The sequence below is a fragment of the Lonchura striata genome, chromosome Z (genome assembly GCF_050655825.1).
Source record: "Lonchura striata isolate lonStrDom1 chromosome Z, ASM5065582v1, whole genome shotgun sequence".
Classification (NCBI taxonomy): Eukaryota; Metazoa; Chordata; class Aves; order Passeriformes; family Estrildidae; genus Lonchura; species Lonchura striata.
Window position 1 is genome coordinate 33,660,956 of NC_140740.1, and position 72,089 is coordinate 33,733,044.

Below are 72,089 nucleotides of genomic sequence, written 5' to 3' on the forward strand. Positions count from 1 at the left end.
ACCACAGTTGCTACCAAAAGTGAAAAAGACAACACATTGAATCATCATATCAGTTTTCATCAGCCTTATATATACTGCTTACATATACTAAATAATATGCAGAACATGGACATTTTCTTCTGGAAATTCAGCCAAGAAAATCCCCTACAAAAAGAATATTTTTGATTGTTAGAAATTACTTTTTTTTTTCTCTTGTGCAGTTTTGGTCTGACTTGGATCCAAAACAGATATTAAAAACAAAAAAAATTCTGATGACCCAGAAACTCTTGAACTTTTCAGCTGTAACATCAAACTGATGATACCATCAGATCCTCTACTTGTAATCACAAAAAATTGAAGAAGACTTTGAATTTACAGATCATCTGCTGAAGGTTCCCATGGACAAGAACAAAAAAATTCTTCCAAGATTTCAGCACTCAAAGAAGAAAAATAAAATTGGGAAAATTGTTATCAGTTTCAAGAGAAAGAAATTCCAAAATAAAAATCTCCAAATAAAGATGCTCTGCATTAGGTTCAGTCTTGCCTTCTCGAAGCATAATTGTCCAATCTCACCTCCAAAGCAGCACAAAGAGTTCATGAAGGATCTCTATGCATCTCTATCTGTTCTGCCTTTCCAAAAGCATTTCAAAGACAACCACCTCTCTAAAAAAATGTTCTGAGAAATTATTCAATTATAGCCTTAATTTAAGAAACCATACTGATTTTTCCAAGTATAGTTCTACCTTGCCTTACACCTGCATTGGTGTTACATCCACATTTAAAATGGAGAAAAAATGGTTTTTCATTGATTTACCATATCTTAAAGAAATTTTTAAAAGCAGGGTTTTTTTTTTCCCCTACCCAGACTTTCAGACATTTATTTTTGAACCCCATTCTATCACCTTCCCCCTTACTCCCTTCTAATGGAGCTTTTTCCTGCTGGGGCACCCAAGATACAGCCTCCTGGAGGGAGGCATAAGGAAAGGTATGTGAGGAGTGTTTATGTTTGCTTATGTCATAGTTTGACACTGGCACAATGCCAGTGCCCCCATGAAAATGCAATCTCTCAATTGAATGCTGTGAAATGCAATTGAGAACAGAGCAAAGCAGGCCCAAGATTAATAACAGAAAAAAAAAAAAAACTTTATTAAGCTACTACTATAAAAGGAAAAAAGAAAGGAAAAAAACCACACACACACACAAAGATCAAAATCAAAACCTTGCAAAGCATTCCTCCACCCACCACCCAACTCCAACAAACCACAGTGAGACACAATCTGGACCCCAATCAGGTTTCCACCCTCCAGACAACAGATACTCAGTCTATCGAGCGAACAGGAGTCTCTCCTGTGTCACAGACCCCCCAGGAAACACAGATGCCACATCCTGTGTTTCCATGTCACACATGGCACCACCCAGAGAAAAAGTTTGCCATGATGACCCTTCTCCTTTCCATGCATAGTGCTCTCACCACCAATGCATGGACAGACAGACTGCTTTTAGGATTTCCTTTCAAGGATGCCCTACCAAGAGGGGGAAAAAAACAACAGTTCAGTTTTTCATTTTTTGGGACCACAGTCCCCACCCCATTTTCCCTTGGGGCTGAGGGTCCAAGAACAGACATCTTCTTCTCTTGTCTTCCTTTGAGGATAGGGGGCACCACCACAAATCCCCTAACTTTTCTCTGTTCGCTCCACTTCTGTCTTTTCCCAGCTGAAGCAGGTCTCTTGGCTCACTGGCATCCTCCTAAAATACAGTCTCTCTTGGAGGAGAAAATTTGATTCAGTCTATGGCTACCAAAGAAAAAAGTCCAGCCAAAAAGCCACTCCATCGTCCCTTCCCATCTAGAATTCTTCCTTATAACATCTTCTCTTCCTCTCTTTGAAACCGAGGAGGAGTGAAATTTCACAAAGCTTTCATTTCTCAGGAAGGGTTAAAAGTCCTGATCCCAGGATGGCTTGATGCCCAGTTTCTCTGGCTCCCACAGGCAGCGGCCCCCCCGGCTCCTCCTTCCCCTCGGTGAAATTGCTGACAAGACTGCTGCTGTCTCTTTCTCTCTCCCTCTCGGTAGAGAAAATCTGGTGGGGGGGGAACAGAGACATCCCAGATTTCTCCACCCTTCCATCTGCAGGGGCCAGCCCGGTTCCAGTCCCTCCACCCTTGGCCCACCTCAGTCAGGCCATGGGCCTTCCCCTCCCCACCAGCCACAGCCGGGCAGGGGAGAGGCTGCACTGTGCGCTGACCGGAACCAAAGAGAGCGAGTTCCCCTGGGAATTCTGCTTTTAACCCTCTGTGTTCTCAGAGGCGTGTCCACCTTCAATTGGTCAATATCCAAATTGACCTCTTCCTTCTGGAAAAATTCTTTTTCTGTGTCAAACCACAACAGCTTACCTTTGCCAAGGCACATTAGTGTAAGGATAGATGTGGTTCTAGATGCACCTTGATATAATCACTGTATATTTTGTGTGCCATATTTATAAAACAGGAAGGCTCAAATGTCCATCTGCATCAACTGTAGCAATTGTCAGGTAGGCCACACTAGTAGCAAACTGAAAGAGCTGTACAATCACTGACTTTTCCGTTTGATTCGTTTTAAAACAAGAATCAGAAAGTATGTCCTTAAAAGGTAAGAGTCAGTAGAAGTTCTCTGAGAAGATATTTGAAGAAAAGTCTTCTCCCTTTACCTAGCTCATAGTGAATATTCTCCAGTCTTTGGAAGTCTGGTCAAGATGGGGAGCTAAACTAAGATATATTCTAAAGTTTTGCCTCTAAGGTGCAGTTTGTGCTCAAAATTATAGATATACAAGAAGTGACAACTTTTTAAAAACAAAAAAAATTGCTTTAAACCTTTCAGTATGTAACATTTCTTCATATTAAATGTTTAATTAAAGAGCACCTTGCTTTCTTTGAAGTTTGCAAATTAATTAACATTTAAAAATTTTAGAATTTAGGAAGAGAGTGGAGGAAGGAAAAGAAAAAAGCTGTGTAGTGCTATATGTCGTAAATTCATATCTACCACTAAACATACAAATGAAAAGAGTTTAACTAATATAAAAAAGAAATGCAGTTGGAACCTAAAGGAGGCTTTCATAATTACAGGGATGATATTTACTTTTCAGAATGGGATAAGAAATAAAAAAAAAAGAAAGAAAGAAAAGTAAAAAGAGAATAGAAAAACCAAATTCTGCTTGGATTCATTTTGATATACTAACCTTGCCAATAAAAATGCTTAAACTTCAGTTACAACTCCCTGGGGAATGGCAGCTATTGTCCCCTATTGAGTTGGTGCTTACCATACAGAGTCTGAACAAGTCATACAGAAAAATAAACCATAACATTCCTGTTTATTATTACTTTAGCTGAGAGGTGCTGACATTAAACAGTTCTGCACTGCTGCTATAAATCACGCTGTGGATGTTCTCAGCATGGGACTAGGCCTCTCTGGTAACAGCTCTCATCAAGGCAACCAGCTGTCAGAATTCTTCAAATTAAACTGTTATTACTGCAGTATTCATTAGTCAGTTACTGACTATTAAGATATTTTTATATCTGAGCCATTGACATTGGATATTGCTTTTTAATATGCAAGTTATATATAAACATGATTAAGTGGTTCATGTGGGGTTGACAGTTTCTATTATAGCTGGATCTCCCCTTTGTAGGGACTATGGTGTTGGAGATAACATCCTAGTCTACACTTAAACTAATTTTCTATTTAAAAGTCTTGTATTTCTGCTGTGATTGATAAGCTGTTTCACTAAGTGCCACATTCATGTTGCAGAGCTATAACGCAATACAAAAAGAATGTGCAATAGATTGCTTTGACCATAACACAGAGAGACAAAAATTAGTAATTTTAATTACATTGCTGTCCACAGTAGCTTCTAATCATTTTGTTTATATAATACCCATGTACCTGTGGCTGCAGCAAAGATGAGATTCCAATTTTTTTAATAAATGCATTAGTTGAGTAATTATTTTGTATAAAAATGTAAATCATTTAAGTTGGAGCATTCTTAATATTTGAACAAGTTTGGGGTTTCTCCTTCTTAAAGAGATTTCAGTTGCATTCAGAAAAATCAGCATATCATGTCTGTGACACAAATTACAGACTTTCAGATTATGTTTGAATAATTAAATAATTTATTATACCCCAAATGATAAATCTGACCTTACAACCCACAAGTCCCCCTCCCTGCCCGCCACAGGAAAATATCTAAGCATTTGAAAAAGTCCCTCTAAGTCTCTCAGTTCGACAAACTGATTATTCTCTTGGAATATTTTAAAGTTTAATGAACATTTTTAATGTATTTGTAAGAGTGAACCATTGTGTGGAGAACGTTACAGATAAATAAATATTTGTCTACAGTATTTGTAATAATTGGAAAAACATTTTGACTTTTCACTATGAAAGTACATCTAATTTTTGCCAAGGTCTTAGTCTGATGATACTTAAGTATGAAATTTACCTTGCACTTGTACATTTATTGTCTACATTGTTATTCTCATAAGAGAAAAAAGGTCCTCAAAGGACTCATGGTTAGAGGTGTGAATTAAACCCAAATGTTTCATGGAATGCCAAAATGTTGAGTAAAGCAATAATATACAACTGAATGAAGGCTAGAAACTTTGTGTCTAAATAATTTATCTTGAGCAGAGGTCACAATAAGCACTGTTATTTTAGTGCAAAAATAACTAGATGATGTCCTGGACCCTGTGGGATTAGAGGGGTATAAAAATTCCTCCAGACATGAAATCCTAAGACTCCCCCAATTACATTTTCCACCCATGCCATATTCACCCATGGCATTTTGCTTTTCTCCCTGGAAAAAGTTGGAGGGAAAAAATGAAGAGACATCTAAAGGTGTTACAATGAGCACAAAGAGATACTGATAGAAAAATAAAGATCTAATTCACTTCAGACTCTCCCTATTTTTATTTTATTTTATTCAACTAGACTAACTGAGAATAGAGTGTCTAGCTATACTTTAAGTCCCGAAAAAGTAATTTTCCATTTTTTGCACTGTAGAAGTTATGTAATTCATATGAAGGTAGATTTTAGGATTATGATTCCAAATCTTATGAAAGAATCAAAACAGTAGGGGTACTGAAACATCAATTGGACTAATAAAATCAAGTTGCTTACACATTCTGTTTTATCTGCTAGTAAATAATAGATTGAACATATCTTGGAGCTGCCCTTATAAAAATTTCTAAACTTTTAATACAAACCGATGTGGGAGGTGGTACCAGGGAAAACTATTCGGGAATGCCCTGGGAAACCACCAATGTATAAGCTTCCCGCCTTAAGATGTCCATCACAATTTGTGCCCTTCCCAGTTCATGTCTATCATTGTTCATACCATCCCTTAGTTCTGGAAATTTCCCTGTTCTTTGTTTCCCCGTTGGTTCCCTTTAGTTAACCACTCCTTCCCTTTGCCCTCATTGCTCCTGGTTATGTCACCCCATCCCTGCTCCTCACCTAAGCCCTCTCCTGACTGGTCTCCATGTACCCTGACCCCTCCTATCCCTGCCCTGTTATAAAGCCTGACCCCTCCCTTGGAGGGGGCTCCCAGAGCTAGCTCCCCTCTTGTGAGGTTTCATCTCTCTCACCTGCTTCTGCCTTCCTTCCGATAAACCTGAAAGAATCAAAGATACCTGGGTGTTCTCTTGTCTCTCCAGTGGAAGATTTGATTACACTATCCAGGACTCCTGCTGAGCACTCCTTCTGGGGGTGACCCTGAGGGACGAAGGTCGAGGACGTCCTCAAACCGAATTTAGAAGAAACTTGAAATGTAGCTTAGCAATCGGCTGAGATAGTGCAAAACTTTCCAGAAGTGTTTCAGAGGAGCAAATATGTGGACAATATTGTCTAAACTCTTTACATTTTATTGGATTCTTCACAACTTACTTTTTGATACATGTTGATCCCTATTTCCTATTTCAAAGTTTTTTTAAAGAATACAAACTTGGGATGAAATCAGTATAGAGAAATGCATATAACAAAAGCTCATGCTTAATTAATTGATATGCAGAGAATTGTTTACAAGAAAGGAGATTGCCAAAATTCAAAGTATAAACAGCAAAAATAAACCACCACCTCTTAATTGCGTGTGAGTTTTCACACCACTTAGCAGGTAAAAAAAAAAAAAATTACAGATAAAATTGAATTTTACACACTTATGCACAGTATAAATATTGAATTTTTAAAGGTGTGACCTGTCTTTACAAGCTGAGTACTGAGGAGTCATCAGCTGTGTAAATACTAGCAGTGACATCTTGCTTGGGCCCCCAAACTTCTTGTTTTTTGTCTTTTAATTAAAAGCATAGATAAGACTCAAACGCCTGGACGAGGTTTTTTATTTCCTAAATACAAAGCAGATATAACATCTAAACTGCAGGTCCTGCATTAAATAATTAATACTAGTATTTTGGCTGTCTGCAAAATTCAGCTCTCTTAACTGCATGCAAATTTGTTTCATTTTCCACCATGCTAGAGTTAACTGTTAAATCTATCACATGGCAAAAATGTGGAAAACGCAGATGAAACACAATGAAGAAGCACTTGATGTGTAGCAGAAGGAATCACTGTGAATTATCAGAATGGATAACGCTTCAAAAATCACTAAAGGAAAAATGTTACTCTTTTTAAGTGTCATATTGCAACAATATTTTGCTGAAAACTTGTCTGCATCCAATTTAGGAAGGCATCTGCTCATGTTTGCTTAAAACAAAAGGGTGGTTGACTATGAATTATTTACAGGCATGCAATATGGCAACAGTATCATTATGAACTCTCTCCTAAGATCTCCTCTGGCTACTCCTGGCATGGTGTCAATTTGCTTGTTTTTATGGAAGGTGCAAGAAATTATGAAGCTATTCTCTGAAATGAGATTCTGCTATTCTACTCACTAAATGTTAACAAAGTCAGTGAACAAACCACACTACTACATTGCTTGGAAAAGGTTTATTTCATAATAAAAGAACAGTGTTCACAAGCATAATTTTAAATAAAAATTTTCAAAGTAGATTTACAGAGATTTACCGCAAACAGGTAGTTTTCCAAAACAGCCAATTTTTAGAAAGTAACATCAGATTATGAGTATATTTTAAGAGGAACCTTTTAAACACAACGTTAATTTTTCATGCGCTTTCCTTATTTTGCTTCAGCATAATAAGGGCCTACATGGAAGTAACACCAGCATTACATAATTACAGAATCCAGGGGAACAACTATTTAGCAGCAAGAATTCAGAAGTATGAGGATTTCTTCTGAAAGGCAATGTATGCAACTTCCAAACCGCTTGGGCAACTGAAACTTCAAGACCTCCTTTTAGAGAGGTCACAGTGCCACTCAATTTCAAAGAATAAGTTGGGGAAAAAGGGCTAATGAAAATATCCCACACTTCTACCAAAGAGTTACCAGCAGAGCACTGCAAAAACAGAAGAGAAGAATGAAGTGGGGTGCCCCAAAACTCCGCTCCCAATCTCATACTATTTCAGTCACTAATGACCTAAATTAAGGAGTAGAGCATAATTAGTACATTTGAAGATGACACCAGGCTAGACACAGTGGCAAGTGCTGGAGGGCAACTTTAGAATACAAAATTCTGACAAACTGGATATATAGCCAAGGGGAAAAAAAAAGACCAAAAAAAAAAAATTAAAGGAACAGTCACTCAAATGTGGAACAGGGAACAAGTCCTCAGTGGCAATACTGCACAGATAGGCAGGTTCTACTTAAGCATAAGCAGAACATGAATTCACAGGAAAACACTAAATTATCAGGATGCCCAAACTATATGGATGACTATAGAGACTTAGTGCTGTGACTCTCTTAGCTTTCCTTACCTTACTCCAAGGAGAGAACATCTTTCTAATCTGCCTCCAACTGGTCTGCAAAAGAAGCCTAAAAAACACGTCTCACAAAGAATAAACTAATTGTACTGATTTGTCATGAGGAGCAAAAAAAAGGGAGAAGGACAAGGGAAGAGAATCCCAAATCTAAAAACCTTTGCATAGTCAAGTGGTTTTCATGTACATGAATAATCTAGTTTAAAATTAATATTCCATTTATTCAAGTAATTTCAACAATTTCTATGGTAATACTTAATTTATAATTTATCAGATAATAAAAAAGTAAGCTTTATAACAGGTGTATAATTGAGCTTCTTAGGCACTCATTTGAGGACACAACAGGCCAGAGGCTGTCAGAACTGAGTGCATGTGTGTTGTACATAATACATTGTACATAGAAATTAAATACTGACTAACAAAAAGTTATTTTGCTCATTTCGTGTCAACTCTGTTTGCTCAGAACATGTAATTCAGTGACATGGTCCAGGAGACACTGCATCATCTTTCCTAAATAGTTTCTTTCCCTAACCTTGTAGGAGAAAAGGAAAATACAGAAAAAGAAAGGAAAAATAAAAAAATAAAGGTGGCAGAAGATAAAAAAAAAGGAGTTTCTCTTTCACAAAGGGTGCAGATCATGGAAGCCATATAATTCAAGTGTATCTGCTTGTAGTTGATTTAATAAACATAGCAGTTTTACAAATTACTTTTGTGTATTCAGGTGGGGTGATAAATGGATGTTCCATATTAACAGAGATCTCATTCATCTCATTTGGGCTCAATATCACTTGCTTTCTGACCCAAGCAGAGTGTTTGTTTCTCTTTGTTTTAAGTCTTCTGGGAATCATGGCATTTCCAAAACAGGTCTAAAGTCACACAGAAAAGATTTTAGGGAGGCTATCAAGTTGTATATAATTGGTTAATCTGGACAGGTTCTGGGTGACATTGTGTTCTCAGCGCTGAGGTCTTTTGTCTGAAGGGAGACAAGGACAGGAAAGCTGGCACCTGTGTGTGCCTGGCACTCTGACCTGCTTTCCTCTGCATTTATTACACCCCAGCTATGTACTGTGAGAGAAACTGCAACTATGCTTTTCCTTTGTGGGACAAAAACCTATCAACTTGACAAATCTATGGTCAGATTGAATAACATATGACTAAATGGGTATTTTCCAGAGCTATGAGAGGGCTTCAACTCTTTTAAGGGAAGACAAGATGAGGAACTGAAGTAGAATATCCCAAAACACATGAAAAGGCACTGTTTAGCCCTTACTATAGTCTTCAAGGATTGCCCTTTAATGTTTATGTGTAGTCCTACTACTAGGAAATTTCTTATTCTGTTATTTAAAATTTTCTTCTGAAATCCCCTTAGAAGAATCTTCCCTTGATTGATTCAAAAGGCAGACATTCCACCCCCAATATCTGCAACTTAAAAATAACTAAATACAGGTTTTAATTGTGCGATATAATATGCTTACCACTCCCATTTTCCTCATTATATTAAAAAAAAACCCCAAACATTTAAACATAAATATGCCAGAGCATTTCTACCTTTAAAGTAGGAAAGAGATCATCTCTGTTGTTTAGGAGTATGTCAGCACAAAGCTGGAAAGACATCAGGACAGTTATAAACATAGCATGTAATTTTAGTTAATTTCCCTGCCTTATAAAGATGTGTTTCCATTTAGCATGGCTAATAGTGTGTTTGTGGCAAGGGAAGGTTAGGCTCAATTTATTGTGAGCTTAGCTCTTACAGCCTTCAGCAATTCCAATCTTTCTGCTTAGCTAGAGACAATGTCATCAGTCTTCCCCTTACAGCAGTGCTAAGCTTGGTGTTTGAAAAACACATTGTATTTATGAAGAGAGAGAAAGAAGGACTAAACAGAACTGTTTGAGAATAACAAATCAATTTGTCTTTATAGTTAGAGTGCAATCCTGTACATTCTGTGTTGTTGTTGACTAAAAGACGAAACTTGATCTGTCTTCAGTGAGGAATTACTTGGTCTGTCTTCTGACAGTGTGCTTGTCTATGTCACCAGGGCCTTGGGATGACCATCATGCATGAGCAATATAAACATCTGAGAGTATCTGGCAGAGGTAAGCAGAGGTATGTGACAGGACATTAACTGCTTAGTGGGTTGGTTTCATTGCTTTCACAGGTTTCACCAAGGTTTTGCAGTCCGAGAGATGCCACAGCCAGCCTACAAAGACAGCTGTACTCCCTTTGCACACTTGGCAGCCATCCTTCAGTGAAGGTTCTGCCCAAAGCTTTTGCAGCCTTATTTATCTGCTCACATATATGACACTCCATCAGAGAATAAACTTTGAACACCCTCAGGCACTTTGTGCAACATTGTGCTGTTTGTTAATGAATGTTTCCAAAAAATTTTATTTTTAAACTGAAAAAACAAGTACATCTAATTTTCATGCGAGGCTAGATATGATGCAACCTATGGCTCTGGACCACCTTCTGTATGTTGTCACATTAAAATACAATATCTGTCTTTAGGCTGGTTTTCCCCTCCTCCTCCACTCAGCCCCCATTTTGAAATTTCCACTGGAAAAAAAGGCATATTAAGATGGAAGAAGCTGAAAGGCCTGAAGGTGGTTAGAGAAGAAGAAAACATAAAGCATTGTGCATGCTGCTGTCTCAGGCTCTTATTCCCATGACATGTGAACCATGGCACCAGCGCAGTTCAGAAGGCACAGGAGTTTTGGGACAGAAGGTGGAGGCAGTGCTGGCTGCTGGTGGGTGCTGGCTGCATCTGGCTGGTGCCACCACTGCATCTTAAATTAGGCAATTTCTCCTAGCCTCCTGTCTAACTTCTGGTCAGGTTCAGGTCAAAGTGAGAGAAAAAGAGGTGTAAGTATTCATACACATGCACATATAAACAAAAACACAAGCAAACACAAAAAACCCACTAACATAGGTGCACACCCAGTTGTGCACCTGTACTCCTCTATCCCAAAGGTCACATCCCCCTGTTTTCGCAGGTTACAGGGACCTTCTTGGCCAGAGTTCTTCAGGGGTATTCCTGGCCTGATACAGTTTCCCATGGTCACGGTCCCTTGGGGTTGTCCCTGTCCTGGTAGGTGTATCTATGGCTGCTGTCCCTCAGGGGCTCCTGTCTCCCTTAGGCACACTATGTGCTCCCCAGGGTGCATCTTTAGTCCTGATAGCTGGGGCCTTTCTTAAATACAGCTTTTAAGGATCTGCCTGTGTTTCTGCAGCTGACAGTCATGGATCAGGGTGGGTGTTCCTTCTAACACATCCTATACTGCTGTAGTCTCCACCACTTAAACCTTGTCTCTCTAAGAATACAAGCCTTGAGTGAGCCCATTCTGACCCACATCAAGAAACCTGTATTCCTTAACAGGGATCCCTGTTCTGTGTTTTCCCAGTGTCACCTGTTTTCCTGGGTGTTTTTGTAACAGTGGTTGAGGACCATCCCAGCTGAGGTCCCTCCACGCAACAAAGCTTTCCAAGAAAACAAAACCCAACTTTGTGTCTCCTCATTTCACACAGATATTTTGAAATTAGTATGCCCAGGGGGAGTCTTTATATAAGCCCAAGTCAGTACAAGGAGGATGGCTGTTGATCTCCATGGCAGAAGGCAGGGATGCCCCTCATTTCCAAATGAAACCAGCCCCAACAAATGCTATCAAATTTATATCTGCCATTAATCACGTCTCTCAATGTTTCTTGGAAGTCTTGAGGAAAATGCTCTGGAGAGGCTGCCATAGCCCCAGGCAATCTTTTGCCAGGGTATATGTCTTTACATCTTTATTTTGACATGAAGCATGTAAAGTTGCTAACAGTACCTAATGGTTTGAACATAGTTTTAATATTTATTGAGTTGTTACCTCATGAGCTGCAGATATAGCTAGGTTCCAAAGATGTAGAAACAGATGTGAATATTACCATCAATCAAAAGCAAATTAAAAGGAATAACTAGATCATGAATATGAAGAAAGGAAGTCATTAAATAAAGCACAAGAAAAATGTAGTTTCGTATGCTCTACATATATTTCTATACAGAACTACATGCTAATTTAAAAAAATAGTTAAATTGTCCATCACTAGATGCTAATGTGGCATAGTTGATCTGATAATTGTTTGTAGATGTCATTTAAGAAGTGGGTGTTGTTAAGTCAGTTAAAAAGCAGGTGAAGTTCAGAGCACTTGTGTGACAAAGATGGAACTGAAGCAAACATGGAACTGATTGTGGCATGTGAAGGAGGGTGAAGATTTGTAAGGAAAAGGTGCAACAAAACAGAGGTGGTGAGAAATAGTGGAGGACAAGTATCGCAGAAGAAATTGTAGAAACTGAAGAGTGCAGGTATCAGAAGTTAGAACAATTAGTGTGGAAGAACAACTGACACTAAGGAAATTTCTATGAAGAAAGCATTACATACCAGATATATTGTCAGCTAAATGTCACATTTTTTAAAAAAAAGTTGTCTACCTCCTGAATTAATCACAAATTACTTATTTATGATTTCAATTTCTAAATGTGTGAGAATGATGTAATTGAGATTTATCTAAGGAACAGTATGATACTATTTCTTTTTTTCCTGGATTTTTGTGAGAAAATATCTTGTGAAATGTATGCATAATGTAACCATTCTCATAAAGCTTTCCAGACTGAAATTAGCTTATTACAAATATTTTACCAGAAAAGTCTACTGCATAAGTATATGCACAGTCTACTTGCAAAGGAGGTCAGGTCTTTGTCATATCTTTTTGAAATGCAAGTACAAGGATTCTCAAATATGTCAGTTCTTGTAATTCTTAAAATCTCAAATAGTCACAGAAACCATGAATAATTTTAGCATAAAAGTTCTATGGATACCTTCTCTGCAATTGTTTTGATGTGTACTATTATTTCCTATCTATTCTAGGAGCCAGACCATGAAGAAAGTAATTAGAAATGAAAGATGAGTCTGATAGATGAGGCCACTATCTCAAAGGTTGTTTTTTAAGAAAGAAGGAAGTTTAATTTATGGGCAGAAATGTTTTGGCACTTCAGTTATTTTATAATCAGTGCTGCATTACTAAATTAAGTCATTATATGATAATGCATATAACATATGCGACATATAATTTACAATAGAAACCATGAAATGAATGAGAATGAACTATAAACGGTCCCATTTTGATGACTGCAGAAAAATAAGGGAGAGGGAAAAAGATCTCAAGAAAGGGACTGATTCCTGGTAAGAGCAAAATCTTCCATATTATTATTCCCAGACATCACTGAATTTAAAAATATCTGCAACTTAAAAGGCAACATTGGATCTTTTAAATAATAAAAATTGTCCAGACATTAATATAGATATGATATATGTTGTATGATATATGTCGATATATATGTATGATATATGGTTGATATGATATAGATTTTCCTAATTAACATTATAGCAATAATAATGTCAGATTTGAGGATCTGTTCTTGTATATTTATTCTTCACCCATGTATTTTAATAAGGCTACTGACAGAATCAATACATGGTACGTTGGATTCACATGGTATATTGGATTCAACTTCCTGTACTAAAGCAAATATGCCACATGGATACTCTTAGTACACTGCAACCACAGAAGTCTATTCCAGAATGTTGGACATTGTACCCTTTCTGTTCCTACTGAGATGAAGACCATTTTCATGAGAGAGAAAAAGTGTTCAGACATTCTCTGGAACTGACAAATTATAAAACATCCTTGAATTGTTAAAGCGAAACTAATCTAGGAAAATATTCAAAGCACAAACCATTTTGCCACTGAGTAAATATACAGTATGTACTAAACCAGTGTCAAGGAGTGAAACTGCACTGCCTGGAGTCCTGCTATTAATATGTTATATTAATCAGCTCTGTAGCCAAAATACCATGGAGTGCTGTTGAAGATTAGTCTTGGGATAAATAGAAACGTCGTCTGTGTAAACGGCAATGCCTAAAGAACAACACTTGCCATATTGAATATATTGTTTTCCAGGGAAATAGAGTGGTCAGATGTGACATCAGATTTGCCTCTCTCAGGAACAGCTGAGTTAAAACTGAGAAAAACTCTTTGCAATGATATAGTGCAAACATTATTCCTCATGGCCTGCAGACAGACTGCTCATGTAAAGTATATTTTGAATTTTAAAAAGGGTCTAAAGCTTATTCCTAAGAATACTGAAATGGGACATTTCATTTGAATGTCAAAATCTTGAAATATTGAAATCTTCTATTGAGGTAAAGTTAGAGATTGACTTATATACCTGTATTTTGACCTGTTACCAAATGCTGATACTGTCAAAGGAATTATCATAGTAAATGGTGTAAGGGAAATCACCAAACCAGAGACACGGTTGGTACCCAGAAAATGATGAATTGTCTTTATATCAATAACTTCTCAGAACAGCTTCCAATAAGTACAGAATTATTCTCATTAATTCATCATGTAACATGAAGACTCTATCTAGGCTTCAGTGGTTAAGAACAGGAGAGACAATAGTATACCATCATAAAGATTATAGTCTATACCCTGTTCAGAAAAGGTCTGCACTATCCTACTAGAAGAGCTAAACAGGAAAGCATAACTTTGAATTTTAGATTGTAGAGGAAGGGAGAGGGAGCAATTAAAATACTTGTCTTACTAGAAAAAAAAGAATAATATCTTTTTCTTGAGATGTAATGGGATGAATTTTTGACATCCTGATCCATCTTTCATGATATGGTGGAATAGCAAAGCATGCCTTTATTTCTTTCTGAAAGAAAATGTATGTTCAGTCTATATTTCTGCTCACTGTTCACAAAAATTCTCAGTGGACCAGACTTTGTAACACAGAAACCAATCTTGTCAGTCTTTGGTCAGGTTTCATTAGAACATTCTCTGTTGCACTTCTCCATTCTTGAGGATCAAAAGACAGCAATGTGGGAGGGGGTCCCAGGGACAGCCCACCTGGGATGCCCTGGGAAACCACTTCTGTATCATTTTCCCACCTTCCCCGATGCCAATCATTTATCCCTGTTCATGTCCATATTTGGTTTGAGCTATCCCTCTATTCCAGAATGTTCCTCGTTCTTTATGCTTTTATTGGTTCCCAATTCTTAGCCACCCCTTCCCCCTGTTCCAATCGGTTCTCACCCTGTCGCTCCTCCCCTGTATCGGTCCATTATTGGCTGATTTGTACCCCGACCCTCTGACCCCGTTGCCATTATATACCTTACCCCACCCTCCGGACCATGCGCTCAGAGCCCGCTCCCTTCCTGAGAGGGTGTCTCCCTGCACCTCCAACTGCTCTATCCCTCAATAAAACTCTCTGGAAACTACAGCCTGAGTGACATCCCATCTTCGGTGATAGCCCCGCCATAGCTATCTGGCTTTGGCAGACCGTATCCTCCATGGCTTTCCTGGTGGGACACAGGTCCCGGCTGTTACACAGCAACAGTCAAATTTTGTGAGTTCTGTTCAGGAAGGATTCTCCTACAGTCTATTTTGAATTGTCCCGCTCACACCACTTAAAGCTGAGGTCAGTTACTTCGTCAACAATTTCTTCATGTTCTGAAGACCAGAAAAGACAATTAGGATAACTCAGTCTGAATCTGCTAGCAAAAACTACTACAAATTTTTTCATTATTATACAAACTGGTGAAGGATTCTTATCTTGACAATTTTGTGGTGAATTAGAAGTAACTTATAGATGTACAAAATATTGTATAGATGTACAATATTATCGCTGAGAAAGTTTTCACTATGCTAAAACTGTCAGACATCTTTGCTCCTCCAGGATTTACAAGCTAGTTTTTCAGACTGAAGATTTTATTCAAATACATCAGAAAAAATATGGTTACATTTACTTTAACTTCAGCCAATCTCACCTGCCACCAAGTGAGTTCTGATTATCAAAAGAATCAAACCAGATTTTGTTTATTTCTTGAATGGCAGAGTTATCACTCTTTGCTTTAGCAGAGAGGTTACGTTTTCATGTTTTCCAATATTTCCGTTTTTTCTCCCATGAACTTGCTATAGGAGGAATGAATAAGCAACTTTTTTCTCTCTCTTTTCTCTTTTTTATGGTGTTTTTTTCATCCTACCACTTATTTTGAGATATTCAAAGTTTTTCTGAGCTCGGTGCTGCTTCATGTGACTCTGCTAACAGAGGGATTGGACCAAACAACCTTGACAGGTCCCTGCCAACTTCAGTGATCATGTGATTCTGTAACTTCAGATTGTGGATCACTCGACATATAACCTACGTGATAAAGACCATGGAATTACTGTATTAAAAAGACCCCATGTGGGGAAGATATCTCAGCAAAATTATGTTTCTTTTGTCAGGGCAGCAACAATCAGAAGCAGCAAGCTGTGGCCATCTGTCTGATAATACAGCTAAACATAGGTGGAATAGTGCTACTCTAGAAAAGTAGTGCAATATCTAGCAGCTGGAGTTGGGGCTTTTTGTTAGTTTGTTATTAAAAGATATTGAATGTGTTTTATCTGTTTCATTCTGTGCTACAAAGACTGCTACATTATAAAAAACTGATGTTATGTGTGATAGGAGAAATGCATAACATGTAAGAGAGGTGTGGGAGTGGGGAAAACATTTTTCAGGGATGGTGAGTTTCCTAATGTTGAAGCTTTTATCTACCCTCTTCAACTTCCTGATTTCTTCCACAGAAATATAAGCCTTCTCTTTATGATTTTGTTTATGCATTTATGTGGAATTAGACAAAACACTCTAATGCTCATTATTATTAAAAAAAGCAAACAATGAAAATCAGCGTGATAGATCAGTACATTTTTCTTAAGAATTAAGCCTTTTTCAGTTCACTTTATTATAATGAATGTCATACCTTGATATAGCAATGTATAATTAAAAATACTGATAATTTTTTATTTATGCAGTTTTTCATGTCATTGACATGCCCCCCCTAGAACCAGAAATTTGGGATGGGTGATCTATTTTGTACCCTCTTTCTTTAGGAAGAAAACATAGGAAATGCTACAGTATTAATAAGTGTATTTACTTCAATTTCTTCTCTTCATGAAATTGAGAATTTTGAACATCAAAAAAATCATTGTGTTGTTCCCTTAGATTAGCTCTCCGAAATATACTGTGCCAGAATGTTAAATGAGTTTGACATAGGCATGGATATAAAATGCATCATGCCACTCAACTTACCAGCAGTGGAAGTGATTACCAATTATAATCATTTCTCTGCGTGGTGACAGCATACCATGATGGAGATGTTGAATATTTCAGTTTGCAATATTATCTGGGTTGTTTAAAGTACTGACTACGTGTCCTGAAACCAATAGAGGTAATTGGTATGCATGTAAGAGCTGGCAGGCTGAGCACATCGCTTATTTATAGAGTCTTCTGATGTAACTCTGTGGAAAAAAATGTTAATAAAACATGGTTCAAAGGAAAATTTACACTCACCATTATAATATGACATAAAGTACAAATTACTGTACCTGAATAACTGTTTTCTAGTGAATAATGTTCCTTTTTCCTTTTCTTGAAATAGTCCACTGAAACCTATCAGAAGGGGGAAGGGGAACAGAAAGAACAAGGCTATTGACTCTTTTAATTTTGTGATGCAGCTATCTGGATATTAAGATTCATACACAAGACATAACCTTCTAATTTGCTCGATAAATTGGTTTATGGTCATCTTAGGGCATGTTCATCAGCAAAGTTCATGTCAACAATTGATATGAGTCTTGAAATGGATCAGAAAACAGGATACAGGAAGTAACATGGTGACGTCAGTTGAAAGGCAATGAGCCTGTAGCCTTCATGTAAGTCCTTTTACTGCAAGGACACTGGAAATCCTTACCTCTTTTCAAAAAGGAATGTAGCATTAAAATATTGAGATAAAGTTTACAGAATGCTTTGCTTTTGTCAGAACTAGTTGTAATCCTGATTGAATCTATGTGCAATACAAACTTTGTATCAGAAGTAAAAAAAAATCCCTAGAGCTTCTAAGCATCAGATAAGAAAAGACACACAGTATTAGCAAATGCTGGAAAAAAGCAGTTTCATTAAACCTTAATACTGGCAACAAAATGGGAAAAGGGGACATTAGGGTGTCTAGGCTATCTCATGGGGGTAAGATACTGCATTATATTAATGAGAAATTTCATTTAATCTTGTCATTAATCACTGAATTCTTATGTTCATGCCCAGTCATGGCAAATTAAAGTTGACCAAGCATTGACCATTGTCATTCCCATAAAGCTGACCATTTGCATTTCCTGCTGTTAAATGTTTCACTGTGCAAACTCAGTGACCATGGCATATATTTTTAAGGGATTGTCAGCATTTCATGTAAGATGAATAGCACATTAGTAATTTCTTTTGGTCTTTAATTTTTGCCCTGTGATGCCTGTCCATCATGAAAATGTAAACTCTGCACAGGTACAGAGATTAGCTATTAATGTGTCCCAGAAATGCCTTAGCAAAGTAATGATTTTGCCTTAAAGAGAGGCAGATACTGGTAAAAACAATCAGAATCTACAGTGAATTAATTCCTGTATAGTGAATTCCACACTCGAGTAGTCTCATTAATGTAATTTAAAGCCTTCAGTTGTATGTAACATTGAAGGCTACAGCTGTCCATCAAATTATTCTGTTGATCTTGTGGTTTTCTGCAGACCTGCTGTCATGGAGATCTTCCTGATTTCATTTTGACTGTATAAAATACCTGGGATCACTTTTCAACTCTACTTTAAATGTTAAGTACATCCTCTTGAGATCATAATTTTGCCTGAAACAATATTTATTTACTTAGAGAACATTTGCATGATTAGAGCATGAGGAGAAATATGGTTGGGAAATGTGAGTAAGGACTAATTCTCTTCAAGTTGACTGCTATCAAGACTGTAAATCCTGGAGAAAACACCATTGACTTGAGGTGGGTAAGAAAAAAAACTAAATTCTCCTAAACAGTATGTTTCTTCTGGGCTAACAAAATTCATGTTTTATTAATAAAACACATAATATAATGCTTGAATGTAGAACATTATTTCCCTGGAACCAAAGTCTTCAATAGATGTCAAGACACAGGAGGAGGGGAAAAAAACAGAATTGTACATACTCCTTTCCTCACTCCCCATCCTTCCACTCTCCAGAGTGCTTTCTGGAGCTGTACTTTGAGATCAAGTGCAGCCCAAGCGCACTGTCCATGTGGAAATTCTCACATGGGGAATTGTCCTTCAGGCAAGTATGTAATCAGTTTGCACTCAAATGACATCTGTGTATACTGCCTTGGCAGGAAAAGCTCTAGTCAGCCAACTTACAGGTCAGCTTTTCCCAAGGTCCCTTGCAAAATGTGTCCCTACCAGAGGTGGGCACTGATCAATCACCAGGACCCAGATGAGTGTACCAGGAGCTACGGTAGTGGTTAGCTGCAGGGAGGAGACTTAACCCAGTGGTGGAGTTAGGCCAAATTAGGACACTGTTTACTTCTGCACATGTAACTGAGGCACCCAAGGCTTATGTGTTACAATATTGTTTTGTTAATAACTGAAGTGAAATAATCCTTAAAGTTGTTTTCTAATATTATTTCATCAACATGAAGACTTACTTTTCAAGGCATCAGCAGGGGTAAGATCCTGTTCCATTTGCTCCCATTGATTTCTGTAAGCCAGCTATTTTCTCCCATCTGGCTGGCTGTCACTGAAATCCTAAGTCAATCCTTCACAATGGTTTTGCCACTGCCTGCTCAAAACAGACCCTTAAGGTAAACCAGCTACCTAGTACTTCAGGCCACCTACAGGCATATGAGTTTTGGTGTAAAATGCAGGGCTTTTCATGAAAAGGCATCAGGGTCTCAACAGCTTAATGTTAGGTATGGCACAGGGCCTGCAGATTTGATGTGACCCAGAGCTGCAACCCACTGCAGATGGCTCTGGGCTTAGAGGCAGAGCAGTCAACCTCTGCCTGATATCTAGAACAAGTTGAGTCCAGTGCAGCCTCTTCATTGGTGCCAAGTTTCAAGTTTGGAACTATTTCTTGAGTACCATCAAGGATGCAGCTGTCAGGACAGGAAAATTAGGTTGATTTACCCTCAAAGAATGCTACACTAATTCAGGAAATGTAGACAAAGGACATGAGAAACAAACATCAGTTAGAAGAAGAGATGTGAAAATATCTTTCGGCATCTGCCCTGCCCTTTATTATTATTATTCTAAGTGCATTCAACCAATCATTCCTTCAGTCTGCTTCATTATTAGCAGGTTGTAAAACAAATACTGTGTATTTTTATCTTCCTGTTAGCAATGCTGAATCTCATTTTCTTGTCTAGAATATTTCCCCAACTGCCACAAGGGGAACCATCGTGTGGTGGCCACCTCATTTTAAATATGTCTTTGAAAGAACATAAGGTGCAATTTAATCCTTCTAATTTTAAGAAAAACAAGAAAAATGTTAATTAAATTACAGCAGCATTTTTCATTAGGGTGTTAAAAGTTTGATCTGAGTGCACCATTTAGTGAAACACCACAGGAATAAAGAAGGAAGAAAATACAAGCAGTAAGAACTTATTTTGTTTATGGTTTGAAGCATGCTGACAACAGTTATTAAGTTATTAATATTGAATAAACATATGCTTTCAGAGGCTGCATATTATGTGGGGAAGACTCCTCAGCAGCTATTTTTACCCCATTCCTAGGTGATACAGAATACATAGCCTTCTGTACATCAGAGATGCTATCTACAAAGCTCCTGAAGAGAGGAGGTCACCTTGTGACCTTGATCTTGCAGTGGGCCCTGCAAGCAGCTGCTGTGCAGCCTGCATGAAGAAGGTCCGGGCTAAGTGCAACACTTGCAAGTTTAGTACCTCTGTGTGCAGGAAATTAATTTTCTTCTCTTTGATGCAAACTTCTAGTGGAAAACACAATGCAAAGTGGGAAAGCTGAAGAAAATTTTCTTTGTGTAAGTGTATCTAATTAGTGTATCTAATCAGCAGCCACTCTCCACCCCAGGGTCCTTCGTCTACTTCAAGTGTCTTTTTATTCATAGGAGAATACAGAAGGAGTCCTGTGCCAGAAAAAGAGGGAAGAAAACACAAAAGGGAATTAATGCACAGTTTTCAGAATTTAATTCAGCTTCTGACTGATCATGCTCAAACTAACATCTTGTTCCTGTTGAATGACAGCTCCCTGTATAGACTGTTTAGCTCTCATGGCTTAACTGACAAAAAACTTCAAAAAGAAAACCATTTGGTAGATATCTTATTCTGACAAATCAGCTTGTTTTACTGTTATTGGATAGACTATATTAACCTTCAGGATATGCATAAATATATTTCTGAGTACGTATTTTAGGCTTAAATGTTGGTATTGTAATATTTTCTCTGCTGGCTGTACAGATCAATGTTTGCTTGCACAATGGTCATTTTGCCACTGAAATGTTGTAACAAAACAGACAAAGCAAAATAGAAAATCTGCACCCCTGAGTAAGCAATTTAACCACAGATAAGCAAAAGATGGATTCTAGTATATTTAATTCCATAAACTGAAAATAAAAATGATAATAATGATAAAATAATAAAAAAAGACAAATTACAAATATTACATTATTGATTCAGAGGACTGTAATTTTAGAAAGGTGCTTTCAATTCTTTCAGCATTATAGATCCTGAAAATTAATGGATTCTTTTAGCCATATTGTCTTCCAGAAACCCAACTCTTATTACTTGCAATATTTTGAACTTGAATAAAACTAAGGCAGCACAAAACTTTAAGTAGATGGTTCAATGGCTTTTTTCTTTACTAATCATAGTTATGGAGGCATCCACTTCATATTTTATTGCATTTTCAATAGGTATAGAAAATTTCAGTCTGATAATGACCTTCGTACATCATGCTGCAAATTGATTTTGATGACCTTTCACTCTCACATAATTAGGCTTCATGCACATTAATCTTGTTCACATTGTACTAAGACAGCCTACTGCTCTGGGCTCTGTAATCTTTCCCCTTTCCAAAATGTTGCCTCTTATTTTTCATCACTGGTTTGTTCCTGTTGGATAAAATAGGACTTTTTTCTGTGAAAATTACATGTTCAACTTAGCTTGTCCTTACGTCATAAAATCATAAGGGCTGGAAAAACCTGTAAAAGTTTTTTGGACTCCAGAGGTCCAACATCTGACCAAACACCCTACATTAACTAAACCATAGTACTGAGTGCTGTCCAGCTCTTCTAGAACTATTCCAGTGGTTGCAATTTCACCACTCTCCTGGGCAGCCTTTTCCAAAGTTTGCCAAACTTTTCAGTGACAAAATTCTCCCTGATGATTAACCTGAACCTCTCCTGATACAGGCTGAGATCACAAGGTTAAAAATTGTGCTATTAATATTTGGTGTGAAAAGGGTTAAAATAGGGTTTTATTTTTTTTCTATTCAGAAAAGAAAATTTAAAAGAAGAAATTATCCAATAGTTTTCTACTCATTGCTCTGCCTCCTCAAGTACACTTCTTCCTCTAAACTAAGTCTTATCTGGATGGTTTGGTGATTCAGTGTAAAATATCATTCAGTCCTCCACAAACTCCATATACACTACATCATAATCAGCGTAGAAAACACTGTGATATCCTAGAAGAGGGTGATTTCCAGAAGGGAAAAAGCCCCCTTGGACAGAAACAATGCATTGAGACATAACACATGAATGCAGCTGTCTGTAGTGGAATATTTTTCCTTGGGCAACAGCTTCTCTAAAAAGAAATATGTTTTAGGGAAGTGCACCTGTTAAACCAATATATACTTAAATATGTGTTCATGAATGTGTGAATGATTGGAAGTTTCCTGAATATGAACTGCTAAAAATCATGTAGGTATAAAAGCAGATATACTAGAAGGTAAAATAGTCTTTCAGTTGAAAATTATAAAAGAATTAAACTCCTCAGATTGCAGACAATAACTTAATCCTAAACACATTATTCTAATCAGGGTTTTTTCATGTTTTGACAACAAAAGTTGTTTATATGTTTCATGTCCAACAAATTAATACCATAAGAGATATAATAGGATAAGTAATATAATAAATATCAACAAGTCAGTTCTGCATCAGGAAGGAATTGTATGGCCAGCACAGCCAATGAATCAATGTAGTTTCTCTGTATGCTTGCCTTACAGACCTGAATAGAACACATGGGTCTGCAGCCAAATCCTTTTGACCCAATATGTCATAAGCAAATTGATTTGCAAGTGTGTAAGAACATTGAAAGAAAAAGAGAGAAAGAAAAGTAAGCAAACAATACTGTTGTTTTGTAAAAGGTTAACAAGTTTAAGCTCCCTGTAAAGGAAGATAGAATTGTCTCTGTCGACATGCTCTGATACCAATACAGGTTAAATCCTGTTAACTTCAGTACAACAAGAACATTTGTGTATTTCTGCTAGAAAAAGAAAACTTGAGCAGGAAACTAAGATCTCAGAGGATAAGAACATTAAAGCCAGACAAGCTTAACAGTACACTCATATTGAGATATATTTACTATTAATTTTATTGTTGTATTTGTCAGCGAAGGAAAGCTCCAAGAGAGGAAGAATTCTGGACCACAGCCAGAATGTGTTTACTATCTTATGAGTAGGATGGAAAACAGCTTTCTATGTTTCTTGCTGCATAAGATGCATAAGGGCAGGTTCTTTGTCTTCTCCTCTATTCTGTATAGCTATCAGCATAGTGTCAGGACTTAATAAATAATAAATAAAATAATGACTTGAACATATAAAAAGATGAGTGGGGAGGACATACTAAATTATTCATAAATGTTCCCAACAATACCACTTTCCAATTAAAGTGTCATCCTAAAGATGTGTGGGTGAGACAACAACCTTCATCTCACACAAATGTGACAGCATTAAGAGCAGAAGGATTTTGTCATATATTAGTACCTAGGGTGTGATAAAACATATAGAACAAGTTCTCAGGAGTGGAGTTTTTCTATAATTGTCTTGCCCATGCCACTGAAATTCCAGCCATTTTTCTCATAGGAAATAGATGTATTACAATTTGTCAAATAATTTACATAAAACATTGAATAAAAGCACATAAACTACTTAATAGTTCTCTTTTTTGAAGAAAATCACACTAATCAAAAATAATGTTAAATTTATTAATGGCTGGCTCCCCATCAGTTTCTCTCTACTATGAATCTGCTGAATTAGGCTTGAAGGAACTTATTATATCTTGCCTTGTTTAAGCAGGAGCAGTGTGAATCCTCATGTTACAAAAGCAGTCTAGTTTATGCCCCTGTTGCTCAAGCCCAGTTTATTCATATTAGATGAAATGAAGCATGAGGTTGTCTCACTAGCCTTTGTAGTCTACAATGCAGACCTCCCCAAAGCCATTGTAATGACACCCCTGCCCTTCCATGAGCACTAGGATCAGCATAACCTATATAGCAAGGGTGGTACTCTGCACCTCTCCCTCTGGTCCAGAGGTTTTCTTGGTTCCTACAAAGACAACGAGCAACATGGTGAGAAGGCAGGAAAAGCAGGTGAAATGTATCTGTTCCTCCAACCTTAAGGAAAATGTTCAGACCGGGGTGTTACTGCTCTTCTCCAGTGGTTCGGTTCTGACTCATACAGTGTTAGCATGCTTCTTGTAATTACAGAACCAGGAGCCATGAAACAGTATTACAATAAACATGACATTCATTAAAATAAACATGAAATTCATTGCAGTAAATATTAATCTAGCTATCAGAGACACAAAAGTTGGAACACTAAACCCTGCAATATGCAAACAAGAAAGAGCAGTTTGAAATGTGTGTTGTTTAACCTCATGATTCCCAAACACATTTTACCTGCTCAGAGAACAGCTTGGGCTGCCAGTACTTAGGAAAGATTTCTGGTGTTAGCTGTCTTTCTTCTTCCATTTGTTCAGAGATTTGGACTAAGATATGAAATTTCCTAACAGCAATGCTGTGTTCATTTGAGTGTATGCTCCCTCATTATATCATCTGTGCAAAACTAATTAGTTGATTATATAGACAAGTAAATACAGGTCTGCATAGCCAGGTGAAGAAATATCACTAGTAACAGTTTGATATAATTGACAATAAGCATGAAATAAACTGTTGAAAAATTTCAAGGACCAGATTTTTTATTTGTTTTACAGCTGAAACTGATGGTGAGATTTAAGCACGCGACAAATCTGTATAAAATGTTATGGATAACACAAGCATGCAGAATATTTCCAGGATCCTCTAGTTTATTTATAGCTGAGATGATGGACAAAGCCTTTCTGGCTTCTTAGAGCATACTGCACAATAATTTCATTCAGTTTGTCAGCAACCTTTGGTTTAATGAATTTCAACAGAAAAATGCTGGGTAAAGCATTGCAGACCTGCATGATTCATTTTGCAGCAATTTTCTTGAAGCTGCCTCAAGACTGACCTGCCATCTTCCTCGTCTTATCATTTTCCCATCTGGAAAAGTCTGAGTCCTGTGATACACTGGGGAGTAAATGATCTGAGACTGCTGGAGCATTCAAAAAAAACAGTCATAATTCTTAAAATCACCACTCTCCTGCAGACAAGGTTAATAGTAGTCTATAGAATTGGTAGAGAGGTCAGTAGTTGACTTTAACTTGTATAAATACTGAGTGATTTTTTTTTCTTTGTTACCTTAGACATAAAACAAGAACTGCATGTTTTAAAGGCTGAAGATTATGTTGAAATTTTGGAAACTAAAGATTTTAGACTTGGCCAGTGGAAAACATAATTATCTATATATCTTTTGGATTCATTTACTAATTTGCTTGCTCTAAAAATGAAATATATCTGTATTTTCATAGTGCCTGGCAAGTTTGTTTAATATAGCAATTATCTTAGCAGTCCAGTCCAAAGGTTTTTAATCCAAAATTTGAGAAATTCAATTTCAATAGAGGGAAAAAAAATCTACAAATTTAAGAAAGACACTAATTGGTAAAAAACACCACTTCCACATAAATCAGTTCAGTGCCATAAATTAAAAACAATATAAAAATCCTAACCTTCCCATCCTCTACCTTCCAAAACCAATGCAGGAATTAAAAATAGTAACAGACTTCAAAGTCTAAATTTCACAATTAGTCTTTGCTACCTAAATAAATTGAAAAAAGCTTTTTGAATAGAATAGGAAATTCTGGATTTAGAAATAATAACGTAAAAAAATCCACTTGCTGACATTTTAGACAAATGCTAAGAATGACAGATAATCTAGAAAAGTAAGAAACAAACAAAAGTGATTTCTTTAAAAGAGATACAAAGAGTGATCATCTAAGAGTTCATCGTAATGGTAAAAACATACTCTAAGTATAACTGAGTGATAATAAGCGTTATTATTCCCAAGGGAGGTAAACTCCCAGATAATTATATTTCTAGTGGTACATCAGTTAAATCTATATGTGTGAATGTACACACACACACAAACACAATGAGGTATGTATATGAATGGCAAATATCAGTGATAAAATGGAAGAAGTCCACACATTATTGTGAGCTAATTATGCAGCTATGTTTGGAAAATTCATCTATTATTTACATGAAAAGTTTAGAATTTAAATATTTAAAATCCTTCAACTGGATGACTTCTTTTATTAAAAAATACTTTGCTTCATGAAATATAGAATTAAGAAAATATTTTTCTGCAATCTATATTTATTTGTAATACTCATATTTATAACAGCATTCTACTCTTTTGTACCTACAGATCACACTTACCAAATCTGAAGTAGTGTACTTTACAGGTGTATGAGAGAATAATACTTAATACACCCTGATGAGTCCTTTGTAAATATTTTGAGAATCCTTCTACCCCTGCACTCTCCCTTGAAGTCCTGAAAGACCTGGTGAATTACTGAGTTTGTGGAGCCTTTCATTCTGGGTCACTGATGTGATTCAAGTCAAAGTCATCAGTGGACCAAGAAGCACATCCATCTGAGGATGAGTTTGTTCTCTAAAATGAGTTGGTAGCTTGAGCCAAAGTTTCCTTTGAGGCAAGGGTGAGAAGCACCATCTCAGCTGACCATCAGATCTCAGCTGAAAATCTTTTGGTTCAGTCTTAGCTGAAAAGGCTGAATAGCTGACCCACGGACCAATCACTCCAAGTCAGAGTGGAGCAGTACTCAAGCTCTAAAAGAGCCAACCATTTCTCTTGTGTAGAAAAGACAAATAATTTTTCTCCAAAGCTATTTGTCTCTACTGTATTCATAAAGATTATGCATGAAAAAGAAAATAAAGGATTTATGTGACTGTATAGTGAAGTTGTCATTAAGGAAACTTTCTGAGAACACAGGAATGTTATCTTGTGTTCTTCTTCTGATTCTCTGGAAATTAATGCATCCTGATTTGGAAAAAAAAATCAAAATAATATTATTTAATCACTAGAAGTTGATGTGACTATGAAGGACACATTAGTTTTGCTATCTCCTGTAGGGCTGTCTTTTCTTTGAATATGAAATCTGCATTATTTTTTAATTTAATTACCTTTTCCAATAATTTTTTCTCACTACAAGGGTAGTATTTCAATTCCTGCATTATTTACAGGCAGCTTTAAAAAGTCTGCGCTCATGTGGACAGTAACCTCTGTGAAATGTTGGGCAATTTCTGATTTGTTTAAATTTCTTTTCAGCTGATAATGGAACTCTATCTTTGTATAAAAACACATCCATTAAGTGATGAGGTTGCCTTTCTATTGATGGTCCTTCTCAAATAAGGCTTTTCTCTATATTTATATAATTCCCATTTTCATGGTATCAGACAATCTGGGTGATTTCTAGCCCTGATCCTCTTTGCTCCTTATCAGCACTGTTTGCCCATACCCATAACAGCTATCTATCTAAAAATGCAGTCTACCTCAGTTTTATCCCATTTCTGCAGGCTTTAACTGGCAAAACCTTCTATCTTACTAAATAAGGAAATCTCAGATCTGTGAAATAAAATAGCCACTTTCCTGTGAATTAGTACTCTTCATCTGACTTTGATGGAACCTTTTCATACTTGTTCAAAACAACATCATTGGTGATTTACTAATTTGTTTCTCCAGATTGCTATTCTAGTTTTTTTGTTTGTTTGGGTTTTTTTTTGTTTGGTTTGTTTGGGGTTTTTCTGTTGTTGTTGATACCCATGTAAAAGAAACCATGCATTCAGAGCACATTTTTTCACACGTATCATTCTGTATAGTACAAAATAAAATACTGTTGTTCATCAGTTGCCAGTCTTGAGTTAAGAGTACTTAATGCTTGGGTTGACTGACTGGTATTTTGAGGTTCTGTTTAATTTATTGGCTGAAACACAAAACTGATGACTGCTGTAGCACAGGACCAATCTCAAGCCTCTTATTCTGCAAAGCACTCATACTTGTAACTACTTTTTCATGCATGGACAATTATAACATGTGAAGGATATTTAAAAGATTGTATAACTTTGCTTAAAAAAAAAGGTTAATCTTTTAGGTCTGATAATTTAGTTGTGAATTTTAATAATTTACTGGATATAAAAGGAAAAGCATATGTTCCACTGTTTATATTTGCTCATAAATATCTTCTTCTAAAATGGAACCTCTGAAGAACAGTCCATTTAAAAGGCCTACACTATATACTGAAATGTGTTACAAAATTTATATTATATGGATTCATTGGATGTCTAACAGGAAATGTTGCAAAAATGTGGGTTTTTTATCAAATGTATTTTTAAATTAGTCTTATAGTGAATCAGTCTGATGCAACTAAAAGGCAGAGAGAATGGGATGGAGAGGGTGACTCCTGTAGAATTAATTTTGCCTTCTAGAGATCCCCATGGCTGCACACAGTTCAACCCATTGTGGCTGTTCTACAACAAAACATTTGGTGCACTGATCAGAGTCAAGAGTGGATGTAGGGAAGAGCCACAATATAAGGCTGAAAATCCTTGGTCATACCAGTTGCTCTCTAAGCTTGGCTCTGTGGTGTATTAAAGTAAAAAAACAGCAGCAATAAATAGAGAAAGCAAAAGAAAACCAAGAAAATAAACAAAAAAAAAAAAAATAAAAGCAGGAAAACAGAATACACGAAAATATTGTATCCTCTAGAAAATAGCCTTCTTTTTTCAGTTGCTTATGCCTTTTTTATTCTCTATTAATAAATCAAAATATAAAAGCACTCATGTAAATGCCAGTCATGGGTTCCCTGAGGGAAAATAATTTTAATGTTCTGAATAAATAACAATATTTCCTTTTAATTCATAAAATCAGTAGTAGTAGTAGTAGTAGTAGTAGTAGTAGTAAGCTTTTATAAGGAAAAAAAAAACAGATATGTATGCAAAATCTGTTTCTTCCTACAAACTTTTGGCACTGCTGTTCATTTATAAAAGATTCACAGTAATAGAAAAAATAATAAAATGAAGAATTCCTATAAAAGAACAGTATAAGCATTTAATGTTTGTGAGTCAGAGAAGCTTATTGTTCTTAACACAAACATTTAGGAAGCAGCCTCAGAAGCATGGAAATTATTATGCAATAGCTAATATCAACATAAAAAAGAAACTTCTAACTTAAATATACTGTAGTTAATGACTTAAAATACTATTTACTATTTAAGTGCTAGTGTACCTATATCCATCTATATTAAAACCAAAGACATTTACAAGCGGAGAGTTCTCCTTTTGGAAAGTGTCATTATATTCTCCATGTTAAACTTTGGTGTCAAAGGTTAACAAAACACTCTCTGAATAGAGTAAATTATGTGTTCAACTATTCTTCTTTAAATTATTAATTTATGTTCATCTTGGTAATACCTAGATCTTTCCAGATCTTTGGTTCACACTTTGATAAAAATGGCACAGGCTAACACGGGCATACAGAATAGAATGAAGTTTAATGGAGAATAAAAGAATCCAAAGAATGCAAACATCCATAAAGGACAAAAAAGCATTATTGGATTCAAAAGATTAAGCAACCTCCCAGATGCTTCACAAAACCCTGAGATTTACAGCTTCAAGTACTCATAATTTATTTTGTCTTGTTTTTCATAGTTGTATCTACCTCATACAAAGCAGAAGGAAGAGTGAAGATTATACACTCACTGGGACTGGGCAAAAAGATGTTGTATAAAATGAAAAATACCTGAAAACTGTTTTGAAATATACAATTGAACTAACATGCAATATTTCTATCTTGTGTTAGTTAAAATCACTTTCTATATTTAACTTAAATTCACTTTCTATATTTAATTTTACTTTCCATATTATTTCAACTTTCTTTGCCTCTGCACTGAGGGATTTGGATGAAATGGAAGTACCAAGGAATTGAGTTATTCTTACCTTCTTTCAGTGTGATTCTTGTCAAGGAAATTATGTAAGCTTTATATTTTTGAAAATTTGGATGCAGATTTAAACCAAAATCTCCATGCAACTTAACTGCTTCTGGTAGCAATAGAAAGGTAATTCAGCGTCTGTTCTGGCCTCTCACAAGCTGGATGCCTAGCTGAAAAAGAAAGTTAATAAGACTGTCAGTAAAAGTTACACTGCATGTGGATATGGTCCCCTGGAACCTGCCTTTCACCACTGTGAAGCTCAACACTGTCTAGTGGCGATCCTGGACATATACAATTACAAATGTGATCTGTGCAGACACAAATGTGACCTAACTTCACCTGACAGATGAGCTGTTCCATCTGCATGGTGTTTTTGCAGGATCTGTTCAAGAGGAGATTGGAGGAATTCAGGGCTTTGGCAAAAGTATAATGTTTGGCAACTAACCTTGGCTGGCAAAGAATTGCTTGAGCAATTGTTTCAGAAGAAATTCTCCATTTAAACCCTGCCTCATAAGGACCTGATCACAAATTAATTCATTTTCCTGAAAATTTGAAGGCTATTTAATGCCATCCCTGGCACTTAAGTAGATAATTTTTCTAGAGCAAGAGTTTGAAGGCAGCTGGGTCCACTCTCATGGTTCACATTCAATGCTTTTAAATCAGTTTTTGCCTCTCATCTTGAATGACATTACATATCACTCATCACTATTTGTCAGAAGTTGTAGCAGTATCTATACAGTAGCTGTTGCATTTCCTGGATGAAAGGCTCAATGTTTACCTTTAAAATGTCAATCCTTATGTACTCCTAGCATTCACAAGCCTGTTTATTAGTTTGTTCTCCACTGTCACAGATGTATGATCAGAATAAATGAAGAAAGAGGGACAATTTACAAGGAAGAAACTGTAGCCAAAGTCATCTGCAGGTTTGAATTCACTGGCCATCATTTCTCTCAGGGATCCTTCAGGGATCCTTTGCAGTGATAGTGAACTGATTCGAAAGTGAGCTTTAAAAGTGTCAGAATTTGTCCATTTAGGTGACTGCAAAAAGACAGGAGACTGAGAGAGAGTGGTGTGATCATTGCTGCTCATGTTATCTGCCACAGTAACATCTCTATTCAGGCAGTACTGTACACAACACATGGTGCAAATCAAGAAATCCTTTCAAATCATCAGTGTAGGCATTCAAGATGCCTGACTGACATGTTCAGCAAGCAGAGGTAGAGGAAAGGAATGGCTAGGGGGGTGCTTCATGACCTGAGAAACATTCTAGGTGAACTTGCAAAAATCATTTTCCTTCCTTCCTCAAACATCACTGGAACAGTCTGCTTCAAATAAAGGGAACATGTCCTTCTGATGTCTTGCCCTCAGATTGTATTGCATACTTCTGAATATGAACATCTAGCATTTTGAATGTACTACTTAACAGACTGACTTGATCTGCTTCTGATCATTGCCACAATGTTTGTGACCTAATCATGGAAGCGTACAGAAGATAATCATCATAATCCTTAACATCAGTGTATTAACTATTACTAGAAATTTGGAAATTATCATCATCTTTCTCTGATAACAGTTCTTATATCTGATTTGTATTATTCCTAGAAAATAACACATTTGCTTACTTTTTTGACATAACTAGTAAAGCAAATATTGTATCACAGAATTGCAAAATAAGTTGAAGAGTAAAATGCACCTTAAAAACAAAGAAGTCTTAACACCAGTGACTTTCACAGGATATCTTCTAAAAAAAATCCATTGCACTTGCATTTTAAAAAAGTGTCAGTATTTGAAGTAAACTCATAGATACAGAAATGCCATCTCTGCTCTATAACCTGTCTATGGAAGTATGTTTTGGGTCTCTCAGAAAGAGCAAAAAAGGATGGCAATTGTCATGGTTTGACACTGGCACAATGCCAGTGCCCCCATGAAAATGTGATCTTTATCTTGAATGCTGTGAAGTGGAATTTAGAATAGAGAAAAGCAGGCCTAAGCCTAATAACAGGAAAAAAGTTTATTAAATTATTACTACAAAAGAAAAGAGAAAACTAAAGAAGGGGGAAAAAAAACTACATAAAGATTAAATGAAAACTTTGTAAAACATTCTTCCCCCTACCACTCAACTCTAACAAACCACAGTGAGACACAATCTGGACCCCAATCAGGTTTTTACCCTTCAAACAACTGATACTCAGTCTATTGAGGGAACAGAGTCTCTCCTGTGCCACAGACCCCCTAAGAAACACAGCTCTACATCTTGTGTTTCCATGTTACACATGGCACCGCCTGGAGAAAAAGTTTGCCATGGTGACCCTTCTTTCTATGTACAGTGCTCTCACCACAATGCATGGATGGTCAGACTGCCTTTAGGATTTTTCCTTTTAAGGATGCCCTGCCAAGAGGGGAGAAAACAACAGTTCAGTTTTTCATTGTTTGGGACCACAGTCCCCCCCATTTTCCCCTGGGGCCGAGGGCTCAAGAACAGAGATCTTCTTCTCTTCTCTTTCCTTTCCAGGGCAAGGGGGCGCCACCACAAACCCCCTAAGCTTTTCTCTGTTCACTCCACTTTTGTCTTTTTCCCAGCTGAAGCAGGTCTCTTGACTCACTGGCATCCTCCCAAAACACAGTCCCTCTTGAAGGAGAAGATTTGGTTCAGGTTGTGGCTAACACGGAAAAGTCCAGCCAAAAGCCACTCCTTGTCCCCCTCCCATCCAGAATTCCTCCTTCTAACATCCCAGGGTCCAAGGTGTCCCTCTTCCTCTCTTTCAAACCGAGGAGGGGAAAGGAAAATTCACAAAGCTTTCATTTCTCAAGGAAGGGTTAAAAGTCCGAACTCCCAGGATGGCTCGATGCCCAGACATTCAGCAACTCCCACACAACTGGGCACCTTGCAGCAGCTCCCCCCGCTCCTCCTTCCTCGCGGTGGAATTGCTGGCAGGACAGGATCGCCACCGCCTCTTTCTCTCTCCCCCTCGGGAGAGAAACCGGGAGGGGGGAGGGAGAGACGAAATTGAGACATCCCAGATTTCTTCCACCCTTCCATCTGCAGGGGCCAGCCCGGTTCCAGTCCTTCCAGCACCCTTGGGGCCTACCTTTCAGGCCATGGGGCCTTCCCCTCCCCCACCCAGCTTGTGGCTGGGCAGGGGAGGTCTGCACTGCACGCTGACCGGAACCAAAGAGAGCGAGTTCCCCTGGGAATTCTGCTTTCAACCCCTCTGTGTTCTCAGAGGCGTGTCTACTTTCAATTAGTCAATATCTAAATTGACCTCTTCCTTCCAGAAAAAATTCTCTTTCCGTGTCAAACTACAACAGCAATCAATAATAAGAAGTGAAAGATTTTAACTGTTAATTAGTCCTGATATTAATAGGTTATACATGCCTGGTGTAGTATCTTCTAGGGTCTTCCTCCAGGTAGTAATATTAACACAGCCACTCTATGTATCTGTCTATTTCTTTATTTCTCTATTTCTCTCTCTCTCTCTCTCTCTCTCTCTCTCAACTTGCTAATGTACAGAGGGAAGTGAAAAACTCTAGAAGCTATATTCTACCTCAGCAATTACTACTCTACTCCAGAGCTGGACAAGGCAAATAAATATTGAGTTGCAGGGGCTGCCAGCCATAGCAGCTGTAAATACAATCCTTCTCATCTAGGACAGAAAACTTTGGCAAAAGAGACATCTGTTTCCACTGTGTCCTCTCCTCTTGAGAAGCAGAAACACAATCTCTTAAACTGCCTAGCCACTAGCTACTGAAAGAACAGCATTCACTAAAAAATAAGAAAGCAAGAATGTCTTATTTTGATCTACAATCGATGCTATGCCCTTCCTCTGCACTGTTCATAGATATGTACCACATTGAAAAAAACCAACATCTAGAGCAAGTTCCTTTCTGATGTTCATATATATGATCACAGGCTTGATCATCCAAAAGAATGAGCAGGTGGCACACAGCCAAGATCTCATTCATTAAATTCACACAGTTTTTATTCACTGGCTCATTGACCCTTTGCTTGGAACACTTATGCAAAGTTCTTCTGCCTTTGTGACTATATTGTTATGAGATTTTAAGGCAGTTTAGAAGTGGGAAAAAACAGCCTGTTTTCTGTCTGTTTCTTTATCACAGCCAGACCAAGAAATGGTGATGAACTTTCACATTTGCACATTCTCTTCCACCAGGGCTGGAATAGCAGTTGCACATCGTAAATGCTTTGTATCAGTAGGTATCTATGACTATAATCCCTTGTCCTAAACTGGACGATTTGTGTGAATTTATGATAACGTATTATAACACAAACTGTGACAGAAATTTGATTTTGCTGTTTCACAGAGAGAGGAGAAAGTGTCACTTCTGAGGTTGAGTGATAATTAAACTCTGGAGCATAGCAGAACAGCTAAATGTAATGGTTAAGTAGTCACTATCCTGCAATTATATATTAGAGTGTTAGTGACTTCAGAAATTATTTGCTATTCCATCAATGAATCCATCTGAATCATTGAATTAAAAAAATTATCTAATTCCATTATGAGTCTTTTAGCTCTATGTTAACAGTCTACCTATATTTTGTCACTTTCAATTGAGATGTGGTTTTAAAGGTTTTTTGACTTTTACGGATGCACACATGAGGTACCTATGTACTTAAACATGTAGGTAACTTCATTCCACAGAGGAACTCATTAGTGTCCAATGCACAATATGTCAGGATAAAAGTACATTTAAAAAATAATGTACTTCAAACAAAAACAAACACTTGTTCTGCTCCGGAGTTATTGTTACACCATGTTTATGGGCATTTCACTGACTCAAAGGTATTTTTGTTGTATTAAAAGAGGAAATTAATTTAATTAATGTTAGAATCCTCCTGGGAATGTGAAAATTCCTTTAAAAGATTTTGAAATTAAATTTTCAAATTTCAAAATCCAAAGCACATGTCTGGAGACAGGAGCTACACAAACTAAAACATATCTAGATCGTGAATATGTAAATATATTTGCTATGTGTGGTATTAATGTCCTTTTCATGCACAGACATGCAGCTGAAAAAATGATGATTCAGAAACAGAAGAAAGCATTCATTTGCCAGTAGGAAAAAATGGTAGGGCACTTCCTTGATTTTAAACAATTGAGAGGAGGCAGGGGAGAAAGACAAAACCCCAGTTTTTAAACCATGATATTTTAGCAAGCTAAGACTGAGACTCTTGTAGAATATTCCTATTTTGTTCATTTTCTACTGTCTAACTAGAACAAAAAGCAGTGTCAAATGCCCAAAGCAGTGTTTGTCAGCAGTTCTTCTTAGTTTCAAAGCATCTGAATAGAAGAAGACTAGTACTTTATTTCCAAACAGTCGCAGGAAGGATCTTGTTGGCAGCCCGTTGCTGCAGAATGAATACATGCCATGAGTATAGACCATTTGTCTGCTGATTATAGCAGACCCCGGGGGAGCTGATGCTAGCTCTCATTTTCACCTCCCTCCCTCACACAGTGTCTCCTTGCTGTTGCAGTCATGATTCCCCTCCTTCTCCTTGCCTTCATTCCTCACAGCTTTGATTCAATCTGACTTGTCAGTGGTATTTTTAAGACTGTTTTCCAAATTAACCAGGCTGGGATGTTTGAAAAGCATTGACTTGCCTTGAAGGTTAACACAGAGAGGAAAAAAATGTGTATCTATTCTCATTTGGAATTCAGCACTGATCATAATGAACGTACGTGTTATTCATGTGAATCTCATGTATTTCCCTAAGAGTGCTGCTGTAATGTAATGTTGCTACTAAAAATATTGGGGGTAGAGGGGCACTTAAAATAAAATGTCATTAAATAGAAGGAAAGGATATACCTCATGTCTCTGCAGCAGCTCTGTGGTTTGCCTTGGTTTTATACTTGATTTATAAGCTTTCTCTCCCATCCCCCACTCATCTCCATAGAATTTTCTGAGAGAAAAGATTAGAAACATTCTTTTACTAAATATGTAGCCTCATGATCCTTATGGTTCAGTACTCTCTAGGGCAATGGTGATGTATGTTCTATCAAATGATATGGATTTTACAGACCCATTTCTCTGATACCCAATAAGAAATGTGTACTTACTGCAGTAACCTTGCATTACTCATGCTATACTTTGGAGAGACAGAGCATGCTTCTCCAAGCACATTCCACTGCTTGTAATCACATTTTTCTCACCTTACAGTATTTAAAAGAAGAAAATCTTTGTTATGCTTCAATACATAATTTTCTGAGATTCCTAATTAATATTTAAAATAGGGTAAATGGCCATATTTTGGTGGCAATGGGCTTCAGAACAATGCAGTAATGTTGTACAATACACTAGTTGAGAATAATTTCTGCAGATGTAAATTTGACTATTCTACTTTGTTTTCTTTGTGCAAACAACTATGATTGTGCTTGGCAGTTTTCTCCTCTTTCATTAGAATGCCATTACTAGAGCAACACAATTAATAGCAGCTTTTAAGGTTTAATTATGGAAAAATCTAATTACAGGCCAGTGCTGCTCTTATAATAATTCCAGACTCAAAGAGTGTGTCCCTCTACTCTTCAGTGATTCACATATTTGTGACTTTGCTCATCTAAAGCTTTATCAGAAAACACTACATTTGTGGCCTAAAGTCAGGAGTTTGTTCAGCTTTTCAACACAACAAATGAGTCACAAAAAGTAAACAAGTGAGGGGCTTTTCCAGATGTGAGAGAGTAAGAAGGGGTGGGATGTAAACCAGTTCTCTATTGATAGCAATATCTCAGCTTTTTCAGTTTTTCTGATTTCTAGGAGAAAAGCATTAAAAGTAATTATTTATTAATTGATAATTAATAGATATCTGACTATTTTTATTATACTAGAAAAACATGCAGAGAGTCTGATATCATGTAAGACTTACAGGATTCATTCAGTTCCCTTAAAGAAATCCCCTAAATCCCACCCTACTCAGAGGAAAAAAATGCTAGTCATTTTGGAAACTCTCTGATAAAGAATCTATCCTTTCAGTTAAGGACTATGGGAGCTTAAGTCACAGCAGATCTCATTCTAACACTCTAGAAACATGTCTCTCCTCTGATTTTTATGGAATTCTTGTTAGGAAAGCAGCCTCATTAGGGACCTACACAGTGCTTGGATACCTGAGACTGGAATACTGAATTTTACACTCCTGATCAAACGAAAGCAAATATTTAAATTGTTGACTTTTAAATTAATCACCTCTACAGGCAAGAGAGGATATGAAACTCTGTGTTATGATATGCATTCTCTTCATATCTCATGTTGGTTTTGGCCAAATAAGCCATTTACATTGCACAGAGGAACAACCAGAGGTAATACATTTTTTATAAGAATACCTGCATACATTTTACAGAAATAAGTAAACACTTTAGGTAATTTCATTTTTTTTTCTTTACATGTAAATCTGTTATAAAATACAGCATAATTACATCCAACTTCCTTGTGACAACCTGGGGAATAGGTCTTGATTTAGAAAAAATTATTTTTTCAGACTAATTTTACAAACCCCATCTATATTTTGGCAGCCACCAAAGTTGAAGGCAGGTTGCCGTATTTTTCCTACTAGACAACTAACAAAAGGATGTGAGGAAAGGTGAAATAGTTGAAAGTGAAATAAACTCCCACATCAGGAAAAAGGGATACAGCAATATGTTACTCCCTCAGTAGTTCCCTGTGACTTAGAGCAAGCTGAAATGATGGCACAAAGGTAGTGAAAGTCTTGTGTAAAACCTAACTTCACATATTTCTTGTTCAGAGTGGAAGGTTTGGTGACTAGTATAGCTGACATGAGCTGAGTGATCAAAGACCATTCTACATTGTAAAACACAAGACTTCTGACAAAAGGCTGCTTACCCTATAGGGTAGTCTTGCAAATGTTTATGATCTGAATATATATAGCTGCCATTACTTTGTATATGTCAACTTTGGAATTAAATTACTTTTCTGCTATATCTATTGCACTATGAAATGGAATATTCTTTTGCAGACTACATTATAACTGCTATCCTTTAATATCTACAAAAATACATGTCATGAAAAGAATTTCAGCTGAAGTGTTAATAATAGAAGAGATATAATGAAAATTAATTGCTCAGTTATAAGCTATTTTTTTCCCTTTTGTTTATCTACACTATGCTTGTAATTTTATTGGCATTTCCCCTAAACTGTTACCAACGAAAGCAGTATTCCCCTTTCCATGACCATTTTCAACGCAGTACGTAGCTGTGTTTTTTTTTTGTAGAGTATGTGATGAGCAAAAATGTTTTTAGGTAGTAAGAAGGGACTAGACAAATGCTGAACCTGGCACCCACTGATAGAAATATCCCTAGAAACAAAGTTGAACATCACAGAATAACAGGGAGTCATCTTACGTTCTTTTTTCAGGTAATATTAAATGGTCCCCTCACATACAAAGTGGTATCAGCACACCGTATTTCCTTGTCTTTGTTGCTGAAAACATTATTGTATTTGTTCACTTACAGTATTTATGTGATCTGTCTTAGTTTTCACATATAGTTTTTACTGAGGAATTACAGCTTCTTAAAATATCCTACCTTGAACACTTTATAGAAAGTTGTGATAAACCACTATTTTATCCTAAAAGGTGTTGTGCTATACTGGAATTTTTTTGTCTTGATATTTATTTAATTTAATGAAATTAGGATGAGAAAAAAGAAAGCAATTCTAAAATAAATAAATAAGAGAATAATTTACTAATTAAAGTGATGGAAATTTGTTAAACATCATCATTTTATTTATTTTATTTTATTTTATTTTATTTTATTTTATTTTATTTTATTTTATTTTATTTATTTTATTTTATTTTATTTTATTTTATTTTATTGTATTGTATTTTATTTTATCATCACTTTAATTTGATAATTAAAGTGATTACTTGACCCTACAATCCTATAATGTGGAGATATTAATATCCTCAACTTCTTATTTATGATCAGGGACCTGAGTAGGAACATACTTAGGTTATACTAATCTACTAATCTAAGGGGCTGGGTAAAGAATTATGCAAGAGTGTAACACAGTTGTGAGAAAGGAATTATACATTTCATGGTACTGAAAAGTTTTAGTTCTATTATCCACTTCCTCCATACAAATATGCTCTTTTGTGGTATAACCAGTTCTTGAAATCTTAAACTGGAAAAAGCTAAATATCTGCTCAGCTTTAGGCCTCCAGCTATTCTTTGGACTTCATCAGGTCTCTCTTATTTCAAAAAAAGTATGTGTTTAACACGTTCATGGGTCAGAGCCTTAGTAAGAAGCAGCAATTTTTCTGCCAGTGAATCCCTGTTAAAATTTAAAGATTAGCAGTTTGAACAGTCAGACATCCATTCTGTTCTCCAGAGCAGAGTTGTTGCAATCTGACTTGGCATTTTTGGGCTCTGGTGTCTTGGCCTATATTTGTCACCTTATTAAGCAGTGCCTCCACATAGTAAGAAGTACTGTGTTAAAATAGAGCTTTTTGAGGGGAAAAATTAGACTGCCAGACCACTGTTAGTATCCTTAGTTTAAGAAGTTTAAAACCCCTTATTTTTAACGAAAATGCAATGTGCATTGCTGTATGGGTTGATAGAGAATAATTCTAAATTTCAGGTCCTTAGTGAAATTTTTCCTGAATATCTCACTTGCTAAACATGTAAATCCAACTGAAAATTCCCCATAAAGTGTGCCTTGGTGTGGTATGTGTTATTCCTTGGATTTGGTCAAAGGAAAAGTTACCTTAGCTCAAGAGGACTATAGTTTTTATATATATTTATATATAAACCTAAGTGAGAAATAAATGAAAAATACAATTTTAAGACTGCATGAATTCTCTTGTTTCAGACTGCCAGATACTAAAAATTGAAAGTATGATTCCACAAACTCAGTTTCATCTGTAAGTCTCTAAAGTCCCTAAAGCATATGACTCTTAGTTTAAGTTGTACTGGTCAATGAAAGATGACAGAAGCATTAAAGAAGATGGAACTATAACAATAAGGAAACTGCTAGGAACTTCAACATTCTCCAGAGAAAATTCTTAACTAAAATTATTAACCAATATATTTAATATCTTTACCCAGCAGAATTCTACAGCAGAATTGATAAAAATCCTCGGTGTCTTCAGATGTTTTAATGCAGCCTTCCTTTCGGTCTCATCATGATACACACAAATGACAGTATAAGTATGAATCATGCTATGTTAATTCTTTACTAATTTTAGTATACTATTTAAAGTTATTTCACTCTATAAAAAAGAGTGAATTAAGTAGTCTTCATAGAAGGAACAGGGTTTGAAAAAGAAAAATGCTATTGGTGAATTCAGTTTTCAGTTCAGAAAACTTGGACTTACAGATGAGACTCAACCTTCAGCAAAGACGTTGACACCATTCTTCAGTTTCCAGGAAGAGATCTGCAAGAGTAGATTCTGAAACTCTGTAATATTTACTATCTGTTTTAATGATCCAAAACCCTGTGCTGCATCAGAGGTAGAAGTGTTAAAGTAATTATCCTGGAAATTCAATTTAATTAATGCCCAATATGTGAAAACATTACTTCTGTAATCTTTTCTATTGCCAGATCTGTAATTTTTATTTTTCATTAACCTATGTTATATAGTTCTGGTATGAATTATATTCTCTAATATTTGTTTTTCTTCAATATGACTTGTTAGATAGCTATTGAAAAGATCCTATTTAAAGACAGACCTTTGTACTCAAGAAAACTTTGAAATATAACTAAAGGTAAATCCATTCCTGTCTCAGGATTTCTGGAAATATTCCTGTGCTTCTTACTAGAATTAGCAGAAATGTTTGTTTGAATGAGGCACTTTTTAGGTTTCTATTTGTTTTGCAAGCATGACAATGTTACTGATTTTTTGACTTCCACTATCCATTCTCATGTCTTAACTGTGCAAAAATTATCTGCATCCATAAATTTGTTCACATCAGTAATTTCTCAGCTACTTAGTTGAAACACAACCTGAGATGTGTGACAATGCACACAAAAAAGGATTGCTGATGACATCTAGTTCTAGTGCATATGTTCATATGATAAAAACACAGTACTTTCTTCTGAATTCAGGTATAAACCAGTTTAGCTGACAGAGAAAATAAGTCTCATTTGGACTACAGCAAAGAAATCCCATCTCTCAGTGTGATATGATTCAGAAACTACATTTGGAAGATTACTGAAAGAGCTTGTAGGAATTTTTGGGGATGACTCACTTTACATTTTTCTGGGATAATGTTCTCTCTAAGATAAAAAAAAAAAAAGCACCTTCCTTGGCACCTTCCTTGGAAACCTTGAATTAAAATAATACAGATTATGATAGACATTGTGGTAAAGCAGAACATACTTCCTCATATTTAAGGAAAGTGTTGTTAAGTTTTAAGGGTTTAACCAGGCACTTGGTCTAAAACAAACTGATGAATAAGAAATAGGCAGGCAAGGTGCAACTTTTAAGAGAGTGCTGGAAAATCAAATGAATCGAAATAGAATACTACTGGATCAACAGCCAGGACAAAAGGAGGCGGAGGGGGGGGTGGTAAAAGTGAAGATGACAAATATTTTGATATCCAGAGGGTTCATTTGCTTTCATGGAGTGACTGAAGCACAGCCATACACTGGCTTTAAAGCCAGTATAGAGGCCTTATGGTATCTGGTTTAGCCTCAACTTTCCAGAAGGGAATCAGGTCATACTTATAACTATTCCATATCCCACTGGTGCAACATCTCTACAGGAGAGCTCTCCACATCCACAAAGAAAGAAGAAAGACTAGTCCATGCCCAAACAGAGAATTAGGATCTATTGGGCACATTCTTAGGGGAAGAGTGATCAGATCTTACTCCTATAGGCTCATATTGGCAATTTTAAGGTGTAGTTGAGAGCACCAATAGTCACTGAGGGTTCTGAGGAGGAAGGATTAAATACAATGAAGAGCATACAAGGCACTCCATGAGATGGAGAGGAACAATTTTGTATGGGTTTGCATAGTTGCTGACTTTGGCATTTTTTGGAAACATGAAGTAATTTGAATCCAAACCCAGGACAAGATTATCTTCATAAAAGGACATCATGGTGAGTGAAACACCATTTTCTAAACCAACTAAGGTTGCTGTAGAAAAACCACCAAGATCAACTTCTTCATACTGTAGCTATGACAAAGCTCAAGCCCTGTTTATCCCCCACAGATGTGTGGCACCCTCAAGTAACCTGCATGAAAAAAAATTTAAAATATTGATCTTTCCAGTAAATATTCTACCAGAAGCAAAAATTTGCAATCCAAAAATTTGAAGGATTCATTCACATGCACCTTGAAGAAATAAGGTTTATCAGGAACTGGTTTACACTTCTGGAGGAGCCTTTAATAACTAAAGAAATACCATTTGAATTGAAACACATGATAATCACATGATTATATTTTTTGATACAGTGCATAATGCTAATGTATAAAAATAAAAATACATTTAGATCTTAGGCTGTCCTTTATTGTATCAAATTAAATCAGATTTAATGCCTAGTTGTGTGTCATGCATATCATATCCATTTGTACAAGGCTGTACAGTGTGGAGCCAGTTCAAATGAATGAATAGCTTTCTCATTACTTCACCCTATTCTACTGTCTCTTTTCCTGTCTTTTTTAATATAATGGAGGACAGCTATGGCAGTGAAGTGAATATTAACTAACCCCAGCGCGTCAGCAGATTGTGACTTAATCCCTGCAAATACCACTAAAATCAAAATTTAATTACTGTCAGCACAGCTCTGTTAATGCCTGAAAAATATTTAACAATTGCTGGTTGGCCTAATTAAGCAAACTGCCTTTCACAAAGCAACCTGAAAAGTTTTTTCCTGTATTTTATCCCTGAGACTAATTAGTCTGATGTAAGCTTATAGAACTTCATTTACTGTTACTGAGTCTGTTACACTACTCATCCAGTTCCTGCAGCTTAACAGTCTTTAATGGAGGAGAAATTGTTAAAAGAAAAAAATAAAGATTAATTGAGCAATGCTACTCCTTAAAAATAAAAAAAAAACCCTTTTTAGTAAAACACTTCATTAGTTATTTGCTCACATGAATTTAAGTATTAAAGTTGTCTTAGCTATGATTATATTATTTACACTGGTTTAGTATGTGTTGAGTAACATGTAAACTAAGGTAGAGTCATGTCTGTCGGAGGATAACATCTTGTACCTCTGTAAAAAGAGAATTGTATCTAAGCCTAGTGAAAAGGCTTGGCCTTCAGTAGCCAAGGTATAGATTCAGGTTTTGAAAATCTCTGATAAAAAAGGAGAACTACAAATTAAAAGATGATTGATTCACAGCTGACTTTTACAATTAAGTCTTGTAATTTCAATTAACTTGATGTAGCTTTGATCTTGCTTGTTTGTGCTGTTATGGTACAAGATCCATTGCTCTTGCTTCTGTGATTTTACTAAAGTTGCATTTCTGAAAACTTGTGTTTACAGACAGGCTCTACTCGCTGTCTGGAAATGGAACCATTGCAAGAAATTCCTGTAAAATGTGGCTTGGATTATAATATTTTCATCTGGTGTCCTAGAAAAAAGTACTGTTTCACAGTTGAAAGAGCAAGATACACCACTTCAATATTTGAAATAATTATTTGATTACACTTTTCTCCATACTGTAGTGGCTAGCATAGAGTCATTTAACAGGGTGGCAGATGTTTGTCTGAGGACATTTAAGTACAAGCATATTACAATTTTCAAGATAAACTCTTACAGTTCTTTAGTTCAAAAACTAAGAGGTACAAAATTAATCCATACATTTATGAAGTGTATAAATATGTTTTGGGGGAGTGAGTATAATAAACTTAACTAGAAAGGGTGAATTCCTTCACTGAGGACTATTGTCTACACAGAGAAGAAATTTTAAAATATTTTATATCATTAAAAATTTACAATTAATACAACCCCAGGCAACTCATTCATAACATTGGCTTGAGTCTACTGCAAAACCTTTTGAAAAAAGTTTGTCATACACCTAAGTATATCACTCTCAAATTATTTACAATAGTAGGGACTGTAGGTTTACTGTTGCACTAGCTAAATAATAAGTAAAATATGTCTGAGAAATGAGATTGTCTTACTCTAAGTATATAAAACTGAAATACAAAATTGATTAAGATTATTTAAAATCAAAATGTTTTATTCCTTTCACATGCCTGTCTGACACTGAGATTTACAAGAATATGGTTTATCTCTACTTTCTTCAAAAGAAAGGTATTCTGCAGCATAACTGAACTATTGTTCCATTTGCATAATTTTTTTCTTTTTTCAGAGAATCATAGGATCACAGGATGTTTTAGGTTGGAACAGACTTTAAAGATTACTCAGTTTCAACCCCCTCCCCTGTGCAGGGACACTTACTAGACCAGGTTGCTCAAGGTTCCATCCAGCCTGGCTTTGAACACTTCCCAGGATGGGGCATCCAGAACTTCCCTGGGCAGCCTGCTCCAGTGCCTCATCACCTTCACAGTGAATAATTCCTTTGTTATATATAATCAAAACCTACCCTTTTTCAGTTTCATGCCATCACACCTTGTCCTGTAACTGCATGCCCTCATAAAAGTCTCACTCCATCTTCCTTTTAAGTCCTGTTTAGGTACTAGGTGTCATAAGGTATCCCTGGAGCCTTCTCTTCTTTTTGCTGAGCAACCCCAAATCCCTCAGCCTGTCTTCAAGAGCAGATGTGTTCCAGTCTGGCCAGTATCTTCATGGCCCTCCTCTGGACTAGTTCCAACAGGTCCATATCCTTATGTGGGGAGTCCCAGAGCTGGATGCAGCACCCCAGGTAGGTTCTCTTGCATGTGACATAGAAGGGTGAAAATCCCCTGTCTTCCCCTGCTAGCCAGAATTCTTTTGCTGCAGCCCAGCATACAAGTGTTTTTCTGGGCTGCCAGCATATGTTGCTGGGTCATGTTGGCAGAACTGCTCTTGATCTATCTTCAGCCTAGCCTGAAATGGTACTTGGGATTGCCCAGATCCAGATGCAGGTCCTTGTTCTTGTTGGATTTCAGGAGGATTATGATGGCCTGTGAACCTCTCAAGCATCCTTTCCCTACAGCATTGACTGTGCCACACACTTTGTGTCACTGGCAGACTTGATGAGCATGCACTGAGTCCCAGTGTCCCTGTTGCTAACAAAGATGTCACCACCCCATCCCCTGAGGATCACTGCTCATCACTGGTCTTCAGCTGGACATTGAGCCATTGACTGCAACACTTTGAGTGCCACCATATAGCTAATAATTTATCCACCATGTGGTCCCTCCATCCAGTTTTTTCCTCTCTAGTTAAGAAACAAGGATGTCAAAGCAGCTGAATTAGTAAAAGCTGTGGTTTTTGAAATAAAAATGAAATCACTGAAAAGGTAATCTCTGTAAAACAATTATGCATAGTTTGGTACAGTCTAATATAATAAGCAGCCTTTGCTTCTGGGGTCATGGTGAATTGAGGATGGAGATTAAATTACCATTCATAATACTGGAGAGTTGGTCCATTCATGTCATATCTTGAATACTGAATGTTGGTTGAAAAATGTAGAGAAGCACCGGGCACCTGCATCAATTATTTCTGGGTAGTAATTGAACTAATTATGAAGGAAAAATAGAACCAAAGTGCATTACAAATCTGAAAGCAGAGTAAAGGTTTTTTCAGCTATCATAAAAAAAGTTCTCAAATATTTTCCATGATATTTAGATAGACTTCAAATATCTCTGCCTATATCATCATGTACACTAACTATTTCTCTGTCAATGTATACCTGTATTACTACTAAGCAAATTCTCTTTCATCAAGTTTTATTCTTGCTTTATGGTTGCTCATTGAAAATGCGTAAAAGTTTTCCTTAGTGATACAAGTAATCCACATAAATGTCTATCATACATATTTTTTCAAAAAGCTATTTTCTTTTTCTTTTTCTTTTTCTTTTTCTTTTTCTTTTTCTTTTTCTTTTTCTTTTTCTTTTTCTTTTTCTTTTTCTTTTTCTTTTTCTTTTTCTTTTTCTTTTTCTTTTTCTTTTTCTTTTTCTTTTTCTTTTTCTTTTTCTTTCTTTTTCTTTTTCTTTTTTCTTTTTCTTTTTTGTCAAAAGCTGAAAAGTTTCTTAATGGTTAATATGCTTAAATGATCTTTATATTTTAGTGTATAAGAGCAACAAATGTTAAAAAACAAGCAAAACTTGATCAAAATTTCTTCCTCTCAGAACCACTGCCACAACTCTCACAAGAGCTACTTTCCTATGTTTTCACAAAAAGATCGAGCCCTAAGCTTTACTTTTTACAAGAAATCACACTTGTAAATCTTTGGGTTAGACCTTAGAAGAAAGTTCATGAAGTAGAATTTTTTTACTGTTTTTCCCTCTTTTGAATTGTAACCATCACAGTGTTTAAAAAACTGCAGAAATTTCAAAGCTGAGTTCAAATAAAATTGATTATATCTGTGTATACATGTGCTTACATGTGTTAAATGTTTAAAGGTGAAGTCCTGTACTCTGTAACACTCATGGTACTCTTGCTGAATCAAAAGGGAAGTGTGTGTATATATATTAGGAAAAATAATAATCTCTTTCTTATGCTTACTGTAATATTTATTCAAAATCTATGTCTAGAAGCACAGCTTATGTAGATCAGCAAAAGGGTATTCACTCATTATACTAAAATGTAAAGCAGTAAAATTCTACTTCATTAATGTGTTGGAGTAATGTCATACAGATATCGGTAAATGTCTCTTTCCTGTCTTCCATGGAAATGGTAGTATCCAGAAAGGCAGGAAAGCAGGAGAGCTTCATTGGAGTTAAACAGTGATATATTGGGATCCACTTAGATGGAGCTGTGTAAGAGAAGGCAGCTGTTCATGAGAATGCAACTTCTTGGATATCCAGGATTTGTCTTTGACCCTTAGTGAAATTTTCAGACTTGTAGTGCTCCAGTTTATGCTGGGATTGATGAGGATTGATACAGAAGTTGTAAAAACATATTATATGTATATATAAGTATATTATATACTCAACCCTGATTGCAGTACTATTTTTTAAACAGGAAAGGAGAGCCATTACAACAACTCAAATTTGAGTTTATGTAAACCCAACCAAATAACCTTACTCTTCTCCTATATTGCACTTCGTCTCCTGCTGAATCAATATCTAACCCTTGAAAAACTTATAGGTTGAAATCTATTAAAAACATAACTATAATGTAAAAGGAGTTTTCCCCTTTATCTTCTCAATTAATTGTCAGCTCTAGATCCTACATTCCTTTTCTAGAATTTATTGATGCCTTAGAGTGGCTGCCTAGAGCAGAGTCTAGTCAAAGATAGAGAATAAAGAAGGTATTTATTAAAGGCCTTCAACAGATACACCTTGGGCAGTGCAAAAGCCTCCAAGAGGGGCTACACTAAAGATGGACAGTGGTCATGAGTTTTCCAGTTTGGTCTATTTCCTTATCAGAGGTCAATTGTCCAGTTACAGCTTCAGGTAATGAAATCATATACCCCCAATTTGCTCCCCCCAATTCACTATTGTTCATACTTTTCACAGTCTGAGGCAGTGACCGTGACCTTGGTTCTCAGGTCTGGAAGGATTGTTTTGTCTTACCCAACAGTGAAGAGAGCTTACTAACACACTATATGGAGTTCAGAGTTATACACTAGTGCAGTACAGGATCGGAAAAATATAAAAGCAAAATTTTAAAACATTATTATAGGATGTTACAAAATATTACAGTAACAAAAAAACCCACCCTAGATTTTAATGTGAAATAAGATAGCACATATTGACAAAAATTAGTCTATGTCTGAGTCTGAAATTTATTTTGTGAGTCTTTGGCTCATGTATATATATGTATGCTAAGACAAGTGATTTAAAATACAGCTCTGGATCTCTGCAAGTTGGCAAATATAGCTAAATAATGCTAATGAATAATATTACAAGATTTCAATAAAATAACCTAAAAAGATCAATTATCAATATCATTGCAAGTGCATGTTTAGTACAAGGAAAGAAACCAAAGGAAACTAAAATTGTTGTAAAGCTAAAGAAAAGTTTGGCAGATATCAACTGTTGTACAGAAAGGTATGTTGAAAAAAAAAAAATATACATATTTACTTTGTATCTTTGTCCAGTCATGCACTCTATACATGTAGTAGGAGGTTTTAATGACGACTGGAAACCGCTAAGTAGTAATTAGGAAATCTTCCAAACCTAGTCAGCAAATTAATAGGTCTAGGAAACCCATACTGGAATGGGCTTATAGTTGTTTTTTGGGACTAGTTTTTGTGAACATAGCAGACTTTTTTAAATGCTATAAATCAGTTTAATATATAACAGAATGAGTTTAGGGCTACAATAATGTTATAAATCAAAAACATTAGACTGGGTCATACTGAAAGTTACATTTTTTCCATGACTCTTTGTATTTGCAAGCAGAGTCAAAACTACACTTTTTCCCAGTCTGGTATGATTGAAAAAATAATTGTTCATTAATGTTTTGCTTGTTTTCTAATGGTATTGTTACTAGTCCAAATTAAACTCTTCCTTTTGTGTTGCATAACTAATCATCATACATAATTTCTTATGCAATTTTTTTCTGTCATTCAGAAGAAATCAGTATAATAAGGGAGATATCAGTAAAGTGCTTTCTTCCCCTGACATCACACTTCTAAACTCCATGCCAATAACTTTCTTTACCCATTATGAAGTGGATTATTAAGAAAAATAAGGATAGCCATTTTATTTTACGTAAATTATTTTTCCTTATGGCACAGAGCTACTTTAAAAATGTAACTATGTACTAAGTTATAGAACAAATAATGTCATGATCCTAAGAGAAAAACTTTGGAAGAGCATTCCTTGATAGAATCTGAAAAGACAGTGAAAACAGCAGAATATATTATTATACTGGTGTTTAGAGTGTGTCATGTCCCATTATTATCAAAACTTTCAGAGGTCATGGTGTGGCATCTATGACATGATCTTGGGATCAATATGCAAATTTTTAGCACAACACTTTGCACTTAACAAAAATTGTCTTTAATGTGCTTTGGAGGGTACAACATCCTGGGAGGTATTCCTAATTAGGAACAACTAATTCTACTTCACCAGATATCAGAAATGTTTCAAAACCACATCATGTAAATGATGGTATGAAAAGGGATGAAATGAATACTACTGACTAATAAAGCCCATTCAGTTTCTGATTGAATGAGAACTGCACATTAAAAAACAAAAAAGGTAATTTGGTATGCTCCATTTTTTATGAGCCTTTTCAACTCTTCTCTAAATAGAGTTACAGAAAGGTGAATAAGAATATTCCAGTATAATTTCTGACACTGCAGGCAAACTAGAATCATAAGTCTATTTTCAGAAATAAACAAATCTCCAAGTACACTTTCTAGTGTAAAAAATCCAGATAATTTTTTGGTAAATAAATGTTGTGCATTTATGAATTTTCTGTCTTTGGTGCTTTGACAAACTTAGGGTTCTTGAAAAACAATAATTTGTGTTAAAGAAATAAACCACAGTCTAACAAAATTTTTCCTTCTGAAACTGACCTTATGTAAACTCTCATCTGTCATTTTTGATGATGCTATTTTTCACAGTTATGAAACATTCCATGTGGTGTCTTTCAGCACCAGCTCAAACTCTACTAGCAAGAATAAACTGGGTCAGTTTTAGGCTCAACTTGGGAGTGGTCATAGTGATATATTTCACTTTTTACTATGAAAGTGAACCCAAAATATAACATAATGGAACAGAGGGCTTTAAATACAGATGTGCACTTATGATGAAATGTGAACTACATATTTCGTTAAATATGTTGTGATTCTCAGGTTTTTTTTCAGAAATTCCATTCATGTCATCCAAATGAAACATTATATCAATGGATCCTGATGCTATGGTTTAGACTACTGCATCTTGGATGTGGCCAGCCTATTTATGTAGCCACTATCAAGTATGTTTCTATCATGTAATAGGTATATAGAAAATAGCTGCCTTAGATTTCATATACAGCCCTTTCTGTTTCCAAACCAGGCACTAAGGATTGGAGGCACAGGAAAGAGCAATTTGCAAAGACACTTCCATTTCATTTGCAGTTCACAGCTCCTGGATGTGAAAACTGGGTATTAATAATGTTAAGGGGCAGAAGACATTTTAATAAACCAAAGTCTCAGAAGTTTCAGTCTCTGGGCAGTACAGTGTCATATTTTTTCCCAAGCCTAAACCTTTTTGAGCTCAGACTTTGAATGCATTATACATGCTTCTGACAAATTTTCCGAGCATATTGACATCAGGCAGGCTTCAATGAATGAAACATTTTATGAAATGTTTTATGAAATTTTATGAAATAAGAGACTGACACTGACAGGGAATAGCAGAGTCTGTGTGATCATAAGACACAGATACAGACATCTGCCAACGAGGTCAAAGTAAAGAAGAGAATACTTTGATCAATGCTCTCAGCATTTATGTCAATGCTGAGAGCATCATGAAGAAAGGTGGACATCTAGGCCCTGTAAATGTCAAGCTACACTCATCGATGGGATGCATTCATGAATAGGGACTGATTTGAATGCTGTGCAGTTGCTTCTTATATTAAAAAATCTCAACATCAGAGGTAACAAATAAACAAAAATCACCATGGATACTACTATCAAGTAATAAGAGTCATGAGAAATTTTTATTTGGATCACAAAGAACATGAATCTGTTTTAAATTCAGGCTATATTTCATGTGAGAAAATTTCTTTGAGCAACTTTGTCAAGTTTTGCATTGACTTCAATTTTCTAGGGTGAAACCAGGTGCAGGTCATGGAAATATAGTGCTGAATGTGCCTTATGAAATGCTTTGGGTAGCTGGAATCACATAGGCTTTGAGCCCACGGGTCTGCAGAAACCTTCCTGAAATCCCCAAAGCGTATGCACCTAAATTTGCTCCCCATATGCAAAAGCTTTCCTTAACACTCCATTTACATCATCAGCAAAAAACCACAAAACACCTATAAGAGATCAACATCAAGAGTTGCCAGAGTGTGTGGTGAAGGAAATGAGAAAACAGTATTTTCATAGGTCCACAGAATAACCAAGAGACCACCAGATAGAATTCACATGTAAGGCAGAAAGAAGCATTGTGTTTCAATTGTGTGTGGAGGAATCTGAAAAGTCCAAGGCAGTTCTAATGAGAAAAGATTCCTTCTTGTCTTAAAATCTTGCTTGAACCCTGAGAGGTTCCTGGCACTTTACAGAATACTGTCTGTAACAAAGATAAATTTGTGATGCAAAAGAGCAAAAACCTACCCCTCTGGAAAAAAAGAATCTGTGTATTGGCAAATATCAGCGAGGTAGGGAGAAGAGAAGTAGAAAAAGATAAAATTATAAGGAAACAATTCCTTTTTTCCCTTTTCTGTTGAGACAGAGAAACAAAAAAAACTCTATAAATATATCTTAAAAACAGAGTTATGGCAAATACAGAACTGTTTACCTTATGCTTGAGCTGTCTTTTCATTGGAAAACCATTGGACCTTTCAAAAATGCAGAATGTGTTTGTTTCCCCACCTCTAGTTTCTAGTTTTGTAGGTTAGTTTGTCAGTATGTTTTTATTTTCCCATCCCCAGCAGACTCAAATCTCTCTTAAGAGTTTAGACCTTTGAGTTTCTGTTTAAATCCTTTGCATAAAAGTAATCAGACCCATAAACAGTAGTACAAAGAGAATTTAATTTGCTGACTAGTAGTTCTATGTAGCTGTGTCTGTATATAACACGTTATATTATTTTTGTATTAATTTTTTTTTCACAACTGAATGAACACTACTCCTCTCAGTCACCCCATGAATTGTATGCTTATAGCACATCATCACTGCAATTGATCAGGACTTTATTGAAAAACCTTATTATTAGTGCTCAAATACATGAGTTTGCATTTTATGTACTGAACATTTGATTCTTTTTCTATTCCTTATTTCCATCCTTCCTATTTACAAGGTCATCCTATACTTCTCAAATAGTATTTTCCTAAGAAATAGTAGGATTTAGTCACCACATGCCTGCAATTTTCACCCTGTAATTTGTAGCCAGTTTTTTGCTTTCTATATTGAACATTTGTTGAGGATTTCTGCGTGAGAGGTAAATCAGAGAGACTAGTAAAAGTGCTGGTGCCTTGCTGCCTGAGCAAGGGAAATGCAACATAATGCCAGCTCCACCTCAGCAGTGTGGCCAGGAATGCAGACATGGCCACTACTCCGGTAAATCTGAGAAACATCTGTAAGGTATTGCTTTTCATATATGAAGACATATTGCTTTCACATATGAGTGGGTTTAAACTTAGAATTTCTGGGGTTTTTTTGTGTGAATGCAGTTTATACAAGAGTAAGTAAAAAGAAACCCTTTTAAATTAACTTCTCTTTAGGAGAAGGACACAAATTTATGATAAGGTGCTCCACTGTTGAAAGGATACGAGTATAAAAAAGTACAGGAATGATGCAATCATAAAATCATTAAGGTTGGAAAAGACACTCTGGTTCATCAAGTCCAACTGTCAAGCACATACAGCCAACATGTTCACCTTTATATCAGGTCCTCAAGTACCATTTTTTGAACATTTAAACCATCACTTTTCTGGACTGTCTGTACCAATGCTTTACGACCTTTCTAGTGATAGACTTCTCTTAATATGCAATTTAAACCTTCTCCAGTGCACCTTGAAGCCATTTCTACTCATCCTGTTGCTGGTTGCCCATGAGAAGAGGCTCATCCCCATCTGGCTACACTCTCCTTTCATGGAGTTGTAGAGAGTGATAACGTCCTCCCTGAGCCTCATTTTCTGCAGGCCAAACACCCCCAGCTTCCTCAGCTGATCTTCATAAGAGTTGTCCTCTAGCCCCTTAGACAATCTTGCTGCCCTTCTCTGGTATACCCACTGGATAGACCTGTGGTCAATAGATAGCCTCTGAACGGGACCACAATATTCGGAGAGGAAGGCCATCATGCAAACAAAGTTTCTTATTCCCTCCTCCCAACTCCTGTATTCCCAGTCCAATCCCTTTTTTAGAAGCTACATTCCTTTATTTTGCTGCCAGCAATGTGACAGTCAGGATGCATAATTTATCTATTTCACCTACATGTATTTGAAGTCTATTTAGTCTGAGATAACATTACAAAGTAGAATATACAGACTATTTTAAAGAAAATGCCAAGACACCAGGGACATAATTCACCCCTAAATATATGCTGTTGCTGTTTCCTTTTTAGTTTCTTCCCCCCTCATCATTTCCATCTTAATAGCCATCATTTCCATCTTATGTGCTGATTTACTACAAGACACTGTGGGAAACACTTTGCATTAAGATAGATTAGGTCCACTTTATTAACCCTGTCAAAGAATTCAGTTATATATATATATATATATATATATATATATATATATATATATATATATATAAAAGGGTATTAAATTAGTCTCACACAATCTACCTCTGGTAAAACTGCACTATATTTTATTATTTTCATTTGTTTTTATGCCCTTGGCTTTGCTTTTCTACAAAAGCCTTTTTAAGGCTTTACACAGTACTGAATAAAATCTTCTGCATTAGAAAGAACACTCTTTGTCCCTTCTACATACCATCTTCACCATCTTGGTTAATATACAGGTACTAATCTGCCATTTCCTCATTCAAACTTTTACCAATATATTACATTTCTTGGTGTGGCAAAATTTCATGTTTGCAATTTTTACTAATACTTCCAATATTCTACAGCAGTTTCTCCCTCCAACCTCCAGTTCCCCAATGTTCTTCACAACGCAGTATAAGTTGGGCCTGCATGTTAGGTATTGCAAAACACTCATTCCTATTTTCTGTACAAATTTCTGCTACAAAATTCATCATTCCCCAATTGGAAGTGTGGGCTGTTTAGTGAGAAGCATACAGAGCTGTAGGAGGTTCTTCTACTCACAGTGAATCACCAAAAATAAGATGGAATTGGGCAAAATTTATCTGCTAAATTTTCACAAAAATAAAAGCCAAGATTTTGCAAGATTGAATTATCAGTGAGTCTCACAAACCTATGAAGAGCAATAGCTATCTCTACGGCAGTGATTATGCATTTAGTGGTTACAGATTTTCTGTCTAGAAGAACCTTTCAGACATCTGTGGTATGTCACTTTTTGACCTGCTCTTTACCTCACAGACACACATCATGAAATTGGGCCAGTTTTATTAAAAGGTTGTGATACTCACTTCACAGCTGAAACATAATTATTAGAAGTTATTTGTGTCAGACTGATTTGCAGTGGAGAATCAGTAATGTCAATAGAAAATATGAAAAGAGAGCTTACATATATTTTTGACTAGTACCTTATAATGCATTATCTATAATGAGGCTAAAACTTTTAGTCTAGCAGAAAGTATATACACAGATAAAATATGACCTTATAGATTGTTCAAATGAATGACCTCCTATCAGTAAAAATGTTTTAAATGTGGTCTTATATACCTTTATTTTCTACATTATTTATAATCTATGTCAGCAACAAAAAATTATTATACTTGGGAAGGAGAATAATCTATGTGTAACCTGCAATATTCAGGAAATTAAGATAACATATTCTTCTGGTTTTTCCAGAGTTACAAAATGCAGTGTATTAGAAACATAAATATCTGGAAATTAATCTAAAACAAACTTTTATTTAGGATCTTTTCCCCATCACTTCTAATAAATTTACAAAGGATTTTTATAGAGTTCTTTTCTTCCATGAATCTTCAAATGTCATCATCATATTTACAAGCTCCTAAAGGATCATAAACATGCAATAGATAGATGTTAAAACTTACGATGAAATGTGCAGTGCAGTGAGACACAATCTTAACATTATCCTACGAACAGTTATTTTTACTTGCTTACAAACTATGAAATAAGTACTTTTAAATCAAAATTTCAGTCCTTTCTTCCTAATTTGCATTAACCTGGAATGAATGAATGAAAAGGGCTGAGATTGACTCACTCATTGCTGACCTGTACTAAAGAAAGGTTATTACATGTTCACTTCTCTCACAGCTGGAGAGAAAGTACAGACCTCCAGCACGGCTGGTCCTAAAAGGAGTGAGGCAAAAATGCTTAGAGCCTGTATTTCTCAGAGTGTACCAAAATGCAGTAGGGTGTGCTTCCAGCAGTTGTGGATTGCTCTATAAAGGGAAATAAATATTACTCCTCCTTGTTGATCACGAAGTTCCATAGGGACTTCCTATGGAAGCAAGAGCAAATGGTGGATTTTCCTTAGAGAACATCCTGGCAGAATTGGCCTGATCAGAAATCAGAGAAAAAAGGCAAAATACATTTCAGGGTGGAAGACTGTAAGCTGAACAGTTCATTCATATTAAACCTTTGCTATGCAAATTGAGCTCAAAGAGAAGATAAAGGAAAAATAATTTAAAAAATATTATAGAAATTATATACACACACAAAAATAAACAAACCAGGAACAGGACAGGATTGCAGGGCTTTGTATATCAGAATTATAACTGGAACAGTCATCATGGCTGAGATGGGGTTAGTGACCTGCATAGACAGCTGGTTCCTGTGAGCACCAACAAGAATGTCATTACCAAAAGAGGCACTAAGGCATGCTTTTCCATGCACTCCCATTGATGATGGCAACCTGGATATGCACATTTACCTATGTCCCCATAGAAGAGCAGGCATTTCTTAATTATAAACAATTTAGAAGTATTTAGAAGTGTATTGTATTTAGAAGAGATTGGAAATATCAAAAATCCAAAATATTATGTCTGCAGTAAAACATCAGGCAGGTTTCTGATCATTCCTTGAAGGGCTGCTGGGAAGACTGAAATTCCAATATCCAATGGATGGCCAGCTCAAGCCAGTGCTGGCTTTTGTTTCTAGGAGCAGAGAAGTAAGTGTCCCATTTCAGAGGAGGAACAAGCAAGTTAGTGGCTTACAGGAGGCATGGCTTATGTTGGAGTATGAGGCTAAACATAACAGAGCTGCAATATTTTATAAGCATTGCACCGTCCAGTCCTGCTCCTAGGCTCTAACCTGGTCATAGGCACATTTGATCTCTGGTCATTTGAGTCTCACAAAACTTTGGACTTTCTGAACTTTCACAGAATAGTCTCAAGAAGATGTCCATGATGTACTTGCTTGTTTTGCTTTTAAATTGTCTTTGAAATATTAAGAATACAAAGAAAAGTGCTTTCTAGAAAAAAGGATATTACTGACATGAGCTGGTACACCAGCCAGCAGGAAAAAGCTCATAAATGGGATTTTTCTGCTGAGATCCTTCTACGGGCCTGAATATTATGACAAACAATGATAAAAAAATGTACATCAGTTCTCACCTTCAGTACAGAGACCTGGAAGGAACAGCAGCTGGTCTGCAGCCAAGAAAACAGCAAGCAATTACCACAGCCTGGAGAAATCTTCAGCCAACATCAATTGCTGCACATTGATACTCTGGTTTTTGCTTATCTTTTTATACTCCAAGGCAAAAGGTGGATTGAGGTGTATTGTTCTGTCATGGTGCTGCAGAAGTAGTTTATGACCAATGTAAGATTGTGCAGAGTTTGAAGAAAGGACAAGAATTACTACGATGCTCCACTAACTTTGCTGGCCTGGACTTCACACAGTGCACTGGTAGAAGCATAAAGTATAACTTGCTAGAAAGCATCTGACATTAAGAACTATTTCCTTGAGTTAATTTTTAAAGGAAGTTAAATTTTTAATTTATTCTGTATTCTTTATACCTTTCCAGACTGGACATATCTGTTGCTATATGAAGGCTGTAAGTTCAAATATACAACTTGGTCTTCTTAAAAATAATTTCTAAAATCCAGGATATAGTTAGAATGATTAAGGCAGAATGAAAAAAAATATGAAAAAGGAGAAGGTTTCTGACAAGGTCTGACTATAGAAGAGCACAACAGCTGTAAAAGTCTTTGTGAGGGCTTTCCCTTTAACAATGTCACACTTTAATAAAGTAGAGAGGTACAAAAACAAATCTTGCAAAGGCTGTGAAGTGTTAATCTCACATAGCATTAAATGTGCCGTGAACAGCATGGAAAAAGCAGTGTTTGCTCAGAGCAATTAGTAGGACCAAAGCTGGTGAAATCTTAGAAATATATTAGTTTGTAAAGTTCAAAAGGCTAGAAATTATATTCCAGGGCTTGCTTCTGTGGAATAAGGGGGAAAAAGTGAGTCAGTCTATGTCCTCAATAAGTTCAAACTATTTAACTATCTTGTTCCCAAATATTGACAGTACTTAGAAATGGAGATTTAACCACCTCTGACTTCATAAGAGTCAGAGGACTATTTTTTCCCTTACTTGGACAGTAAGGGGAAAAAATGGACAAATTACTAAACAAAGGATAAATTAGCATAGTTGCACTGTCTAAAGAAATAGATAAGATATGTGATACCACCAAAACAAGTGAAATAGACATCAATTTATGACTTATTTATTTCCTGTGGATGCTTGAATATCTTCTATTTTGGGACATCTATCCTTCTTGAAACAATTTCTTCACTGGTAAGGAAATTGGGCATATGTCAAGAGCTTGCTAAGGTTCCCTAGATGCTGTTAAGAATTTAATATTGTGAACTAATATAACAACATAGGCAACTCTTCTGATTTTAAATGAAATAATTAATACAAAGATTGATATTTCAAATTAGTAAAACACCTATTTCCCAAACCAAGATTTTGCAGAATATCTATTAATTTCAAAAGTACTTGTATGTTTTAAAAGTTTGTAAACATATTCAGTAAAGTCCAAAGAGAGGAAAGAACTGTAAGAATACTGAGGTACTGAATAAATAGAAATGTCTGCAGATTGCTTGAACACAGTTTTTTGGTCAGAAGAAAATAACCTGGGATTTAGACTTGTTTCATTTGATAGTTATGCTTAAAATACTGGTGTAGTATTCCAAGCAATATACTCTAAACTGAAGCATATTTCTCAAAGACAATTAAATAGGAAACATTCATCATTGCAGAGTATGTTCATTAACAAACTTGTTTACCCTGAGGACTGATTATCCAAAGAAAAAAGATACAGAGGTCAAGATCATGCACTTGAAGGTAAAAAGAATTTCCGTGACATGCTGTGGGCTCATCAGGTTCAAGCATATGAAGAAACAAAGTAAGTATTTATTTAAAAGAGAATGACTACTAGCTACTAATGTAAATTTTTTGTGAAATAAAACCAGTTGAAAGCTAGTGTATTTCAAAACATTGGTTTAAAGGAAGTCTTAATCTGCAAATCAATGATGAATCCTTATCTGGAAAATCATTCAGAACCCATATACCCATAAGATAAGTTTAGACAAAATTAATGTGGTCTTCTAGAATGGCCTTGAAAATAATGTTTTCTTGGTGGACAATATATAGAAAAAAAGTGTCTCTAACACTAGACTGCTAAAAACCAATTGGTTTCCTCAACTGAAGATATGAAGGCTGTATTCTATAAATACACTAAATGTATATCAAACTGAGGAAAAAGTCTTCTTTAAGATAAAATAGAAATAAGTTGGCGTAACTGGACCATGAGGAGTTCATGGTGATCTAAAAATTCATGTCCAAAGGAGCACTCACAAACAAATAGCTGGGATAAAAGTAGTTGTCAAAAAATAATAAATAAAAATACTTAAGAGTGATGCTTGAATGAACAGTAGTATCTGGAAATGCAGTCAGCCATCACTCACACATCCCTGTATGCTGACATAAATTGCCTGGGTTTTCTTCTTTCATGTGCTTTTGTGTTGACCCAAGAAAACAAATTCAAATCCGCATATATTTTTTTTCCAATTCATCTTACAAAGTGAATGCTTGCAAAGCAGATATTTGCAGCAGGATAGTAAAATGTGCATTTATCTCCATGAAGGGACTGCATGTAGGGCTGCACAGAACTTCAAGCTCCAGGTTACTTTTCCTTGATTTATCAGCTTAATGTTCCATTTTTAGTTTTATGTTCATTTCATTTCAAAGTAAATATGGGTGTCACTACCTTTCAGAACTCTAAGAGACTGCTGTTTCATTATTGTTAATTAGGGAGTTGCTTTACTTTCATGTTTGTTCATAACTTGTATTGCTGTTAATGTCTATTTGTGCACCGATTTGAGAACAGACCTCTCAGATATCATGTAAATAGCTTTACAGATGACTGGCCATTGCTGACCAGCCGAGCAAACTGATATTCTCAGGTATTACTTGTCAGAAGTTGCATTTAGACCAGAAAAAAATACTTTAAGGATTCTGAAGGGCAGGGTAAAGGGAAATTAACAATTGAAATTAGTATAGGAGCACCACAAAGGCATTAGTTCAGCTTATCCTAAGACAATGATCACACTTAGCCTCCGTGAAAGCTGTTTGAGCCACACACCTCCTACACCCCAGGTAACATAGAGTAGAATTCACTCCGAAACAGAATTTATCTGACTCCTGTAATCTTGCTCCATTTCTAACCAAGAAAGAAAAGCACAGGGAGTAAATCTCCGCTTGGAAATATTTGTGCCTTTTTCCAAAAACTGGATGACCAGTGCAGGATGTCAATCTTTTAGTGTCTAAAATCATGAGCTGAATCACACCTAGACTGTGGGACACTTTAGGAGAAATGTAGGACACTTTGGGGAGGGGAGTGTCCCTGAGTGCAAATTAACTCTCTCTTTTATTGAATGTGTTGGAATAAAACCTCATTATTTCTTTTCTGATTTAAATTATATTTAATGCATTTCTAATTAAACAGGTCATGTCTTAATCAGCAAATGTTGATCAGAAGACAGAGGATTGATGGAGGAGTACAGAATTTAAACTCAAAAAAATCATTAGAAAGAGCTATTGGTGTTCTGAAGGCATGTACTTTATGCAGTATTAGCACAAATATTTATAGTTATGGTACTAGAAATCAGTAATTACTGTGGAAATAATCTAGATTTCACTGCAGTAACCTCACATGCTTTCTCAGTAATAAGCTTCTACGTTCCTTTTCCAGGCAAAGTAAAAGTAGTCCCACAGCAGGGCATAATGTTACTTTCTAACAGAGTTATTATTTTGCTATTTTGAAGATAGGACGCAGCAGCAAACTGAGCAGCAGTTGTGCTGTTTAAAAATCCTGAACAACAAACCTTTAACCTTGTGATCTGATGGCCCTAAAAGCCTGTTCATCATCTCAAGCTTGAATACACACATAAGGGTTCATAATGCTTATAGTGAAACATGAGCCTATAAAATACATGGAGGAAAACAAACTCTGCAGCCTCAGAATGTGGGAAATGCTAGCAGTCTCATGAACATCTGTTGAAATGATGAAGAGAACCAGTGTTAAGGATGTGGTCAGGATACTGAGGCTGAATTTTCAATTTGATTCTTTGTCTGTGCTAAAAGTAAAAGATGAGCAATTACAAAAAGAACAATAGATTAACAGACAAGGAGAAAGGTTGCACAGTAATTAAATTTCATTCCTGAAAAACATAAGAACTTGCATATATTATATACAAATTAAATCCATTTTCATTCTAATATGGTGGGCCCTATTGTTTTGTGATTCTTTTGCTTCTCACAGCTTTCGTTTTTGACTATGAGAATATTAAAACCAGACATCTTCATTAAATAAGACCATTATAATGAGAGTTTAAATTTCCTAAGTCATTATAAAAATCCCAAAATAAATGGAGTGAAAATGTGAAAACAGCCCCAATGGCAATTGAATTTACATCACAGGTCCAAAACAAATGGAGATAAAAATATGCTTGTGATAAAAACATGTCTGATTTCAAAAACAAAGCTTTTTGTAGCAGCATGATGTCTAGTTTTAAATACTTTTCCTCCAATTCCTGAATATGAATGCCTTAATTCCTTTCAAAGAGAATCTTGGAGACAAGTCTACTTAGAAATATATATATATATATATATATATATACATATATATATGCACACCTATATATATATATATATATATATATATATATATATATATATATATACAGCATACACATTGTGGTATTGTCTCCCAAATGTGATTCAATGAGATTTACTTCAATGAGTATGTGAGTTCTTTTTCTTCTCTTCTTCTCTTTCTTTCAGCCACACAAAGAAATGACGCCCCAGTGAACTTTGTTACCAGGTGGCTTTTGCTTTATTTAGTAGCAACAGCTACAGAGCTATATTTGGTTGGGTTTTCGCAAATGCTGCACTTGTTAACACTCATCAAACAGAGAAAAAAATAAAAGGGTACATTTAATTTCTCTCTCAGTATGAAAGAGATGTGCAAAGAACCAGCATGCTTCTAAGTAGACACTAACAGGTACATGGCAAAACACTTGAAAAATTGGAAAATGAAAGCATTCTAGCTGAAATATAATCACTTGTGCTTGGTCTTTTCATACGTAATTGTCAATATGTTAGTGGGAAGAAGTCGTATTACCCAACTGGGATCCATTTACAATGAGACAACCAAATAACACACATACAAAAATGTTGCGCTTGGTTTTGGAGAAAAGAATGCCATTCTACTGCTACCAAAGCTAAGTGGTGTGTAAAGTTAGTAAATCTTTTCTCAGTTGCAAAATAAGTGTCAAATTTCTAAAGCCACATACTATGCCAACCTAAGTCACTCCCATTAATTTGATGGGTGAAGGAAGGATTTTCAAACAGCAGGTTTCTTATTTTAGTTTTTATTTTAATCAGCTAAATAATGAGGTGGGTGTAGAGCTGCTTAACCAGGCCAAGGGAAGAAGAAAGCAGAATCATCTTAAAACACCAATCCTGGATTTAATAGCCTACAACAAAACACTAAGCAGGTCAGCTTCATGGTTCAGCAATTCCTAAAAGCCCTGTCTACTTCTCAACAGCTTATCGGCAGCCAGTGTATAAGATCTCCCAATGAGATCTGATTTACAGCACTAAAGGGTTTTGCTTCAAAATTGAAGGGCAAGAATGGCAAAGTTTTCTTGTACATTCTGTCTGTGTGCACATATATTAAGAAAAACCCAAACCCTCAGAAACTAATATGGCCCTCATGATAAGGATCTTTTGCATTTTTCATTTACATAAACAGGTCACAAAGCCTGGAAAAGCTTACGTAGAATTCAGCAGCAATCTGGTTTGCTTTTTTCTGGGTCAAAGTCAGAGTTTATCTTGTTAAGGTATCTAATTGAACACAGCCCATGTGATACAAGAGGACTAAGTGCATTAAATGAGGAGGCAGTAGGAAGTGGGGGATAAATTTATTTCTGTATAGTATTGGAAGGAAAAAGCTTCTTGGAAATACCTAAATTAGCTTTGAAATGGCTATTTTTGTGGCTGAGAAAAAAGATGTCCTACTTCTATAATGCATGTTCTGTAAATACAGAGTCCAAAGTTAGTTTAGAATATTGTGATTGTGAGATGAAATACAATAAGCAAGCATATTCTGATCTCCATTTGTCTGTGGTAAATCTGAAATAATTGTATTGTTGCTAGATGAACAATGGCAGATTTTCATTGAGGTACCCAAGATCTAAAGCAGACCGCAAATGTCAAGCAAGTTAAAGCCACAAACAGCATGATTTAAGACACTGTTGCACAAACCAGGCTCCATGCAGTTCTCAGTAAAGTGAATTATATATAATAACACTTACAGTTTCCTGCTACTATTGGATTTGCCTTTTTACATAAATGCTTAAGTTATGATAAAAAACAGAGCCGTGTCAGTTCTTTTCAGTTTCAGCACATTTGCTATTAGCATAAGAAATGCTGCTTATGGCAGAGGCAGCCGTGCTTGAAATTTCTGAATTAATGGATTTGATTTCCTCTTGAGACAAACCATCAGCCTTGCAGTAATGGAAATAGATATAGTTGGTAAAACACATAAAAAGCTGGCATGCAGATAAAATGGGTTTCAGTATAAAATAGTAATGTTGTAATTGAAGTGAACAATTACAGGGTTGCTTCTAGGCACAAAAGAAATACCATGAAAATGAAGTAATGTTTTTGTTAAGTATAGACATTTCATGAAACTGTAGAGCTGAAGATGTCATTGTCTGGAAAAAGGAAAACAATAGTTATTCTCTTTAGCTTAGATACTCTGATAATTTTTGCTAATTTTAATAATAATTACTAAAGCTAAATCTAAATTTCACATGGGTGGAGGGGGAGAAGAAACAGACAGCTGAGATTTACAGCTGGTACAGAGCGAAAACCTTGCTTGCCTTTTGAGTGATTTTGGCTATCAGGGGTTAAAAACCTGCAGTAAGAATTTCTGGAGGACAGCGAAAGGGGATAAAATTTTCTGTAGATAGCAGAAAGGATCCTTTCTCATGGCTGCAACACTGTAAATCCTGAGAGAAAAGGAGAAATTCTGGCGATGCTTGGTAGTCAGCAGCTGGAAACTATGAGGTTCCCTAAGGGAACAGGGAGGAAAATGCTCAGCATAAGATCTCTTTACCAAAGACACTTTCTCTAACTGGGTCGCTCTTCTGGCTGGCTTTCAGCTATACACATCACTGGGGAAAAGCAGGGACTTTCAGCACATGAAAGCCTTCCATGTTAACATGTAAAAGTAATGAAGAAAACCAAAAGCCACCAAGTGTCACCTCAAATCTGAGAGTGCATTCATTAACTCCACTGCAACAAAATGCTCTACTGTGTCCTATATTTCCTCTTGCTTTATACACATGACAGCAAATGATCTCATCACAATTGCTTGTAGAGGTCTATTAATTAACAAATCACAGTTAATGTCTTGACAGTCAGCAGAGCACAAGGCTCTTCTTGCAGTGGGTAAGCCACAGTAAATGCTGTGCACTCTGCACTCATTGTGTTTCTGTCACCAGGAGTTTGCCTGTACACCCCTGGTGCAGCACATGGCTGATGGCCTCACAGCTGTGCCACCAGTGTATGGCTAACATATTTCATGGCTGTACTGGCTTAGTGGTCCCAGGAGCAATTTTTAGGTGTTTTATGACCGTTGCCAGGGGTGACCATGATGAAGCACAAGGTTCTGGTAGGCAAGCTCTGCTCAGGCTGCAGCCCAACCACCACGATCTGGTGGACACCTTCTGTGGGTCTAGGTCACTCAACAAAGGAGGCAGGTGTACCTTCTCAAAGAGATTTTCATGAGAAGACTCTAAGAGCCACAATTTGTTAATATTTTCAATTTAATTATAAAAGCTTCCAGTATCCTGCATGGTGTTTAAAACACACAGGCAAATCTTCTATATATAAAAGCATTTCCTACTCTATTGGGCAAGATATAACAGCAGCCTATTGACATATGTCACTCTTTAGTGCTCAAACTGAAATTTTATTGCTTTCTTCTCATTTTTGCACTTATAAAAATACACACACATAGTACAGGTGTATTTCTGAATTATCAAGTGTTCTTTTCCATAAGGAGAATTATTTTGCAACAAATTAATGACAAGTACATAATGTTTTATTATTTAGTGTTTTATTTAGGGTTTTATCTGGTGTTTTAAAAGCTCTTCTGAAAAGTTTTAAATATGATTATGTGCAACCATAGAATACATATGTAATCCATAGAATATATACTTAATATGTGGAGGAAATAAATGTCTGACATAAATATTTAAATCCTTAGTTTTCTCCCTTGACATAGTGGCTGATGACACATAAATGTTCTTTTTTTTTTCTTTCCCTTTGTCAGAGTAATAAAAATCTCATTATCTCTGAATAGGCAGCAATTTCATTATCTAATCTTTTTACCAAAAGGTCAGTTAATTAATCAGAAACAAATCCCGATTATTATTTCAATAGAATTAGAAAGACAAATCACCAGAGTACAGCTAAATAGGGCAGGCCTGTGGTTTAACCTGCTTCATTTACATCCAAGTACAATGATAGTCAGAAGCTCATAGTGAGCAAACATCCCCAAGAACATAAGCCAGCAGATGGTTTTCTCTTGTCGCTAGCCTTTCCTCTCCTCTAATGTCTCTGATCCCATTACTTCACTGAATCTGTTACCAGGGTAACTGTTAAATTGCTGTGAAAGGCATGGTAATAAAGTAACCTGTCACACTGGCAATAAAAGCAGCGGAATTTTCCTGTTCAGTGGACTTTTCAGCTCATCAATACTCCCTTTATGGACAAATTCACCACTGCATACAAGTCAGCTGTGGGAATTGTTTGTGAAGTTTTTGAAAAGCATATCAAAGTTCATGTAAACATGGGAAAGTTATAATTAAAAACTGAATTCAGAAATGCACACAGAGTTAATGCTTTGATATTTGCTGTAGAAGGTTAGTAGGAGATTAGAGATATTCAGGTTCCTTCTTTCTTTAAAGTTGGTTCTATAAATAACCTTTACCACCAGCAGGAAGGCAATTAATCCAAAATAATTTTGATAGTGTTTAAAATCATAGTCTCCATTGCATCAGGTTGCATACTTTTAGCAGCTGTAGTCTAACCTACTTGTTAAAATGAATGATTACGACAGAATAATCTAATGCCAGAAAGATTCATTTAGAAGTGTTTTCCAGCTTTTGTCTACATTTTTTACAGACTTTGAAATAAACTTGAGATCTACAACAATTTTTTGGCAACGTATCTGTTTCCATTAATAAAACCTTACTGAATGTAATTCTAGAGAGAAAAAAATGCATATAGCTGCTGTGCCAGTCCCAGCTGAAAATGCTTCTCATGGTTTTCTAATGTAACATATCTGCCTGCAACTTTAATCAAAAAAGATTACAGCAAGATTTCTTTTTTATTTTTTTTCCCCTAGCAATACATAGCAAGAGGTTTTTCCATAGGGTATGCACACTGTTTGCCACTGATCAGAGCCACATTTGAAAATGTCATGTGGAAGAACCCTTCTGACTTCAATTAGGCTCACAAGAAACTATAAGAACATGAATTAAAAAGAGAGTGCATATCTAATCCTTGTTATTAGCCTTTTGCAGACTACACTTTCGGCTTCATTTGGTAACACAATTAATTATACAGCACTAACCTTGGAATATATTGGAGTTTGCTTCTTCTTGAGATAACTTCTCTCTTAGTCTTATTTTCTTTTTTTATTTTTTGTTATTATTTTTATTTTCTTTTAAACTTAAACTTGCTGACATTTACAGCTTGTTATGAAAAATGAAACCATTTCTTTGACTAACAGCAGGCATGAACCTGCAGTATATATTCCAGCTGCAGGCTCTGGAAGGGAGGTGCCTTTAAATAGTAGGTACATTATATAGTCCAGAGAGTATGGATTTAAAGGAAAGGTTCTGGCAAATGAATCTTCATAGAGATTATGTTCAACCTGTAGATAGCCACAATCACAACAGTCTTTGTCAGTCTTGCTTTTGACTGGAATGGGCTTATTTTACACTCCTGAATAAAGACACATTTGTGACTTTAGTAAAAATTCTCAGAACTCTGGAAGTTGGTTGGGAAGGAAAGGACATGATGATGGTTCCACTGCATTTAGGCACAATATCAGGTGTAAGTTACTTGCATGGGCTAAGGTTCTTCCAAATTCTGGAAATCTTCAGAAGAAGTTTCAAGCCAACTGCACAAAAGCTGCACATTCAAAATCTTCCGCACAGAAACACTTATTAATCCACTTAAAATAAAACCATTTGTGTTGATCTATAACCTGGAATTTAACTGGAATATTTCTGAGATTTTGGGAACTAAACCTCTCTGGTATCTGGTCTGTATAGCATAGTTATAGATAATTTTGGAAATATGTCCACAAATAAACCAAAATCCTTTCCATTTCCAAGTGACTAGTAGGGGAATCACTGTTCTCATGAGATCATTTTTCAAGTGTCAGAACTCCCAGTAAGATATCCCGTGCAAACCTTTCATTTTGTGCTCTTTATTTTTAAATATGTCAGGAAGGGTGATATGAACATAGTTTCAATGAAAAAAGTTTACTTTTTAATAGATGCCATTTTTTAAATTTAAAATTTAGTTTAAATTGTGTGTGTACTGGATTGTTCATGATTACACTTTGGCAGAATGCAAACATAAATGAGATGTCAACATGGATAAATTCCTTCCTTTGTTTTATGAATATTCATAAGCAACATTTGTTAGCTCATTTTCCCAGCTCTGTTTCAAGTGTATAGAGCAGGGTTTCTGTGTTTTGCATCAGTCTGTATTGAAACACCTTTCTGCTGTACAGACTCTTTTGGTGTAAAGAGACACTGTCTTTGGATAGTGGCTTTCTACTCCAATTTGATTTCACCATCCCTGTAGCTGCAATTGCATATTCAAAAACAATCAAGAGTTCACAGTGAGCTAAATTACAACTGGCTCTATTTGCATTGCCACACCTTGGGTTTGCCTCACTGCAAACTTAAAATTGAAGCATCAGAAATTAAAAATGGTGTCAGAAGAGAATTAAAGCTACTGTTTTGAAAGAGAAAAAAAAAGACTAACAATAGTGTCCCTTCTTCCAGAAGGGACATACCAGATGCTTTGTCCTTATTATTCTCCTCCTTAATAGCAATTTGTGACTAGACTTGCTATACAGTGTATAGCCCTTTTCTCCTTGGATTAAATTCAGCTCTGTGCACTGGAGCATCATGCAGTCTCAGCACCACATAAACCTCATGCTTTCAGCCTTTGTGTGTTGCACAGTTCTTGTACAAGCTTTGCACAGGTGTGAATTTCACCTTCCAGCTTTAGTTCCAAAAACAAGTGCAGGAAAAATACCACAGACAGATAAATATATCATGCACTGCTGGTAATTTTCCAACCTCCCCGACTAAAGTTATTTTCTGAATGCCACGGTCAGCCATAAAATCTGAAGGGTTTCATTTGCAAAAACAGCCAGGCATTTCCCAGTTCTAATGAAGTCCAGACACATGACCAACATTTCTGTATCACTCCTAGGTTTGTGAAAAATTAAGGTCTCAGATGCATTAGAACCAAAGTTTTCACCCCATCTCCTCCAATTTTTTTAAGTCTCTTTTGTCTTTTATTTCCCTGTTTGGAACAGCAATATTTTCCATGTTTCATTTCTTTCTCTGAACATTTCTCACACTCTGTCATAGCTGCCAGTATTGAAGTCCAAGGGAGAAAAAAGAGTGTAGAAACAAATTTAAGACATATTGAACTACTCTTTCATTGAATACTTTGTAGTGGGCTGAACTTGAAAAACAGATTCACAGAGAAAAAAGTTCCAACAATGCTGCATATTTCAATTGAGTTTTATTGATTTGCATTAACCGAGTAACCAAACTGCAGCTATTTATCTTGATGGAGTGAAAGAATTGGGAAGGACATCTGTCTCTCAGGGTCACCATATGGTTTGTTTGATCTTACCTGTATGTATGATTAATCCCATGAGCTTATATTTAAAGCATCTTTTATCCTATGGCAGTGGAATAGTGCAAAACTGTCTCTTCCTTTGTTTTCTCTTTTAAAATTTTAGACTGTGTTCCCTGTATTATCCTTCTTCCACATACAAATAAAAATTTATAGCTTTTATATCCAACATGGACAATTATGTGCAAACATCAATCCTATCACTTACTCTGAAATAAAGCTTTATGATGCAAGCAGTTTTTTGTAGTCCTTCACACTGCCAGAGACCAGAGGGGGGATGTGAGAGGGGGCAACAAAAGCCCACACCAACCCTTAATTTTTTATGTCACTGCTGTTTTGTTCTGTGACTTCAGGCTCCCTGAAGAAACAAGATGCATCAAGCGGTGCCTAAAACATGTTCTCTTCAAACATTGGGAATGATTATTTCGGCAAGTTTTAGCTTTCAGCAGCAGCATATGTAGTAGCAGCTGTGCAGTAGCACTTTGAGGCCATGGGTACTTTGGAAACAATAAGAAAACTGTGACTTTTATGTAAACAGCAGGAAAATTATTCTTTCCTCATTCAAAACTGTGCTGAGACTTCAGAAGCTTAAAGGACTAAGAAAGCTAAAATATATATATTAAAAAAAAAAAGACCAATAAATAACTGGTTTGTTTCAAAATTTCATACCAAACAAAAATGGTTTTGATCCCCAGATAGCTTCTTTTCCTCTCAGGTCTTTAATTCCTGACTTTTTCTATTATTGTTCTTTCTATATGCTACCAACAGAAAATCCATGAGGTCACAGCCTCAAGATTAATGATGAAGTTTAATCTTCAGATTGTGCTGCTTGTGCTCATAAACCACTCAAGCCCCAGTCCCGCTGTCCGTGACAGTGACAGAATCCTTGATTCAATTATAGGTTACAGTCAATGGGGAGCATGCTTTAATCTGTGTACAAACAAAGGAATAAAACAGAAACATGTACCATTCTAAGGATAATACTTTATTACACTGAGACATCAGTCAGTATTGCAATAATGTAGGCTGGATTTGTAAAATGGATGAGATTAAATTGTCTACTGGGCTATGGCTGCCTCTCATGTACGGATTGGTGCATGTACTGCTCTGCTTCTCTGTCGTGTATCTAGCTCACAAAGACTCTGATACTCTACACGTTGTGTGATAGCACAAATTTCATGAAATAAAGGATTCCCAGAATTATTCAGGATTAGACCATTATTCTAAATATGATAGGATTTTTCAAACACTATTTGGATATGAGAAATTATTCCACGGTGCAATTCCATTGAAATAATCAACATTTTTGATACATCATTAGTATGCTCACATATCAGGGTCTCTGGAATCTGTTTCTGTATTTGCCAGTGCCTTTCTAACACTCAGTGTTGAGTGCTTCTTACAAGGTAAATATAAAGGAAATGTAATTTTGCAGAGAGCTGACTGGGCTTTAGTGATGACAGCCTTCCACCATGTTAAAGTAAAATTTCTTTATGAGTATTGTTGGCATTCCCCAAGCTCCATAATTGTTATTCCAGTTTCAGAAAACACATGCTTTATTTCAAGACACATGTGTCAAATATGATGGAATTTTGGCATTTGCTTAAGTACTTTCACATTTTGATTAGTTAAACAGTGAGGGAGTGACAGCCATGGAGAAAAGAATAATTTTGGACCTAACAGTCCTTCCACGTATAAATTCTTCATTTTTATCTTGCTCATCTCCCTCCTTCCTTTTTCCCACTTTCCACCCCTCCAATTGTGGTAGAGTGAGTGCTGTGACAGCATTTGGCTGATGGCAAGAACAGGAAGAGAAGCAGGCAGAAAACTCTGTGCCACTAGCTTCAGCCAGTGTCTACCTCTGCCCCCTCCATTACTGAATGCAGCACATTAGCCTGTTAAACAGGGATTTTTATTTTCTGATAAAAGAGCTTGTCTCCTTTTTTTTTTTTTTAATCAAAAAATGTATATTTGCATTGTTGAGACTTTATTTTAAAATTTGTATTCCATTGTATCAAGTGATGCTTAATAACTTGACATTACTGTGTGGCACAAGGAAAAGCAGAACAACCTCTTTTGGGAAAGAGAGTGAAAAGTCTTGGCATGATGTGAGAGCAAACAGCAGCTCATTCAGTGCTCATATCACTTTTAAAGCACCATTAACCCGTCTTTCAACTACTAATAATTTTAACATACCTTCATCAGAAAAAGGTATTATTTGATAGCTAATGTGATTAAGCTTCTTAGCTTGCATTTATTAAATCTGTTTCTTCTTCCTGCCATTTTCTTTGAATAGAAGTTATAGATTACAAAAAAATTGTTACAGATTGATTTAAAATATACAGGAATGAGTTAGCAGAGAAGAAATAAGGAATATCCCCGGAATAATAATGTTTTACTCAGCAAAAAGGATCTTTTAGAGTCTGCACTTCCCAAGAAGTTCCTGAACTTCTCTCAAGTTACAGATATTTCACACTCCAGAGTAAGGCTGTACAGAAAGGTATGAGAAAAAACAAATAGTTTACTTCTTACTGGTGTAGTTAGAGAAGGTTGAGAGAGCTTCCTTTACTGTGGGTGCCATCTAAAAGCCAGCATTTGTTAACAGGTACCACACAGTTGTTTCCTGCAAAGATATGGTGCTTCAGAAGCTGCTCAGTGGCAGGTCTTGGCAAACACTGACTTTTAAGTGGCAACCAATATAATTATAGCATTCATGAAAGTGAGAGATGAACAGTGTGGACTGAAAAGGAGCCAGGTATCACATTGTGTGGGCAAGGGCTAACCTGGCTTCCCACACCATACTGCCAGTGCCACTCAGCCCAGAGCAGCAGGGTGCCTGCTATCCTGTCCTGTGCTGCTCTCAAGCTGGAGCTGAGCTGTCAAATTTTTTTTCCCCAAACTTCACAGTGGATTTTATAATGAGATGGTTTCAAAAGAATGAGAGGTCACCAAGCATATTTGCATGCCTAACATAATAGTGGAACTCATTTTATCTGCTCTATTTCTGTTCAAATTTTTCTGTGACATCAAGAGACTAGGCTTACAAAGATGGCATGAATCTGGTAAGCCAGGCTATGCATGTCTTAAAGTAATTAATTTTTCAATAGCGTTCATTTGCCAGATATATTCTCTTCTTAAGATTAGGATGTAATTCACTATATAAACTAAAGTTCACATACAAACTGTTGCAGATGATAGATAGATATGATTGTTCATAAATAATACAGCTAGGATAAGAACACTTCTCCCAGCTAGCCGGATGTCACTCCTGCCCCTGGATGAGTCCTGGAGTGAAATGGACTGTTCCATCCCACCCTCCAAAAGATGTATGGCTCATCCCACACCTCTGTACCTTCCCCTAAAACATCAGTGTCTGTAACCCCATTGGCCCATGCCTTATCCCAGCCCACCTAGGAGCCCCTGATAAGGGGGCTCCGAGGTGCCACGCGCTCTCTTGGAACTTCTTCCCCCTCTTGGGCCTCTCCCCCTCCCTTGGAACCTCCTCCCCTCCTGAAGCTTCCCCTCTCCTAAACCCTCCTTTTGTCTCTCCCCTCCCTCACCCTCTTAAGCCTGGCCATGTGCTACACCTGTGAGCACGAGGCTCGGACCTTCCTGCACCCCCAATAAACCTTTTTCCCCAAGAGCAACCTTCAGAGATCTATGCCTCCCTCCACCCACACCGTGCTGGAGCGTGCTCTTCCCAC

The 72,089-nt window shown here is 36.3% G+C and overlaps 1 long non-coding RNA gene across 3 annotated transcripts; it reads right to left on the reverse strand.

Moving 5' to 3' along the window:
• Positions 1 to 9,720: 9,720 nt before the first annotated feature.
• LOC110479142 (uncharacterized) lies at positions 9,721 to 38,044 on the reverse strand. Of its 3 annotated transcripts, XR_014951582.1 has the most exons (7): positions 32,438 to 34,558; positions 30,109 to 30,271; positions 20,665 to 20,864; positions 19,411 to 19,544; positions 17,297 to 17,360; positions 17,001 to 17,209; positions 9,721 to 15,379 (listed from the first exon to the last, which is right to left on the reverse strand). It is a non-coding gene; the product is annotated as an uncharacterized LOC110479142 (long non-coding RNA). The 3 variants fall into 3 exon arrangements; XR_014951581.1 differs by having other exon boundaries at positions 19,411 to 20,864; positions 32,438 to 38,044; XR_002466871.4 differs by lacking the exon at positions 19,411 to 19,544 and having other exon boundaries at positions 32,438 to 34,555.
• Positions 38,045 to 72,089: the final 34,045 nt, after the last annotated feature.